The following is a 71745-nucleotide window of genomic DNA, read 5'->3' as shown; positions in this document are numbered from 1 at the left end:
TAGTTCAGCTCATTAAATATATTATCCACAATATCGCTTACTTTTACAAACCCAATTTCAAGGTTTAGACAGAAGAGAAAATGTCAATGTAAATAGACAGCAGTTTGTAAAAGATGTTATTTATATTCTACAACCCCTGGCAAAAATTATGGAATCACCACTCTTGGAAGATGTTCTTTCAATTGTTTAATTTTGTAGAAAAAAAATAAATCACAGACATGCCACAAAACTATCATTTCTCAAACTGTCAACCCTCTGGCATTAAGAAACAATAAAAAAAGAAACAAGTATAATAGTTGTGGTCAGTCACAATTGCTTTTTTTTAGATCAAGTAGAGGAAAAAAATATGGAATCACTCAAATCTGAGGAAAAAATTATGGAATCATTAGAAAACACTGCACCATTATTACTTTGTTGCACCACCTCTGGCTTTTATAATGGTTTAAACTCTCTGAGGCATGGAGTTAACTAATGACAAACAGTATTCTTCATCAATCTGCCTTCAACTGTCTCTTGCTGTTGCCAGATCAGCTTTGCAGGTTGGAACCTTGTCATTGACCATTTTCTTCAATTTCCACCAGAGATTTTCAAATGGATTGAGATCCGGACTATTTGCAGGCCATGCCATTGACATTATATGTTTTCTTGAAGGAAAGTTTTCACGTCCTTTGCCCTATGGCAAGATGCATTATCATCTTGAAAAATGAAGTCATCATCACCAAACATCCTTTTAACTGATGGAATAAGAAAAGCGTCCAAAATTTCAATGTGGACTTTGGCATTTATTGAAGACCATCTCCCCTGTGCCTTTACCCAACATGCAGGCCCATATCATCAACAACTGTGGAAATTAACATGTTTTCTTTAGGCAGTTATCTTCATAAATTTCATTGGACAGACACCAAACAAAAGTTCCAGCATCATCACCTTGCCCAATGCAGATTCGCGATTCATCACTGAAGATCACTTTTATCCAGTCACCCACAGTCCACGATTGCTTTTCTTTAGCCTACTTTAACCTTGTTCTTTTCTTTTTAGGTGTTAATGGTGGCTTTTGTTTGGCTTTTCTGTATGTAAATCCCATTTATTTTAGGTGATTTCTTACAGTTCAGTCACAGACATTGACTCCACTTTCCGGCCACTTGTTTCTCATTTGTTTTGTTGTGCATTTTCTGTTTTCAAGAAGTTTTCTATCTTGATGCTTTGATGTCTTACTTGGTCTACCAGTATGCTTCCCTTTTACAACCTTCCCATTTTGTTTGTACTTGGTCCAGATTTTAAACACAGCTTACTGGGAACAACCAACATCTTTTGCGACATTCCACAATGATTTATCTTCTTGAAGGAGTTTTATAATCCTCTCATTTGTTTCAACTGACATATCTTGTGTTGGAACCATGATTCATGACAATCTGCTTTGTGCAACAGCTCTCCGAGGTGTAAGCACTCTTTTTAAACTGAAGAATAATTAGCAAATCTAATCTGCTGCAGATGTTTTGTTTTTAAACTGCAAATTACAGAGTGATTCCATAATTTTTTCCTCAGATTTGAGTGATTCCATATTTTTTTCCTCTACTTGATCTAAAAAAAGCAATTGTGACTGACCACAACTATTATATTTGTTTCTTTTTTTTATTGTTTCTTAATGCCAGAAGGTTGACATTTTGAAAAATGATAGTTTTGTGGCATGTCTGTGATTTATTTTTTTTCTACAAAATTAAACAATTGACAGAACATCTTCCAAGAGTGGTGATTCCATAATTTTTGCCAGGGGTTGTAGCATACAAACATACATCGCTCCAAAATATGAATGAACGCTTCAACCAGGGTTGCCAGATTGCGCATTTCAAATTAAGCCAAAATGCATGGAAAACCGCCCAACATACTCACGAAAAACAGCCGATAATCAGCGCTTAAACAATATTAAACCAGTTAAACATGACCTACTACTGCTGATATCTCACAAATCAGTGATTATAAATTATTAATGGCATTTGAAATAATAAAAAACTAAGACTAAGTCTTAAGAAGTGTTTCTTTAGGGTTTTTTGTGTTCTTGCTAGAACTGTTTCTACTTGAAGAACCCTTTAGTATAATTCAAGGTTCTTTGCTAACTCAATTTGATTTTTATAGATTTTTTTTATTTTGCCACATATAAATGCACATAACATAAAATTTTCCTCCTGAGATGTTTTTCGTTGTGTGTGTAAGCAGCAACATACTTCACCTAAAACTTGATATAATCGCCTTCAAGAGAGCCGAAACAGAAATAAAAACATTTTATATAAATTGAAGTTTTACAGGACAACGTATGTTAAAGTTTGTAATTTAAGTCACATTCTTGTGAGGATTAAAGTAAGTTCGAGATCCTGGATAGCTCAGTCGTTAGAGCATCAGACTTTTAATCTGAGGGTCCAGGGTTCAAGTCCCTGTTTGGGCGAGTTGCTTCTTACTGCATTAGGTAAGCGGTAGTGTCCCGTACTACGTGGTTTATTTAGAATGATGAAGAATTTGTACTTTGTGAGATGTTTGTAAGTAAAATAGCATGTACTTCATCAGCTTGAAATAATAGCACACTGTATGTGTAACATGTTCTCCACACCAAATAGTTGTACGCCCAGCTGTTTCAAACAGACTGTAGTAAATAGAAGACAGTTTAAATCTATATTTATGTGTAGCCTAATAATGCACTGAGTTTTAGATATTAATACCCACATATTTTATGTTGAATTACATGCATCATAATTTTAGTTTTTGCTTCACGGAGCCGCTTTGTTATTGCACTGCACTAAACAGTTGGCATATCCTGCACTATTTTGGCCCTTTCATAATGCAGCATCAATGCTCTGTTAGTACATTACAATTTACAAAGGGTAAAGGAGGGTCCTTCATCAGGGGAATTAGCTCAAATGGTAGAGCGCTCGCTTAGCATGCGAGAGGTAGCGGGATCGATGCCCGCATTCTCCAGGTTTTAAATTCATGTAGAGAAACAGATGGACTACAGTCAGTAATTGTAGAACAACAAAGTGCTTCTATATGGTAAGTGGAGCTGATAAAATGGACAGTGAGTTTAGAAACAGAGAGGTTTTTTTATGTTATGTTCTAACCTGTAATAAATTAGGTGGAGGTGGAGGCAAACCGCAAATTAGAAAAACAGTGGCCACATTTCATGTAAATCACGCTGACCTGTTAGAATGAGGGGCGATGTACCAGTATGCACTGTGCGAACAACTGGTAGATCACGATCGACGTATTGGGCACACCTGATGTATAACAACTGTACTTTTGGTAACCCCTTTGGTGTCCTTCTAAGGAATTGCTCCTGATAACTTTTATTGTTTATTGAAACACAACATTTCCATCACAGATCTGCTTCAAAATTTGTAAGGTCAGTTATCAGATCTTGTATTTCTAAAGTAAACTGTAATGAGTGACATTATGAGCTTTAATTAACATATCCTTCTGAGACAGAGCAATTCATTTTTGTCCCCTGTGGGAACATGTGTCCGAGATCTCTAACACAAGCACCATTGATGCAATCCATTTGAGTACTACTGTACTTTATAGAGTACACCCTGGGCTTTTTATTAATGTCACATTTGTGGGTGTGTGGCAGCTCATGATCTTTCTTGTAATCTTTTCCTAATAATCAAATTGTTTTAAAAGATTTAAAAATGTACAGCAATTTCATTCAATGTCCTTTGTAGTGGACAGCAGGACTTTCTACCCCCTGTATTTAGCCTATTTCTATACAAGGAAGCAGAAGGCTAAGTAAGACAGAAGATTTTATTACAAATGTATGCAAGAGAGTCAGATTTAAGGGGTGGCTTGGTGGGTAGCACTGTCACCTCACAGCAAGAAGGTCCTGGGTTCAATCCCCAGGCGGGCCGCTCTGCGTCCTTTCTGTGTGGAGTTTGCATGTTCTTCCAGTGTCTGTGTGGGTTTCCTGGGGTTAATTGGAGACACTGAATTGCCCAATGGGTGTGTGTGTGTGTCTTCCCTGCAATAAGACACACACAGCAGCGCTTCTGGAGTTTTTAAACACTGTTACTGCTGGACTGAGAATAGTCCACCAACCAAAAACATCCAGCAAACAGCACCCTGTGGGAAGCGTCCTATGACCACTGATGAAGGTCTAGAAGATGACCAACTCAGCAATAGATGAGCGATCGTTTCTGAATTTACATCTACAAGGTGGACCAACTAGGTAGGAGTGTCTAATAGAGTGGACAGTGAGTGGACACTGTATTTAAAAACTCCAGCAGTGCTGCTGTGTCTGATCCACTTATACCAGCACAGCACACACTAACACACCACCACAGTGGTAGCCTAGTGGGTAGAGCTTTGGGCTATTACCCAGAATTGGCGGTTCAAATCCAGGCTCTGCTATGCAGCCACTGTTGGGTCCTTGAGCAAGGCCCCTGTCTGCTCCAGGGGTGCTGTACGATGGCTGACCCTGCACTCTGACCCCAGCTTCCAAACAAGCTGGGATATGCAAAGAAATAATTTCTTTGTACTATGTATATAAGACAAATAAAGTATGTCTATATCTTTATATCTACCATGTCACTGCAGTGCTGAGAATCATCCACCACCTAAATAATACCTGCTCTGTGGTGCTCATGTCAATAATTGTAGAACTACAAAGTGCTCCTATATGGTAAGTGGAGCTGATAAAATAGACAGTGAGTGTAGAAACAAGGAGGTGGTTTTAATGTTATGGTTGATTAGTGTAAACTCACACACTGCTGTATGTGCTTGCATGACTGTAGGACGCGTTTTCAGTGCATTACCGTAATATCCGTAAAATGTGTTCTTGCGATTTCAGTGCAGCAAAGTTTGTGTAGAGACTGCAGCAGCGGATACTGTGTTTGTTTAGAAATTGTGGTCATACTTTTTTCAACAAGGTAAGTTTATTAAAATAAATGTTTTTTGTATATTAGCTTCTGGATATTTTCGGATGCTACGGACAAAACTGTGTTGTACTGCTATGATGATACGACTGTATCCAAACCCTTTTAGACTCTTCCACCACCGTTAGCGTTTCTCTCAGTTAGTTCAGCTCATTAAATATATTATCTACTGTATCGCTTACTTTTACAAACTCAATTCCAAAAATGTTTAGACAGAAGAGAAAATGTAAATAGACAGCAGTTTGTAAAAGATGTTATTTATATTCTAGCATACAAATGTACATCGCTCCAAAATATGAATAAACGCTTTAGCCAGGGTTGTCAGATTGCGCATTTCAAAGTCAGTCAAAATGGATGGAAAACCGCCCAACATACTCACGAAAAACAGCCGATAATCAGCGCTTAAACAATATTAAACCAGTTAAACATGATCTACTACTGCTGATATCTCACAAATCAGTGATTATAAATTATTAATGGCATTTGAAACAATAATAAAAAAAAAGACTAACTAGGACTAAGATTTGTACGAACTTTTGTATCTTTTCACATTATTATGTATGGTAGAGGGTTAAAGATGTAAATTTGTATAAAGCAGGAATTGTCAGAAGTGGGATTTGAACCCACGCCTCCAGGGGAGACTGCGACCTGAACGCAGCACCTTAGACCGCTCGGCCATCCTGACTAGATGGGATGTCAGTGATACCACTTTCGCCCACACCGACTAAGATTTGTGCAAACTGCTTAATCTTTTCACATTATTATGTATGGTAGAGGGTTAAAGACGTAAATTTGTATAAAGCATGAGCTATCAGAAGTGGGATTTGAACCCACCCCTCCAGTGAATACTGCATACTGAATACAGTGCCTTAGACTGCTAAACCATTCTGTCTAACTTGGACACTGTTGACACCACTCCCGCCCCACACGAACTAATATTTGTACGAGCTCCTGAATCTTTTCACATTATTATGTATGATATATTTACTGACTCTAACCCATCTGCTGCACTGTACACTTTGTCACTAGGCTGTAAATGAAATATCAATCGAAAGGGAGCCCCATATGAGATCTCCAACTGACCAAATAATGTTTTTTGGGTGGACCATTGTTAGCACTGTAACAGCACTAGCGTGTTAGGGTGTGTTTTCTCTGGTATGAGTGTATTAGGTACAGCCTTCTTGTTGGGTTTTAAACTGATTGCATTATTTATTAAGAACTCAAACCCTGTTTGTGCTTGCTGTAGGCTATTCAATCGTCCACTAGATGGCATAATATGAATCCAGTTAATAATGCGTTGGAAAGTTTCATTGCATGCTGATCTGTGTGGAATACAACTGATGTATGTAGCACTAAGAAATGGAACGCCTTTTTAGAAGAGTTGAAGCTGTTATAGCTGCAAAGGGTGGGCCGACATCATATTAAAGCCTTTGGATTAAGAATGGGAGTCACTCAAGTTTATATGCAAGTCAAAGTTCAAATACAAGCTGGAGAAAGGTCAGCAAAAAAGGAATATTCAGAAAAGCTGAAAAGCCAGATTGCTGCTAACGACCCAACTTCAGTCTGGAGGGGCCTCGAAGAGATCACTAACTACAAGGTGCGAAAGACCCCCCTTCTCCTGAATGACCGTCAACTCCCCAACGACCTGAACGAGTTCTACTGCAGATTCGAATACAATAAGGACAATTCTCAGCCTTTCTCAGCTAATTCTTCATCCTCCTCCTCCTCCACCCTGGCTCTCTCACCTCTGTCCCCGGCTCCTTTAACCATCAACGAGCGGGACGTTAACAGACTCTTTAAGAAACAAAAGGTGAGAAAAGCTCCTGGGCCAGACGGAATCTCTCCATCCACCATTAAGCACTGCAGCAATCAACTGGCGCTTACCTTCACTCACATTTTTAACAGATCATTAGAACTTTGCCCTGTTCCTTCATGCTTCAAAACATCGACCAGTCCCCAAAAAAATGAACATTTCTGGACTGAATGATTACAGACCTGTAGCCCTGACATCTGTAGTCATGAAGGTCTTCGAACGCTTGATCCTAGCCTACCTAAAGAGCATCACAAATTCTTTACTGGATCCCCTGCAGTTTGCATACAGAGCAAATAGATCTGTCGATGATGCAGTCAATGTAGCCCTGCACTTCATACTACAGCATCTCGACAGTCCTGGAACCTACGTTCGAGTTCTGTTTGTGGACTTCAGCTCGGCTTTTAACACCATAGTGCCAGAGCTGCTGCAGGTCAAACTGTCCCAGCTGTCAGTGCCGGATGCCATCTGCCGGTGGATCATGGACTTTCTGACTAATAGGACACAGCAGGTACGGCTAGGAAAACACACTTCAGACCAGCGGAACCTAAGTACTGGTGTACCACAAGGCTGTGTGCTTTCACCCCTTCTCTTCAGTCTTTATACCAATGACTGTGTTTCTAAGGAACCAGCTGTAAAGATCCTTAAGTTTGCTGATGACACCACTGTGGTGGGCCTCATAACCGATGGTGACAAGTCTGCCTACAGAAAGGAAGTCGAGCAGTTGGTCTCCTGGTGCAGCGACAACCACTTGCTGATCAACACACAAAAGACTGTAGAGATGGTGGTGGATTTCAGGCGCAACGCACCCTCCTTACACCCCCTCACAATTAATGGCTCTATGGCCTTAGTGGTGGAGTCACTTAAGTTCCTGGGCACCACCTTATCCAGGGACCTAAAGTGGGAAAAGAACACGCTCTCCATCGCCAAGAGGGCTCAGCAGAGAATGTTCTTCCTGAGACAGCTGAAGAAATTCAACCTGCCACAGAGTCTGCTGATCCAGTTCTACACAGCAATAATAGAGTCCATCCTCACATCATCCATCATCATCATCTGGTTTGGTTCCTCAACATCACATGAACGAGCCAAACTCCAGCGTATAATCAGGACAGCGGAGAGGATCATTGGATGTAGTCTGCCAACGCTTCAGGACATTTACAACAGCAGAGTGCTGAAGCGTGCCGGCAAAATTACAGCAGACCCCTCTCATCCTGGACATCACCTTTTTCAAACTCTACCATCTGGCAGAAGACTCAGGACAATAAAAACAAACACATCAAGACATGCTAACAGCTTTTTCCCCAGAGCTGTAACACTTTTTAACCAAAGTTGTTCTCTTGGGCAAACGTTGGTAAATACTGGTTAACAGTCCGTGTGCTGTCGGGTCTGTTAAATATGTTCTATGTTACATGTCATACATGTGTAATTGTCTGTACTATTATGTGTATTGTTTGTACTACTATGTGGACTGTTGTGTGTATCATTGAGTGTATCACCAAAGCAAATTCCTCGTATGTGTAACATACCTGGCGAAATAAAGTGATTCTGATTCTGATATGCGTGTGAAGGCAGACGAGTGAATACTTTTGGCAATAAAACCTTTTTATATTAATTGAAGTTTTACAGGACAACGTACACTACCGCTCAAAAGTTTGGGATCACTTGCAAATTTCTCTCTTTTCCAAAGAAAAACACATTTCCATGCAATTCACAAACAATTTTGTTCATTACACAATTAATTTAAATGTATCAGATGATTTTTAAAGAATGAAAATGTTTGCATAAAAGACTTTTTTTGTATAGAGGCCTATTTTGCATATAGTTCTATTATCAGCAATTCTCAGTCCTCTGCCTCAATCTCCTGGTATGGCTGCCAATCCAAGTTAAGAATGTTATTAGGCTAATTGATTGTTAGGAAACCCTTTTTCAATTTTGTTGCACAGCTTAAAAACGTTATACTAATAAGGGAGCATAAAAGGGAGCACGACATTCTAGGTTAGTTTAGTATCTGAAGCATCAGCAGTTGTTGGCTTGCTTACAGGATCAAAATGGCCAGAAAGAAACAACTTTCTTTAGAGACCCATCAGTCTATTGTTGTGTTAAGAAAGAAAGGCTACTCAGTGCGAGATATTGCAAAGAAACTGAAAATATCTTACCATGCTGTTAACTACTCCCTTCAGAGAGTAGCACAAACTGGCTCCAACAAGGACAGAAAAAGGAGTGGGAGGCCCCGGTGCACAACTGTGCAAGAAGATAAATATCTTAGACTGTGCAGTTTGAGACAAAGATGCCTCACAGGTTGTCAACTGACAGCTGCACTAAATGGAACCCGTCAAACACCAGTGTCAGCATCAACGGTGAAGAGGTGACTTCAGGATGCTGGACTTCATGGCAGAATTGCCAAGAAAAAGCCATACCTCACACAGGCCAATAAAAAGAAAAGACTGTGATGGGCCAAAGAGAAAAAACATTGGACACTGGAAGATTGGAAGAAGGTGTTGTGGACAGATGGGTCCAAGTTTGAGGTCTTTGGACCAAACAGAAGAACATTTGTGAGGCGCAGGAACAATGAAAAGATGCAAGACCAATGCTTAATGCCATCTGTCAAGCAGCATGATGGTCTGGAGATGCTTTGGAGGTGGTAAAATAGGAGATTTATATAGAGTGGGAAAGACCTTGAAGAAAGAATGCAACCACAAGATTTAGCAATGCCATGCCATACTCTGTGGACAGCGCTTGATTGGGGCCAATTCCATCCTACAACAGGATAATGACCCCAAACACAACTCCAAAATGTGTCAGCAATATTTAGGAAATAAGGAGTCAGCCAGAATTCTGACTGTAATAGAGTGGCCAGCACAGTCTCCGGATCTGAACTCTATTGAGCTGTTGTGGGAGCAGCTGGACCGTATGGTACAGAGGAAGACTGCATCAAGACAATCCATGCTCCAGGGAGATGCTCCAGGAAGCATGGGGTGAAATCACATCAGATTACCTTGAAAAATTGACAGCTAGAATGCCTAGGGTCTGCCAGGCTGTAATTGCTGCAAAAGGTGGCTTTTTTGATTAAGGCAAAATTTGAAGTACACAATCATCATTTACATTAAAATCAAAATTTCTTACTCTGACAATGTGTGCATGTCCTGTTTATTTGCTATATTTCTTCATCTCATGTGTGTTTCCATTGAAAACAAGAAACTTTCACAGTGATCCCAAACTTTTGAGCGGTAGTGTATGTTAAAGTTTGTAATTTATGTCACATCCTTGTGAGGATTAAAGCAGGTTGCAGAGTCCGGATAGCTCAGTCGGTAGAGCATCAGGGTCCAGGGTTCAAGTCCCTGTTCGGGCGAGTCATTTATTACTGCGTTGGGTAAGCGGTAATGTCCCGTACTACATGGTTTATTTAGAAAGTTGAAGAATTTGTACTTTGTGAGATATTTCTAAGTGAAATAGCATGTACTTGATCAGCTTGAAATAATAGCACACTACATGTGTAACATGTTCTCCACACCAACTAGTTGTACGCCCAGCTGTTGCAAACAGACTGTAGTAAATAGAGGACCGTTTAAATCTATATTTATGTGCAGCCTAATAATGCGCTGAGTTTTAGATATTAATAGCCACATATCTAATGTTGAATTACATGCTTTATAATTTCAGTTCTTGCTTCACAGAGCCGCTTTGTTATTGCACTGCACTAAACAGTTGGTATATCCTGCACTATTTTGTCTACATAATGCAGCATCAACGCTCTGCTCTGTTAGTACATTACAAGGGGTAAAGGTGGTTTCTTCGTCAGGGGAATTAGCTCAAATGGTAGAGCGCTCCCTTAGCATGCGAGAGGTAGCGGGAGCGATGCCCGCATTCTCCAGTACAGAAACATTATGATTATTTAAGGGCATCACGTAATATGAAACTCGTTGCGTCATTGTTCACTGAAACACAGCATCAAAAATCAGATCAGTCTGTAAGTGTTACAAAGACATTCAGGCTCTGTAATTAATCGTTTTGTTTGATTTTTTACATTGACAAACATGCAATAACTTTTAATTTTCCAAATTTGTAATGTCTTGGATTTTTAAAACCACTTTTTTGTATCGTTATGTGACTTTTTGATGGTTTATTAAGTGAACTGCTTGGTAAAAGATGAACCGCTGATATTCACAACATTCCCTTTTAAAATGCAGCATCAACACTTAAGTCTGTCAGTGTTACAAAGACAGTTTTTTTCAGTTCGTCCTAAAGGCTGAGATGAACATCTTAAATAAACTGTGAGTCTGTGATGGTTTAAAAGCAACACATAATACAGAAAAGAGTACATGAGCTAAAACACTTGAAGGCAAAACAAAATATGAACTCGTTGCATCATTGCCCACTGAAATGCAGCATTAAAAATCAGGTCAGTCTAAGTTCGACTACTGGCTGACTTGGTTACCTTATGGCTTTTTGGTCTCTTTATGGGTATGGGAAGTGGTCTTTATTGTAGCGTAAAAGAGAGATTTGCATTTAATTATTGTTTTATAATTAATAGCTTCACGAGGCACCACCAACATTTAGTTGTTTGGTTAGGCTAATTTGTTTCAACAAACCTAATTCATAACATATCAGTCCCTTTCTGTTGGGGTAAATAAATAAAGCAGATTATTCTTCTCACCGAGGTAATTAAAACCACAGCGCTAAGTTTTGAATCGTTGTAATGTTTCTTAAACTAACAAAACATAACACATATAATGACAGTTAATAAGTAAGTGGCATAACTAAGTGGTAATGATAGAAGTATAAATCTGTAGGCGAACTATAACATGAAATTAGCATATGATTCAAGAGATTTAGAGCCTGATTGAAGCGTATGCTATTGTAACTAGGGTTGGGCGGTATTGCCGATTGCTCAAGCGTCTTGTTCTGTTGGAACTATGACTGCAGTCTACCAGGGAGCAGCCGACATGAGCCACCAGTGACTGACCGCTGGGAAGCCGTGATCGTATAGTGGTTAGTACTCTGCGTTGTGGCCGCAGCAACCCCGGTTCGAATCCGGGTCACGGCACTGTCCTTTTGTATGCCATGCTTGGAAGGTTTCTATGCTCTCCTCCTTTTTGTCTCTCTAACTCCTTGTGTGTGGTTCTCTGTACCCCAGATCCAACAATGCAGCTCTGGTCAAGGTGACAAAGGCTTGTCAGAGTGGAAAGAAGTGGCTGATGCTGGTGCTGAGCCTTGCTGTTTCCCATATGGTTTTTTTTTTTATTTATTGGCCTTCGGCTCGATCTCGATCCATGGCGACTTGATGGATGAACGATCTGTAGGAATATCGATCCTGTGCAAGTCTAGATAGGTCCGCCAGGGTCTTCTCTGCCGTTACTGTGATTGTGTCGAGCCATCGAGTTGCTGGTCTTCCTCTTCGCCTTGTTCCTTCTATTCTTCCGACCATGATGTCCTTCTCCAGTGATCGCTCTCTTCGTATGATGTGTCCAAAGTAGGCAAGTCGTAGCTTAGTGATCCTTGATTCAAGTGACATGTCTGGCTTGATTTGTTCCAAAATTGATTTGTTTGTTCTTCTGACCGTCCAAGGTATTGATAACATCCTTCTCCAACACCACATTTCGAAGGCGTTGATTCTTCTTCTGTCTTGTTTCTTTATCGTCCAGGTTTCACATCCGTACATTACCACAGAGAAGACTAAACTATGTACAAGGCGTATTTTCGTCAATTGTGAAATGTTCCTCGATTTGAAGACCTTGTCCAGTGACTTCATTGTTGATTTCCCCATACCTATTCTCCGTCTGATTTCCGGTGTCGCTACTTATCTGGCAGTAGTCAATATCTTTGTCTTCTTTGTGTTGAGTAACAGCCCCATGTTCAAGCTTTCCAGCTTGATGCTCCGTAATAAGTACTTCATTCCATCTGCACTTGTTGTTATCAGAGTTGTATCATCTGCATATCTAAGATTGTTGATGATTCTTCCAGCAATTTTAATTCCTTCTTCTTTTTCAGTTAGTCCAGCCTTCCTGAAAATGGCTCTGCGTACAAATTGAAGAGAAATGGCGACAGGATGCATCCTTGTCTACTTTGAACCATGCCGTGTCGCCGTGTTCTGTTCAGACTGTTGCTTCTTGGTCGGTATAAAGGTTCCTAATGAGGCTGATCAGATGGCTCGGCACACCTCCTTCATGGTAATCCAAAGCTTCTGGTGATCAACACAGTCAAAGGCTTTACTGTAATCAATGAAGCAAAAATAAATCTCCTTCTTGTATTCTTTGGCCTTTTCCATTATCCACCTAATGTTAGCAATCACATCTCTTGTACCTCTGCCCCTCCTGAATCCTGCTTGTTCCTCCAGCAGCTCTCTGTCAAAGTAAGGCTGCAACCGTCTTTGTAAGATCTTCAGTAGTATTTTGCTGGAATGAAGTATGAGCGCAATAGTACGATAGTTTCCACAGTCAGTAACATCTCCCTTCTTCGGAATAGGAATAAACACTGATCTTGTCCAGTCCTTGGGCCATTTACCAGTTGTCCATATCTGTTGACACAGGCATGTGATTACATCAACTGCTGCTTCAGAAGACTTTATTAGCTCTAGTGGAATATTGTCACATCCAGGCGCTTTGTTGTTTGACAGAAGTGTAATCGCAGCAATGACTTCATCTTTCAGGATGTTTGGCTCTCTATCATTGCCAGTCTCCATTTCTTCCCATATCACTGAGTCGTTCTTATAGAGGTGATCCGTGTACTCTTTCCATCTTTCCTTGATCTGTTCTGGCTCAGTTAGTTTGTTCCCATTGGCGTCTTTTAGCATGCCCACTCTTGGTTGAAACTTTCGTCGTATCTCTTTGATCTTTAGGTATACCTTCCTGGTCTTTCCCTTCAGATGTTCACTTTCTATCTCTGTACATATCTTTTGGTAATAAAGTTCTTTGTCTGTTCGAATGGCTCTCTTTAGTCTTTTACTGATGTTGTCCCTGGCCTGCTTGTTACCTTTTGCCTTTGCCCTTCGTCTTTCTTCAATGATCTTTAGAGTCTCTTCTGTTATCCACGGCTGCTGGGGTCTTTTCTGTCTCTTGTTTATTGACTTGCTAGCTTCTTCGGTAATAATAGTCTTTATATGTGTTCCTCAGGCTTATTTTCATCCGTGTCCAGAGATGTGAACCGGTTGTGCAGACTATTCCAGAAAACTTCAGGTATTTTGGTCAAGTCAAAGTTAGGAACAGCCTGTTGTCTAGTCCGTTTGTGCAGCTTGACTAATTTTTGATGTTAAAAGTTCATGATCAGTTCCACAGTCAGCTCCTGGCTGTGTTTTCATGGTAATGATAGACGACCTCCATCTTTGGCGAACACATATGTAGTCAATCTGATTCTTATAGGCCCCATTTGGTGATGTCCATGTGTAGAGTCTCCTTTTGTGATGTTGAAAGAAAGTGTTCATGATGGACAGTTGATTTTTTGTACAAAAGTCAATGAATCTTTCGTTTGCTAAGTCCAAACTTTCCAACAACAGTTCCTTGTTTGCCATGGCCCACTTTGGCATTAAAATCTCCCATGATAATGAGTAAGTCTTGATTTTGCGTCCTGTCAATTTCCTCTTGAACTTGTTCATAGAATAGTTCAACGTCCTCCTCCTTGGCATCTGTTGTTGGTGAGTAGACTTGTATGACTGTGACATGGATTGGTGCTCCTTGTAGTCGTATCGAGATGACTCTATCGCTGACTGTGTTGTACTTCAGGACAGTATTGGCCAGTCTTCGATTAAGAATAAAGGCAACGCCATTTCGTCTTTGGTTATCATTTCCAGAATAGTAGAACCAATGTTCGTTTGACTGGAAATGTCCGGATTGAGTCCACTTTAGTTCACTAATTCTGAGTAAATCAAGTCCTGTTCTGTCCATTTTGGCTTTGACAATGTCGAGTTTGCCTTGGTTCATGGTTCGTACATTCCAAGTTCCTAGTCTGATGATATATCTGATTTGATCTTCCCTTTCGACCAAGTGACATCAGCACCAAGACGACCTTGCGGCTTTGATCCTGGCGCATCATAAGCATTGATCCTACTCAAGACGACCATCGGCTCTTCCCCAGTAGCTTGTTGAGTGCCTTCCGACCTAGGGGCGCATCTTCCAGCACTATATCGCATTCCTTTAGTTGTACGCTCCATCAAGTTTTCTTGGCATAGTACGGAAGTAGATTGCCAGGCCTTTCTCCCGTGCAGTAATGTGGTACCTGTGAGGAACCACACTGGATCAGTGTTGTAGCCATTGTCAATACGAGATTGATAAGAGATTGATAATTTGCTTCCATCACGCAACGTCCTGCTGCCGACGTTGGGCTGTACGTTTAGTCTGGCACCTCAGTTGAGACCTATCCCTCTTGGGGGCCCCTGCTAGCATAATACACTTGGCTCTAAACTGCTTTTAGCCAGGTGGCCTGTGTTCGACTCCCGGTATATGAGGGAGTCTATCAAGGAGCAGCCAACATGAGCCACCAGTGGAAATGGGGCTGGAGCTTCAGGGAGGTCACGACCACAATCATGCAGGGGCCAGTGGTGCAATGGATAACGCATCTGACTACGGATCAGAAGATTCTAGGTTCGACTCCTGGCTGGCTCGGTTACCTTATGCCTTTTTTTCTCTCTAACTCCTTGTGTGTGGTTCTCTGTACCCCAGATCCAACAATGCAGGTCTTGTTAAGGTGACAAAGGCTTGGCAGAGCGAAAAGAAGTGGCTGATGCTGGTGTCAGCCGGTGCAGAGCCTTGCAGTTTCCCATATGGTCTAGCGGTCAGGATTCCTGGTTTTCACCCAGGCGGCGGAGTTCGACTCCTGGTATTGGAATTGGTCTTTATGATTGGACTTGAGCAAAAATTTGCCTACTCGGCTCTTTGTAAGGGGAATTAGCTCAAATGGTAGAGTGCTCGCTTAGCATGCGAGAGGTAGTGAGATCGATGCCCGCGTTCTCCAGGTTTTAAAATTATGTAGAGAAACAGATGGACTACAGTCAGTAATTGTAGAACTACAAAGTGCTTCAATATGGAAAGTGGAGCTGATAAAATGGACAGTGAGTTTAGAAACAAAGAGGTTTTTTTAATGTTATGTTCTAACCCAGGGGTGCACAACATACGGCCCGCGGGCCAGATCCGGCCCGGCAAAACTCTCGATCCGGCCCGCCAAATGAAGTGCTGATGCATTTTTAAATAAATGATACTGTCACTTTAAATTCACCGGGTAATTCCATGAAATTGCGACTGAAAAGTAAATGATGTAAATACAAGTTACTTCAGCTGCACCATGTGTTTGTCCAAACCAAGTACGAGTAAACAAAGAAAAGTGGATCTCGAGCATATAAAATTTAACCCTGAATGGACATACAGGTATTTTCTTGTCTGGTGTGTTTGCGACCACATTAATCAGTTGGTGTCAGACCAACACATTTCTTGTAAGTACCTGATTTTATGTAACTGTATTTAGTGCTGGGCGATTTTCACGATTAATTCTGTTAGTTAGAATGAACGTTTTCACATAATGTTAGAATGTGACAATCGCGATTGTTTACATACTTTATATTTTAATTAAAATACCAACATGTCACGAGGCAGAAACTGACCAGACGCTCGCGGAATATAAATCAGGGAAAGTTTAATATTAAAAGGGCAAAAACAGTGTACAAAACCCTGCAGAGTCCAAAAACACAGGATAAACAGACAGGCAGCAAACGGAAGACAACAAGGATTATACACGGTAATGGTTAGATTTAGAAATAAGGAGACAAGCACGATCGACAAAACTTCACAACGAGACTAAAACAGAAGAGTTTAAATAAGATTCATGGAACCAAACACAGCTGAACTGAATCAAAACTCCGGTGAGCGCGATCAGGATTGGCTGACCGGGGACATGTGGTAGTCACGTGACAGTCCAGGGGCTCATGGGAATTGTAGTCCATATGGTAAGACGTGGAATGTGCCCCGTCCATCCACACCCCCCCCAGTCACAAGAAGACAAAATCAAAGCTGAGCTGAGTGCTTATTCGATGTCCCCCAGTGTAGATACTGATACAGACTCACTTATATGGTGGAAACAGTAAACAGGCTCGTGTTCCTTTTAAAAAACCTGTAAAGAACTGTTTGTGGTTTTGCACTTTTCTTATGCTGCACATTATTTAAAGTGAGTTGTTTGGGAGTTTTTTATATAAAGGATATAGCTAATTAAGATTTCTATTTTGTTCAAATTATTGTTAATTATTGTTATATTGTTATAAAGTTTGAGTTCCTTGAAAGGATAATTAGGTGGTGCTGTTACTATTTTTGCATTTCTGCAGTCTTTTAAATTAAAATTTTTCAATTGAATTATACAAAAAAAAAAAAAATTTGCGATCGCAATCGAGAATCAATAATACATTTGAAAATAATCGATTTTTTTTTTCAATATCACCCAGCCCTAACTGTATTACAAATTCATGTGGACAGATCTGTAAAAATGAAATGTGTGGCCCTCTGGTTTAGGTGTTTATGTGAAATCGGCCCTTGGTAAAAAGAAGTTGTGCACCCCTGTTCTAACCTGTAATATATTGCATTTCTTAAAATGCCCACTAGGTGGAGGCAAACCGCAAATTTACAAAAACAGTGGCCACATTTTATGTCAATCACGTTGACTTGTTAAAATGAGGGGCGATCTACCTGTATGCACTGTGCGATCGACTGGTAGATCGTGATTGACGTATTGGGCACCCCTGATGTAAAACAACTGTACTTTTGGTAACCCCTTTTGGAGTCTTTCCAAGAAATTGCTCCTGATAACTTTTATTGTTTATTGAAACACAACATTTCCATCACAGATCTGCTTCAAACTTAGGGAGATCCGCTGTCAGAACTCGGACACAGTCTCTATGTTCAAGTCTAGATTGAAAACATATTTATTTACTCAGGCTTTTGATTGGTCTTTTCAAACTAAACAAGCAAACCTAGTTATGCTGTAATAGTTAGGGGTGCTGGAGTCTAAACCTGTAAAACTCTCTGATATTTTACTCTTAACGATTTCACATTGTAACAACATCTTCTGTTGTTTTAATCCGAGGAGGCTCTGACGGAAACCTGTTCACCCTCTCGAGGTTAAAGACTGCAACTCGAGACTGCAGTGCCAACAATGCTGCTCCTACTAGATGTGACGGGGACCTGGCGTGTTTGCACCAAAAATGTCCAGAACTTAAAATGGACTTTATCACAGACTGGATCCTCCAGGCCACCCAAGAAGGACGTGTCCCTGCTGAGTCTGGTTCCTCTCAAGGTTTCTTCCTGAGTTTTTCCCTGCCACAGTCGCCCTCGGCTTGCTCAATAGGGGTTTTTGGTCTGTTGGTCCTGGATTTTGTAAAGTTGCTTTGAGACAATGTTCATTGTAAAAAGCGCTATATAAATAAATTTTTCTTGACATGTGTCCGAGATCTCTAACTCAAGCACCGTTTATGCAATCCATTTGAGTACTACTGTATTTTATAGAGTACATCCTGAGCTTTTTATTAATGTCACAAAGCAAAGTAAGAGATCAGTTTTGTTCAATATGAGTCGTAACTTCAGTTTATAAAGATTACAGAAATGTACAGCAATTTTAACCCTTTCTAAACAAAACATTTATCCAACGTCCTTTGTTGTGGACAGCAGGACTTACTACACCCGGTTTTTAGCCTATTTCTATACAAGGAAGCAGAGGGCTGAGTAAGGCAGAAAATATTTTATTACAAATTTATGCAGGAAATTCAGGTGGTGGTGTGTTAGTGTGTGTTGTGCTGGTATTACTGGATAAGACACAGCAGCGCTGCTGGACTGAGAATAGTCCACCAACCAAAAACATCCAGCCATCAGCACCCAGTGGGAAGCGTCCTATGACCACTGATGAAGGTCTAGAAGATGACCAACTCAAACAGCAGCAATAGATGAGCGATCGTTTCTGACTTTACATCTACAAGGTGGACCAACTAGGTAGGAGTGTCTAATAGAGTGGACAGTGAGTGGACAAGGTATTTAAAAACTTCAGCAGCGCTGCTGTGTCTGATCCACTCATGCCAGCACAACACACACTAACACACCACCACCATGTCAGTGTCACTGCAGTACTGAGAATGATCCACCATCCAAATAATACCTGCTCTGTGGTGGTCCTGTCAATAATTGTAGAACTACAAAGTGCTTCTATATGGTAAGTGGAGCTGATAAAATAGACAGTGAGTGTAGAAACAAGGAGGTGGTTTTAATGTTATGGTTGATTAGTGTAAACTCACACACTGCTGTATGTGCTTGCATGACTGTAGGACGCGTTTTCAGTGCATTACCGTAATATCCATAAAATGTGTCCTTGAGATTTCAGTGCAGAAAAGTTTGTGTAGAGACTGCAGCAGCGGATACTGTGTTTGTTTAGATTTTATGGTCATACTTTATTAACAAGGTAAGTTTATTAAAATAAACGTTTTTTGTATATTAGCTTCTGGATATTTTCGGATGCTACGGACAAAACTGTGTTGTACTGCTATGATGATACGACTATGTTCCAAACCCTTTTAGACTCTTCCACCACCGTTAGCGCTTCTCTCAGTTAGTTCAGCTCATTAAATATATTATCCACAATATCGCTTACTTTTACAAACCCAATTCCAAAAATGTTTAGACAGAAGGGAAAATGTCAATGTAAATAGACAGCAGTTTGTAAAAGATGTTATTTATATTCTAGCATACAAACATACATCGCTCCAAAATATGAATGAACGCTTCAGCCAGGGTTGCCAGATTGCGCATTTAAAAGTCCGTCAAAATGCATGGAAAACCGCCGATAATCAGCGCTTAAACAATATTAAACCAGTTAAACATGACCTACTACTGCTGATATAAGACTAAGAAGTCTTAAGGGTTTTTTGTGTTTTTGCTAGAACTGTTTCTACTTGAAGAACTCTTTAGTATAATTCAAGGTTCTTTGCTAACTCAATTTGATTTTTATGGATTTTTTTCTCTTGCCACATATCAATGCACATAACATTTAAGGACTGGAAAACAATCGTGCAATTGATACAGGAAAAAAGGAAAAAGGTGAAAGAAAGGAATCTGTTTGTGATCTACCTGCAAAATTCTCCTCCTGAGATGTTTTTTTTTGTGTGTGTAAGCAGCAACATACTTCACCTAAAACTTGATATAATCGCCTTCAAGAGAGCCGAAACAGAAATAAAAACATTTTATAATAATTGAAGTTCTACAGGACAACATATGTTAAAGTTTGTAATTTAAGTCACATCCTTGTGGGGATTAAAGCAGGTTGCAGAGCCCCGATAGCTCAGTTGGTAGAGCATCAGACTTTTAATATGAGGATCCAGGGTTCAAGTCCCTGTTCGAGTGAGTTGCTTCTTACTGCATTAGGTAAGCGGTAATTTCCAGCATTTAACCAGCCACAGCGAAGAACTGTTGGAGTAGCGACTAATCTTAACCCATCAGATACACGACCATTCTTTTGTTACAGTAAGCTTGCAAGCAGAGCAACAAGACGGTCAGTATTTAAGGGCTTCCTTTCTTACAACATTTCTTCTGCTAAACCATCGTGCTGTATGCTTAATTTAAGACTCTGTGGTGCATCGGTGTGTTTGAGCTTGTTTAAAAGCTCATTGGCTTTAGAACGTATGCTGTTTTCACAGTGTCTGCGTTCCATTTTAGGTATAAACACAGTTATTGGGTGAGTACAAGTTTTTTTTTTTTATTATGCTTCCTATTATATCATAGTTGCATGTAGTCGGAGCGATGCTAGAGATAACAGCAACGATACAAAGGTACACCAAGTTAAGGTTTGTGTGCACAGTGCGGTCGAACTGTTTCATGTTACATAAAAAAATGTCCTGTACTACATGGTTTGTTTAGAATGATGAAGAATTTGTACTTTGTGAGATATTTCTAAGTAAAATAGCATGTACTTGATAAGCTTGAAATAATTGCACACTGTATGTGTAACATGTTCTCCACACCAACTAGTTGTTTTAAACAGACTGTAGTAAATATAGGACCGTTTAAATCTATATTTATGTGCAGCCTAATAATGCACTGAGTTTTAGATATTAATACCCACATATTTTATGTTGAATGACATGCATCATAATTTTAGTTCTTGCTTCACAGAGCTGCTTTGTTATTGCACTGCACTAAACAGTTGGTATATCCTGCACTATTTTGGCCCTTACATAATGCAGCATCAACCCTTAAGTCAGTCTGTCAGTGGTACAAAGTTACGATTTGGTTCAGTTCGTCCTAAAGGCTGCGATAAACGTGAGTACGTGAGCTTAAACACGTTGAACCCCCACTTTATAATGCAGCATCAATGATCTGTTAGTACATTACAATTTACAAAGGGTAAAGGAGAGTTCTTGATACGGGGAATTAGCTCAATTGGTAGAGTGCTTGCTTCGCGTGCGAGAGGTAGCGGGATCGATGCCTGCATTCTCCAATGCAGAAACATTATGATCGTTTAAAGGCAACACGTAACATCAGACTCCTTTCGTCATTGCTCACTGAAACGCTGCGTCAAAAATGAGGTCAGTTTTCGCTCTATTTTCATTCATCGTTTAGTTTAAAGACCTTTATTAATTTTTTTAATTGACAAACATGCAATAACTTTGAAACAATCTTGAAACAAATCTTTTCACATTATTACGTATGGTAGAGGGTTAAAGATGTAAATTTGTATAAAGCATGAGCTGTAGCTGCACGCATTCAGTTTAAAACACTGATGCTCGCCTACAAAGCCAAAAATGGACCAGCCCCAAGCTACCATCGTGGTCTAATCAAACCTCGCTCTGTACCACGCAACCTCCAAGCCACTAGTCTCGCTCGACTTGAGCCCCCACCCAGGACTAAAGGAAGACGAGCATCAAGGCACCCAAGTGGTGGAATGAACTTCCTCTGTCTGTCCGAACATCTGAGTCTCTTGCTGTCTTTAAAAAACGATTAAAAACCCACCTTTTTACTAAGCACTTAAGCTGACTTGTACTTATTTACTAACATTTTTTTTTCATTTCCAAAAAAACTAACAAAAAAAAAACACTTCTAACAGGTTTCAGCAGATTTGTGTTCTTTGACTGTTGTTTACTAAAACTTGAGAAATGAAATGTTTACTATGGAAGCACTTCTGTAAGTCACTCTGGATGAGAGCGTCTGCTAAATGCAGAAAATGTAAATGTAAAACGTTAGAAGTGGAATTCTAACCCACACCTCCAGAGGAAACTGCAAACTAAACACAGCACCTTAGACCACTCAACCATCCTGACCTGCTTGCAAAGGTCTAATACCAATCCCACAACACCCCCATGTGGACTAAGCTTTGGATGAACTGTTGTATCTTTTCATATTATTATGTATGGTAGAGGGTTAAAGATGTAAATTTGTATAAAGCATGAGCTGTCAGAAGTGAGATTCAAACCCACGCCTCAGTGAGAGACTGTGACCTGAACGCAGCACCTTAGACCGCATCCTGACTAGCTTGGGTACCGTTGACACCACATCATGTATCAATAGAAAGAGAGCCCCATATGAGCACTCCAACTGACCAAATAATGTTTTTGGGTGGACCATTGTTAGCACTGTAACGGCACTAGCATGTTAGGGTGTGTTTTCTCTGGTATGAGTGTATTAGGTACAGCCTTCTTGTTGGGTTTTTAACTGACTGGATTATGTGTTAATAACTCAAACCCTGTTTGTGCTGGTTGTAGGCTATTCAATCGACCACTAGATGTAGTGTAGTGTGTATTCGTGTTTCCTTAATTTCGTTGTGTTCTCCCTTAATGTAATTGCGTTCCACCTTAAAGAATTTGTGTTGTCTCTTAATATATTCGCGTTTTTCCTTATTGTTGTTGTGTTGTCAGCTTTTGTTTGTTTTGTAAATGTTATTGTGTTTTAAGACAGCGGGCCACCGTAATATAGATGGCATAATATGAATACAGTTAGAAAGTAAAACGATGTCGCATGCTGACCTGTGTGGAATACAACTAATGTATGTAGTACTAAGAAGTGTTTCTTACGGGTTTTTTTGTGTGTTCTTGCTGGAACTGTTCTACAGGACAACATATGTTAAAGTTTGTAATTCAAGTCACATCCTTGTGAGGGTTAAAGTAAGCCTGGATAGCTCAGTCGGTAGAGCATCAGACTTTTAATCTGAGGGTCCAGGGTTCAAGTCCCTCTTTGGGCGAGTTGTTTCTTACTGCATTAGGTGAGCGGTAATGTCCCGTACAACATGGTTTAATTAGAAAGTTCAAGAATTTGTACTTTGTGAGATGTTATTAAGTGAAATATCATGTACTTGATAAGCTTGAAATAATAGCGCTCTGTGTGTGTAACATGTTCTCCACACCAACTAGTTGTTTCAAACAGACTGTAGTAAATAGAGGACAGGTTAAATCTATATTTATATTTATATATTTATCTATATTTATATTTATCACTGGGCCAGTGATAGCTCAGTGGTTAAGGTACTGGACTAGTAAACAGAAGGTTGCTGGTTCAAGCCCCACCACCACCAAGTTGCTACTGTTGGGTCCCTGAGCAAGGCCCTTAACCCTCAATTGCTCATTGTGTAAGTTGCTTTGGAAAAAAAGCGTCTGCTGAAAATGTAAATTTATGTGTAGCCTAATAATCTGATCTCTGCTGATATCTTGTGGGCCATATTGACTAATCAGTGAAAATTAATGTTTCCTTGTATAATAAAACCATTATGCTTATTTAGCTTTAATTAGCTTTAATTATTAAATAGTTAATAAGATAGTGATGGTGAAACTAAAAACCTGTAATTACCATCACTAAGTGTTTTTACCATCACAACAAGATATGTGTTGGTAATGACATGTTGAGGTAATGACAGTTTTTACTTAGGAAAAAAGTAAACAGCTAGTATACAATGTACTTTACATACATTTAAATAATGTGAACATTTCAATTGTAAAATACTGCTGTAACAATGTAAATAGACGCTGAATAAACATACTTTATGATCAGGATGAATACATGTTTAAATTTCTCACATTTTTAGAGATCAAAAACCAAGGTCCTGGCATCGATGTGGATGTTACTTTGACACGTACCACCTAGTACCTCAGCATTGTTGCAGACCATGTACACCCTTTCATGCAAACTGTATTCCCTGATGGCTGTTGACTCTAAAGAAGTAACTTTGTATAAAGCTTGAGATGTCAGAAGTGGGATTCGAACCCGTAAACTGCTTAATCTTTTCACATTATTATGTATTGTAAATGTACTGACTGTAACCCTTTGTCACTAGGCTGTAAACCAAAAATCAATAGAAAGGGAGCCCCATATGAGATCTCCAACTGACCAAATAATGTTTTTGGGTGGACCATTCTTAGCACTGTAACAGCACTAGTGTAGCCGGTGTGATCTTGTTGGTGAGACTCGCATTCAAATACCCCTCTGCGTTGTGTAGCAAGAAGACAACTGGACACGCTCTGCCATTCACTTGGGAATTTATTCTCTTCCTCCAGCGCCTCTAGCGCGAACTGAGGTTGGTGAACCTCTCAACACCAATATAACTTGCCACAACAGGCGTAAAATTCAAAATAAAAGCTCTTTACATAAATCGGCAAAAAAACAAAACATTATAAAATTCACAAGCAAAATGTACATAAAAAATAAGGATTTTAAGTGAAATATGAAAAACAAAACCATATCTATATTTTTACACATCTGCTACATTCTCCTCCCCTTGAATTTCACTAAAATCCTGATTAGTTACTACCAGAATATGCATTCAAAATCTGGAAAATACATTTGATCATGACTGGCACACGCAATGAAAACCCTTATTCTTTTCTAATTCAGCTAAATGAGCTACCTGCCTAACAGGTCAAGAGAAACCCAAGGTTGATCAAGCCCTAGATTTTCTTGGAATAATATGATGCCTTGTACATCATAGAGTAACCTGGCCCCACTTATGCCTTGAAATTCACAATGAACATGGAAACACGTCATCTAATAATCTTTTCAAAAGATATTGAGTAGTGATTGAGATTTCTTAGTTACTGTGTTAGCAAAACTCTCCACCTTAAAAGACTTTTGAGTCATAGACTCAATTAACCGACTGACCTTTTTCACGACTCTTCCTGCACGAGTTCTGACCACATCCTGAGTGTCAGTATTTTGTGTCTGTGTGTCTACACTGGTGTGTGCTGGTAAATCGGTTACAGTTGAGACTGTGTCTGGAATAACTGATGGATCAAAGTCATCATCTAGACTATTAACACCAGCATTACGTGAATTAGGTGAAAGAGAGTACTGGTCTTTGTCATCATCTAGTTCTTGAACTCTAGATTCATCTTCTAATAGACTGGAATTATCACATTCTGTGATTTCATCAATAAATGACCCTGAACTCTCAGCACTCTCTGAATTGTTGTGCGTTGAAACTTCAAAAGGATTCAAAAGACTGATGTCCTCCACTGGACTTTCTGCACTAGACTGGTCGTTGCTTATTTCGTCGGTAGACAAACCCACAGGCAGAAAACTAATGTCCAAGATCAAATTACGATGAACAACTTTTTGGTTTCCCTCATCATCTTTCAATTTGTACACGTTTGTTTGAAGATTCTTGTCTTCCACAGTATAGACTGTTGGATTCCATTTATCAGCAAGTTTTCTTTTTCCTCTTTCGCCTTTGTTTGCGAGGAGTACTCTGTCTCCTAAGTTGAGATGTGTCCCCTTGACCCTTCGGTTGTACCCTTCAGCTTGTTTACGTTGTTCTTTGGCAGCATGCTTCTGTGCAATTCCAGCTGCTTCATGAAGATAGGACATGAGCTTTTTCACATAGCTTCCATGGTCAACAACAACAGGATCATGTAACACCTGCTTAAACATTACGTCGACAGGAAGTCGTGGAATACGACCAAACATTAGCTGGAACGGTGTATAACCAGTTGTTTCGTGAACATTTGCATTGTACGCGAATGTTAACGTCTGAATCTGCTCAGGCCACTTATGCTTTTCTTGGAGGGGAAGTGATCGCAACATATTGCCCAGTGTGCGATTGAATCTTTCAGTTCCACCATTACCCATAGGGTGATATGCGGTAGTGCGGGACTTGGAAACACCAGACAGATGTAACAATTCTGCTATAAGTGCACTTTCGAAGTTGGCCCCCTGATCAGTGTGAATTCTTTCTGGAAACCCGTACACACAGAACACATGATCACACAACTTCTTGGCAATTTGTTTAGCGGTTTGATTTGGACATACAAAGGCATGGGCTAATTTTGTAAAGTGATCTGTCAAAACCAGTACATCTACAGAGCGCTGGTTTCTGTCCTCGGCACACCAAAAATCTAAACAAACTAATTCCATAGGAGCAGAAGTCCGAATGTTCTCTAATGGTGCTCTGGCAGATGGCTCAGGTGTTTTGGCCAAAATACATCGCTGGCAACACTTCACATACTCCCTGACATCATACTCCATTTTATGCCAGAAGAAACGTTGACGTGCGAGGTAAAGTGTCCTTGCCTGTCCTTGGTGACCAGCAAGATCATGAACGCCTTGCAAAGCTTTTTCTCTGAGACTTCGGGGTAAGACAAACTGGTGTCTCTTCTGTCTACTAAGGGGGTCTTTAGTGACTCTGTAGAGAATGCCATCTTGGACCCTCAGTCTGTCCCATTGTTTAAGAAGCCCCAAAGTTCTCGAATTCATTCTACCTCTCTCTCGCCTTGAAGGTTGCTTTCTCTGACTGACTAATGACACAACCTCTGAAATGGTGGGGTCAAGCTCTTGGCTGCGCTGAAGCTCCTCTAAGCTAATAACTGAAATCTCACTACAGCCAGGAGACTGGAAACTTTGAAGAGACTGGACAACTTGCGAAGCTCTTAGCTCTGCTGTCGAATCCCACTGCTCATGTGCATCCAAGCAAGCTTTAATGGTGGAACTGTCGCAAGGAAAATGTGTGCACTGAGACAAGGAAGAGGTTTGAACACATTGCACTCTGAGGCGGAAAGAGTCCTGAATTCCATCCTCACTCATCCCTTTTGCTTCTGCAAGTAACTGATTGTAAGACTCGTTAATAAGTCTACGACTGACTGTTTTTGCGAATGGATCTCTGCTCAAAGCATCAGCCACTGTGTTCTTGCTACCAGGTATGTGTTTTATATCAAATGTGTATGGGGCAAGTTTGGACACCCAGCGTTGTTCGCAAGCATCTAACTTGGGTTTGGTCATTATATATGTGACTGGATTGTTATCAGTCCACACTGTAAAGGTGTGACCCTTTAACCAATGACTAAACTTCTCACATACACTCCACTTGAGTGCTAAAAATTCAAGACGGTGAGCTGGATACAGTTTTTGAGACTTGGTCAAAGATTTACTTGCAAATGCTATGGGGCGAGCTTTCTCTTCACCAACTGCCACTTGGGATAAGACAGCCCCAAGACCGTCCAAAGAAGCATCTATGGACAAAATGAAAGGGCGTGAGAAATCTGGGTGTGCAAGAACCACACTGTTTAGAAGGCTCTCTTTTAGACTGGCAAGGGCAGCATCACACTCAGAGGTCCAGTCAACAGGCTGTAGTCTACGGAATGTTCCTGCCCTTGTGTGTGGTTTGACTTTGCCTCTCCTCTTCTGTCCAGCAGTGAGAGCAAAAAGTGGCTTTGCTATGGCAGAACAATTGGCAATGAAATGTTGGTAGTAGAATACCATACCGAGGAAAGACTTTATTCTTTTTCCTGAGGGTGTGCACCCATCCTCCTCCATCAAATCAACTTTTGACATCTTTGTTATGACTTCGACTTTGGCTGGATCCAGTGAGACCCCATTACAGTCTACAAGATGTCCAAGAAACTTTACAGACGCTCGCATCAGATGGCATTTTTTTGGACTGAGCTTAAGATTATGAAGCCGCAACCGCTGGAATACAACTTCCAATCTCTTCAATGCTTCATCTTCGCTTGATGCGAATACCAGCAAATCGTCAAGATAGCATAACAAGCTACTGAAATTGAGGTCGCCAAAAATGCTCAACATCATGCGCATAAATGAGGCGGGACTATTTGACAAACCTTGTGGCATCCGGTTATACTCATGCAGCCCTAAGGGAGTTGTAAACGCAGTATATTTTTTGTCCTCTTCAGCCATGGGGATGTTGTAGAAACCTGACGTCAGGTCCACGGTGCTGAAAAAGGCATTTCCACCTAGTGCTGCCAAACAGTCTGCCTGATGCGGGAGTGGATGCGCATCTTTGATGGTTCTGGCGTTTAGCCATCTAAAATCAGTGCAAATCCTCAGATTGCCATCTTTCTTCCACACTAAGACTAGTGGTGAAGCGTACTCACTCACAGACTTTCGAATTATGCCCTGCTCTTCCATTTCTGATAGCACCTGCCGTAGTTTTTGATAATGAGCAGGCGGTACACGACGATAAGGAAGTCGGAACGGTCGCTCATCTGTGAGTCGGATACGGTGAACAAATCCTTTGGCTTCTCCACAGTCTAGGGAGTTTTTGGAGAAAACGTCATGATACCTCTCAAGCAATTGGACTAATTTTTCCTTGCCTACAAGGTCTGCGGAGCAGGAGTCAATGTCTACATCACCAAGTCCAGCATCTTGGAGTCTTTGTTTGAGATCTGAAAGACACATTGTTGGAGTCTGCTGGCATGGTGAAATTAATTCAGTTTGGCTCACTCCTTGGAAAAGCTCAAAGTCCTCCACAGCTAAACAAGGCGACACATCAGCTAATTTAGTGTTTCTCCTCAGGGTAACAGGCTGATCAGAGAAGTTGGTGACCTTCATGGGGATCCATCCGTCACCCCATAATAGTGTAACAATGCGCCCAACCATAATATGACGTGGCATTGTTTTGGAAGATGTGGGCTCAACAACAACTGTGCTCCCTGGAGACATGGGAACATTGCTTGGGAGTTTTCCCCAAAGTAGGTGTTCTTGTTTTCCCAATAAAGTAACAGCTTGTTGGAGTTTAACAGTTCCCACCTTACTAGGTAACTCATCGCCTCGCCATCGGCATGTGTTTGCCATGAGATCCAAAAACTGTTCACATTCGTCAGAGGAACGTACACCACTGCTGGAAATGAGACGCCAATAATCATTATTTTCTTTCATGTGATGCATGAGAAATTTAATCACATTTGTGCCTAATATTAGTTCATCCTTCTGTCCTGGCACAACAAGAACTGGTACAATGCAGCTTTCCCCATAAACTTTTAACTCAGTTTCATACATGCATTTTGGTCTGGTAAGTTTACCCCCACATCCAACTAAGACTATATTCTCAGTCAGTGGCTTTGGTTCTGGCAATACATTTTCGTTCAGCATCCTTGCTTCAGCCTCTTCGCTAAAGGTGCACGCCATAGACCCAGAATCGAGCATCCCTCGTACTTTAAATTTGTTATTTACACTAACTGACGCATAAAACAATTCATCAAATGACTCAACTCTCTGCACATTCTGCACTATAACTTTAGCGCCTACTGGTGCCTGAGTGCATGCATTCTGATAGCATTGTTCAAGGTCACTGAGGGGTGATTCATAATTACCCACACTTTCCCCTCCTGAGTGCAGGCTGTCTAGTTTAAAGACTGTGACTCTTGGGAAGATGGTGGAAAAGCTTGGCTTGAATCAACATTAGTACAATTCTTTTTGATGTGACCTGGCTGAAAGCAGCTCAGACACAAACGATGTCGTCTGCAATGAGCAAGAGTAGAGTGTTCACTAGATCTACAGACCCTGCATGGTTTTACTGGTGGCTGAGGTGAGCTGAAGGGCTTTGCTGCAATTTGATTATTCTGTGTGAGCGCTCGATCTAGAAGGCTTACAAGTGTTCTCATGCAGTCATCCTCAACTGGTGGAGTAGGTGTGGTAGTAGCGTCAGCGTGTACAATTGATTCTACTGAGCAGTTGCTGGGCATGGTTACAATTGGTTCAGGAGTCTGTACATGAACAATCGCATGTCTCACATGACTGGGACGTTTGGACTTAGTGAGTGTCTGTTCTCTCAGCTCGGACTGATAGCGGTCAAGATGTTCTTGTATCTCACTTGCTGTCCATTTATTTGGTGCCTTGAACTTGAAAACAGCAGAAAGAGCTGTGTCAGGGCAGTACTTAACAAACATCATTGCCACCTCATGGCATGGGTCTTCTATTTGTCGTCCCAGCCTCCTTAGACCCTCTTCTGCTGCATCAACAGCCTTGTTTAAACGAACCCAGTACTCAATAGGATTTTCTCCCACCGCTGGTACTGTACCATAAAAGTCAGCTAAAGGCATGCACGAATATTTAATATCACTAAAGTGTTGTTTTAACACATCAAAGATTACTTTAGGATCATCACTAGGCTTTAACGAAGGGTTACTGCGAAGTGTTATCCTTACAATGTCCTTAGCTTTACCCATTAATCTAGAGAGAATCTCCTGAAACTGCTCTGCTAGTGGTACGCTTCGCTTTCTTAAATAAGTTTGCATAAGCTCCTCCCATTCAAGTGTAGTGAACTTGTCAGAATCATCTCCCCGAAAAACAGGGGGTTCCCTAACGTCACTCTGCATAACCAGTCTAACACCTGTCAAATTCAGTGAGTGTGTGTCTGTGGGTGACTGACTTGTATTTACAGACTGAGTTTGTGCAAAATTATCACTTTTCTCCCCACAAACCTCTTTTTGCTGAGCTGACATTAGTGTTTGGCCTACCTGATGGGCAATGTGTGTTATGAGATTGTGTAAAGCTGGATCATTAAGATCTGTTAAAACTGAATGTGAATTATTGGGACCTTTGTCGGCAACATCAATTATTCGAGTAGAGCAAAATGCAGGTGAGGCTACTCTTATTTTGCTCCTATCTGCAACTGGTGTAAATGGCACTTCCCCAAGGTATCTGCCTCTACCCAACCCAAAACTAAATGTGTTCTCAACCATGGAACGAACCTTGTCTTTCTCCATATCATATGTCATTTCTGTGTTCTATACTTTTCAAACAATGTAAATAAATACTAAACAGTAAACAGTTTCGACAGTAGAATAAAATATCAAAATACTAAATACAATATTTACAGTTCACCAAGTGCATTTACTCTGTGCTGTGAAAGAAGGCAACTTAGCTGTCTCAGTTCAATAATGCTGGTTGATGCAAATCAGCAACTCCTGGCGACCAAGCTGACGCTGATCCACTGTGCGAAGATCCACTGTAGACTGATCTGATGCAACAGGATCCGGGTCACGGCACCACATGTAGCCGGTGTGATCTTGTTGGTGAGACTCGCATTCAAATACCCCTCTGCGTTGTGTAGCAAGAAGACAACTGGACACGCTCTGCCATTCACTTGGGAATTTATTCTCTTCCTCCAGCGCCTCTAGCGCGAACTGAGGTTGGTGAACCTCTCAACACCAATATAACTTGCCACAACAGGCGTAAAATTCAAAATAAAAGCTCTTTACATAAATCGGCAAAAAAACAAAACATTATAAAATTCACAAGCAAAATGTACATAAAAAATAAGGATTTTAAGTGAAATATGAAAAACAAAACCATATCTATATTTTTACACATCTGCTACACTAGCATGTTAGGGTGTGTTTTCTCTAGTCTGAGTGTATTAGGTACAGCCTTCTTGTTGGGTTTTTAACTGACTGGATTATTTATTAACATTAATTATTATTCATTAAGAACTCAAACCCTGTTTGTGCTGGTTGTAGGCTATTCAATTGTCCACTAGATGACATAATATGAATACAGTTAGAAAGTAAAACGATGTCTGTTTCGAGCAAAGTTTCATCACATGCTGACCTGTGTGGAATACAACTGATGTATGTAGCACTAAGAAGTGTTTCTTAAGGGTTCTTTTAGGTGTTCTTGGTAGAACTGTTTCTACTTGAAGAACCATTTAGTATAATTTAAGGTTCTCTGCTAACTGAATTTGATTTTTATGGATTTTTTTATTTTGCCACATATAAATGCACATAACATTTTAATGAAAAGCAACGCATAATATAGAAAAGAGTACGTGAGCTTTAACATGTTGCACTCTCACTCTCTCTCAAAGGGTAAAGGAAAGTTTTGTGTAAGGGGAATTAGCTCAAATGGTAGAGTGCTCGCTTAGCATGCGCGAGGTAGTGGGATCGATGCCCACATTCTCCAGTACACAAACATTATGATCATTTTGCAATCTGAAAAGATTGTCAGTACAATGTCAGTAACGCCCTATTTACGCTCAAACAGTTTTGTTTACATACCTTTTTTGTTTTGTTTTGACAGAAACGCATAAACTTATAATTTTTTATAATGTTTTATTATTTGATACTGTTACAATTGATACATTATAAAGTATTGTACATATTTAAGTTCGGTGGAATAATTGGCTTGCTTTTAAAAACGACTACAGTTCGCCATCTACAGGCCATTCTTGGTACGTCTTGTTAAAACGTAGCCAATGGAAAACTGGTGCCCACACTTCTGTGGCTTGGGATCTACTATTTCAGTCAACCGGTCATCAGGATCTACTTTTTAAAAAGGTTGGCCTGATCATTTTTCAAGAATGCTTTAAAGCTTTTTTAAATGCGCTTCATTTGCCTGTATTGATATTCAGCATTACAGGGCAAGCGTGGGTCCAGTGTCACGAACACTGGGCTCAAGACAAAAATACACCCTGGACAGGGCACGTCAAACCATCGCAAAGCATCACACACTAATTTATCCACTCACTCACACATACAGGTGCAATTTAGAGCAGCAATTACACCTACTGGCACGTTTTCATACCCGGAGGAAAGCCACGCATACATGGTGAGTATACACCGATCAGCCATAACATTAAAACCACTTCCTTGTTTCTACACTCACTGTCCATTTCATCAGCTCCACCATATAGAAGCACTTTGTAGTTCTACAATTACTGACTGTAATCCATCTGTTTCTCTACATGCTTTTTTTATCCCCCTTTTATGCTGTTCTTCAATGGTCAGGACTCTCCCAGGACCACTACAGAGCAGCTATTATTTGGGTGGTGGGTCATTCTCAGCACTGCAGTAACACTGACATGGTGGTGGTGTCTTAGTGTGTTGTGCTGGTATGAGTGGATAAGACATAGCAGCGCTGCAGGTTTTTAAACACCTCACTGTCACTGCTGGACTGAGAATAGTCCACCAACCAAAAACATCCAGCCAACAGCGCCCTGTGGGCAGTGTCCTATGACCACTGATGAAGGTCTAGAAGATTACCAACTCAAACAGCAGCAATAGATGAACGATCGCCTCTGACTGTCTCTACAAGGTGGACCAACTAGGTAGGAGTGTCTAATAGAGTGGACAGTGAGTGGACACGGTATTTAAAAACTCCAGCAGCGCTGCTGTGTCTGATCCACTCATACCAGCACAACACACACTAACACACCAACACCATGTCAGTGTCACTGCAGTGCTGAGAATGATCCACCACCTAGATAATACCTGCTCTGTGGTGGTCATGTCAATAATTGTAGAAATTCAAAGTGCTCCTATATGGTAAGTGGAGCTGATAAAATAGACAGTGAGTGTAGAAACAAGGAGGTGGTTTTAATGTTATGGTTGATTAGTGTAAACTCACACTGTATGTGCTTGTATGACTGTAGGACACGTTTTCAGTGCATTACCGTAATATCCATAAAATGTGTCCTTGAGTTTTCAGTGCAGAAAAGTTTGTGTAGAGACTGCAGCAGCGGATACTGTGTTTGTTTAGAAATTGTGGTCATACTTTTTTCAACAAGGTAAGTTTATGAAAATAAAAGTTTTTTGTATATTAGCTTCTGGATATTTTCAGATGCTACGGACAAAACTGTGTTGTACTGCTATGATGATACGACTATGTTCCAAACCCTTTTTGACTTTTCCACCACCGTTAGCGCTTCTCTCATTTAGTTCAGCTCATTAAATATATTATCTACTGTATCCCTTACTTTTACAAACCCAATTCCAAAAATGTTTAGACAGAAGGGAAAATGTCAATGTAAATAGACAGCAATTTGTAAAAGATGTTATTTATATTCTAGCATACAAACATACATCGCTCCAAAATATGAATGAACGCTTCAGCCAGGGTTGCAAGATTGCGCATTTAAAAGTCCGCCAAAATGCATGGAAAACCGCCCAACATACTCAGGAAAAACAGCCGATAATCAGCGCTTAAACAATATTAAACCAGTTAAACATGATCAACTACTGCTGATATCTCACAAATCAGTGATTATAAATTATGAATAGCATTTGAAATAATAAAAAACTAAGACTAACTAGTACTAAAATTTGTACTAACTGTTATATCTTTTCACATTATTATGTATGGTAGAGGGTTAAAGATGTAAATTTGTATAAAGCATGAGCTGTCAGAAGTGGGAATCGAACCCCCAGCTTCCAGGGGAGACTGCGACCTGAACGCAGCGCCTTAGACCGCTCGGCTAGACCGCTCGGCCATCCTGACTAGTTGGGGTACCATTCAGTGGCGATTTCTGTAAGACTGCAAGGAAAGCTCAGCTTCCCCTAAAATGTCAAAAATAAAATGGTCAAATATGTACAGTTGTGTTAACATTTCATTGACTACAAATGCGTTAGAACACATTCATCTTGAAGACGAGTTAGTTCAGAATCAGCTACTTATCACAAATCGACTCGATTTTGTTAACTTAACTCATACGTTCCCGGAGCGTCAATGCATTTACCCGCAGACGCTGAGCGTCTCTTTGCTTCTATGGGGCTGCATGGGCGGGACTTCGAAACTCGCCGGTCATTGGATAAATGCCACGATTTTGTCCCGCCCCCAGACGCTGAGCGTCTCTGGGGGTGAATGGGGCTGTGGGCGGGTCTGTACGCTGAGCTTCTGCAAGATGATTGGAGGATCAGTGGAAAGGCTGAATCCCGTTTTGATTGACAGCTGTCGCTGGGAGCTTCAGTACCATCGCGGATTTTGCGAGTGAAGTCGGAAGACAAACTGCAACCCAATTCATGCCATTTTCTTGAAAACTAACAAAGGGGAGAATTTATACATTTATATATAAATAAATTGACAAATTTTATGATGTAAGCCGACAATGAGCTTCCCCTCTTTGAAAGACCAGCAGCCGCCACTGGTACCATTGATACCACCCTCGCCCCACATGGTCTAAGATTTGTACAAACTGCTTAATCTTTTCACATTATTATGTGTGGTAGAGGGTTAAAGACATAAATTTGTGTAAAGCATGAGCTGTCACAGTGCCTTAGACTGCTAAAACCATTCTGTCTAGCTTGGACACTGTTGACGCCACTCCCACCCCACACAGACTAATATTTGTACAAACTGCTTAATCTTTTCACAAATTATTATGTTCGGTAAATTTACTGACTGTAACCCATTTGCTGTACTGCACACTGTCACTATAGGCTGTAAACTATATATCAATCGAAGGGGAGCCCCATATGAGCACTCCAACTGATCAAATAATGTTTTGGCACTGTAACGGCACTAGCATGTTAGGGTGAAATGTCTTGCAGAGCCTGGATAGCTCAGTCGCTAGAGCGTCAGACTTTTAATTTGAGGTCCAGTGTTCAAGTCCCTGTTCGGGAGAGTTGTTTCTTACTGCATTAGGTAAGCGGTAATGTCCTGTACTACATGGTTTGTTTAGAATGATGAAGAATTTGTACTTTGTGAGTTTTTTGTAAGTAAACTAGCATGTACTTGATAAGCTTGAAATAATAGCACACTGTATGTGTTAACATGTTCTCCACACCAACTAGTTGTACGCCCAGCTGTTTCAAACAGACTGTAGTAAATAGAGGACCGTTTAAATCTCTAATTACATTTACATTTTACATTTTCTGCATTTAGCAGACGCTCTCATCCAGAGCGACTTACAGAAGTGCTTCCATAGTAAACATTTCATTTCTCAAGTTTTAGTAAACAACAGTCAAAGAACACAAATCTGCTGAAACCTGTTAGAACAAAAGTGGGTTGTTGTTTTTTTTGGAAATGGAAAAAAAGTGTTAGTAAATATGTACAAGTCAGCTTAAGTGCTTAGTAAAAAGGTGGGTTTTTAATCGTTTTTTAAAGACAGCAAGAAACTCAGATGTTCGGACGGACAGAGGAAGTTCATTCCACCACTTGGGTGCTAGAACAGAGAAGAGCCTTGATGCTTGTCTTCCTTTAGTCCTGGGTGGAGGATCAAGTCGGGCGAGACTAGTGATTCGGAGGTTGCGTGGTACAGAGCGGGGGTTTGATTAGACCCCGAAGGTAGCTTGAGGCTGGTCCATTTTTGGCTTTGTAGGCGAGCATCAGTTTTTAAACTGAATGCGTTCAGCAACAGGAAGCCAGTGAAGAGAACACAGCAGTGGGGTGATGTGGCAGTGTTTGGGCTGGTTAAAAACCAGACGTGCAGCTGCATTTTGAATGAGCTGTAAAGGTTTAATCGTGGACATGGGAGCTCCTGCCAGGAGGGAGTTGCAGTTGTCCAACTGTGAGATTACAAGTGATTGGACCAGAATCTGGGTAGCTTTCCTGGAGAGAAATGGCCGAATCTTCCTGATGTTGTACAGGAGGAACCGGCACGATCTTGTCATGTTGGCTATATGAGGAGAGAAGGTCAGCTGATTATCCAGGACAGCACCAAGACTTCTTACCTTATCAGATGGTCTGATCTGGGAGTCATCCAGAGAAATGACTAGGTCCTGGGTTGGAGACTGATCTCCAGGAATAAGCAACACCTCTGTCCGCTGGGATTAAGTTTTAGATGATGAGCTGACATCCATTGTGAGATATCTCGCAGACATGCTGAGATGCGAGCTGAGACTTGTGTGTCTGAAGGAGGAAATGACAGAACGAGCTGAGTGTCATCTGCATAGGAGTGGTAGGAGAAGCCATGGGAGGCTATGACCTTACCCAGAGAGCGGGTGTAGATAGAGAAAAGAAGTGGGCCAAGTACAGAGCCCTGAGGAACACCGGTTGAGAGAGTGCATGGGGGAGATATGGATCCCCTCCATGACACTTGGTAGGAGTGCCATTCAAGGTAGGAGGTCATCCATTGCCATGCTGAACCTGTTACTCCAAGGTTGGAGAGAGTGGACAAGAGGATGCTGTGATTCACTGTGTCGAAGGCTGCGGAGAGGTCAAGAAGAATGAGGACCAATGACAGTTTGGCTGCTTTGGCTGCATGAAGCTTCTCAGTAACAGCTACAAGTGCTGTTTCCGTAGAATGCGCTGCCTTGAAGCCAGACTGGTACGGATCGTGGAGGTCATTCTGAGTAAGAAAGGCAGATAGTTGGTTATAGACAGCACGTTCAAGAATTTTGGATAGAAAAGAGAGGAGTGAGACAGGTCTGTAGTTGTTAATGTCTGTAGTGTCTAGTGTAGGTTTCTTAAGAAGGGGAATGACCTGAGTCTTCTTAAACGCAGTACGGACAACACCTGATGTCAGGGAGTTGTTGATGATGGGTGTGATGAAGGGGATTAGGTCCTGTGAGATGTCTTTGAGGATGGTGGATGGTATAGGGTCGAGTGTGCATGTAGTGGGATTGCTGGATGAGAGGAGCTGTGCAACCTCATCCATGGTGAGTGGGGTGAAGCTGGTGAGTGTGTTGGTGGGTTGAGGGTCAGTTGAAAGTGGGTCAGTCGGAGAGAAGGATTGATTGATTTTGTCAATCTTGTCCTGAAAGAATGTTGCAGTCAGTAGCAGTAAGAGAGGCAGATGGGGGAGGAGGAAGAGGGTTCAGAAGAGAGGAAAAGATAGCATGAAGCTTACGTGGGTCAGCAGCAGATTGTTCAATCTTGGCTTTGTAAAAAGATGTTTTTGAAGCAGTCACATCGGATGAGAACCTGGACATCAGATCGTGTTAGGAGTGGAGATCAACACCAAGCTTAGATTTTCTCCACTTTCTCTCAGCTGCCCTTATCTCTCTTCTGTTGCTGCGCAATGCATCTGAAAGCCAAGGAGCAGGGTGAGAAGGTTTTCCTCGTTTAAGGGTAAGAGGACAGAGCTGATCGAGGACAATATTAAACCAGTTAAACATGGCCTACTACTGCTGATATCTCACAAATCAGTGATTATAAATTATTAATGGCATTTGAAATAATAAAAAACTAAGACTAAGATTTGTACTAACTTTTGTATCTTTTCACATTATTATGTATGGTAGAGGGTTAAAGATGTAAATTTGTACAAAGCATGAGATGTCAGAAGTGGGATTCAAAACCACACCTCCAGGGGAGACTGCGATCTAAACGCAGCGCCTTAGACCGCTCGGCCATTCTGACTAGCTAGAGTACCACAGATACCATGCTCGCCTCACAAGGAATAATATTTGTACAAATTCCTTAATCTTTTTACATTATTATGTATGGTAAATTTACTGACTGTAACCCATTTGCTGCACTGTACACTTTGTCACTACGCTGTAAACCATATATCAATAGAAAGGGAGCCCCATATGAGCACTCCAACTGACCAAATAATGTTTTTTGGGTGGACCATTGTTAGCACTGTAACGGCACTAGCGTGTTAGGGTGTGTTTTCTCTGGTATGAGTGTATTAGGTACAGCCTTCTTGTTGGGTTTTTAACTGACTGGATTATTTATTAAGATTATTTATTATTTTTTAAGAGCTCAAACCCTGTTGTGCACCACCCTTAGGCCAGACTTGGTGCTCTGGTTCCCTTCATTGAAGTCTGTATACATCACAGAGCTCACAGTTCCATGGGAGAATTCAACAGAAGAGGCCTATGAGCGCAAGAAACTGCGCCACACAGAACTGGCAGCAGATGCTGCTGGCTGCTGAAAGAACTTGGCATCCATGGACAGGCTCTACGACAAACAATTAGATCAGTCTCTGAAGCGGCCGAAAGAAGCAGCCAGTGGATATGGATCAAGCGGAAGGACCATTGCTGGGCTCAAAGAGCATCGACAGGACCCGCTCACTAATTCCCCCCACACCCCATCCCATTAGAGAACCCAGGTCACAACCCTCCAGGAGGAGGATGAACAAGGTGTACGGTTAGTGCTAGGCTTGACTCGGGGAAGAGGACACCCCCTGCCTTGCATAGTCCCGTGGGCTGCGCCACTTAAATAACCAGGCAATTCTCATGATTGGGTATGGGACACAAGCTCAGGTTTGATCATCCTGTAGCTGTATCGAACCCACGCCTCCAGGGGAGACTGCGACCTGAACGATAAAGGATTTTATTTGTGAACTTCAGCTCCGCATTTAACACGATCATCCCCAATAAACTGGTCAGCAAACTGGTGAACCTGGGCCTGAATTCCTCAATGTGCACCTGGATTATGGATTTTCTCACTGGACGTCCACAAAAGGTCAAAATTGGCAACCACACCTCCTCCACCCTCATCCTAAACACAGGAACGCCGCAGGGTTGTGTGATAAGCCCTATGCTTTTCACACTTTTTACACAGGACTGTACCACCATTCACAATTCCAACAGAATAATTAAAATTTCAGATGACACAACTATAGTTGGACTGATCTCCAACAATCAGGAAATGGCCTACAGGCAGGAGGTAGCTCACTTGTCTGATTGGTGTACATTAAACAACCTGGCTCTTAACACCTCTAAGACAAAGGAGATCGTCATTGACTTTCGAAGAACAAAGGAGATAAACCACCTCCCCCTGCACATCCATGGAAACAAGGTGGAGATGGTGAAAAGCCTGAAATTCCTCAGAGTCTACGTGTCTGACCAGCTGACATGGACCGTTAACACCTCACACCTGATTAAGAAGGCTCAACAAAGACTCTTCTTTCTCAGGAAGCTGAAAAAGGCCAAACTATGGCAGAACCTACTAGTAAACTTTTACAAGAGCACAATAGAAAGTATTCTGACCAGCAATTTCACAGAGTGGTATTCAAGCTGCACTGCCGCCGAGTGTAAGGATCTGCATCGCGTAGTGAAAACAGCTCAATGGATTATTGGCACAGTTAGTATTTAATATTTAAAGCAAAAATGTAAATTCACTTAAAAGTGCAAAGATTTTTATTGTTCTTTCTTTTTTTTGTGATTACTACTACTGTCTTTCTTCTACTGCTGCTACTCTATTGGAGAGATGCCACTCGAAATTGCATTGTACTTGTGTATAGTGACAATAAAGATTCTATTCTTCTATTCTATGCTGCATTATAAAACGAGGGTGCAACGTGTTTGAGCTCACGTACTCTTTTCTATATTATGCGTTGTTTTTGAACCATCACAGACTCAGTTTATTTAAAACGTTGATCTTAGCCTTTAGGACGAACAATGTGAGGTCTTTTATAAAGTGCATTTTTTCTTTGATTTTGTTGGACCTGTAGGAGATTGTCCTGTTCTTGTTGCAGCTCTGCTGGAGGGTTATTTTCTTGGTGTTTGTGGTGGTGGTGGTGGGGCGGTCTTTGTTCCCATTTTGGTTTATTTAGTATATGATGTACTTTACAACGATTTAAATAATGTGAACATTTCCATTTTTGTCGTAAAATACTGCTGTAACAATGTAAATGGACGCTGAATAAACATACTTAAATGGATATTTAAGTATTTAATTACATATTTAAATGGATGTAAAGTACATCATATACTAAATAAACCAAAATGGGAACAAAGACCCCACCACCACCACCACAAACACCAACAAAATAACCCTCCAGCAGAGCTGCAACAATAAACAGAGCAAGATCAGGATGAATACATGATTCAGTTTCTCACATTTTCAGTGATCAAAAGCCTGGGTCCTGGCATCCATGTGGATGTTACTTTGACACGTACCACCTACCTCAGCACTGTTGCAGACCATGTTCACCCTTTGATGAAAACTGTATTCCCTGATGACTGTGTCCTCTAAAGAAGTAGATTTGTTTAAATTATGAGCTGTCAGAAGTGGGATTCGAACCCACGCCTCCAGGGGAGACTGCGACCTGAACACAGCGCCTTAGACCACTCGGCCATCCTGACCTGAATGCACATTATGAAAGACAATTTTCCTCAACACCCCCACATGGCCACAGATTTGTACGGACTGCTGAATCTTTTTACATTATTATGTATGTTAGAGGGTTAAAGACATAAGTTTGAAAGAAGTGGCTGATGCTGGCACCAGCCGATACTGAGCTTTGCAGTTTCCCATATGGTCTAGTGGTCAGGTTTCCTGGTTTTCACCCAGGTGGCACGGGTTTGACTCCCAGTATGGGAATTGCCTTCTATGATTGGACTTGAGCAAAACTTTGCCCATTACTTCCTCTGCGCCTTGTTGCTGTAGCTCAAGCAGCTTTTTCTGTTGGAACTATGACTGCAGTCTATCAGGGGGCAGCCGACATGAGCCACCAGTGGCAGACTGCTGGGAAGCCGTGATCGTATAGTGGTTAGTAATCTGCGTTGTGGCCGCAGCAACCCCGGTTCGAATCTGTGTCACGGCACTGTCTTTTCGTATGCCATGCTTCGAAGGTTTCTATTCTCTCTCTTTTTTTGTCTCTCTAACTCCTTGTGTATGGCTCTCTGTACCCCAGATCCAACAATGCAGGTCTTGTCAAGGTGACAAAGACTTGGCAGAGCAGAATGAAGTGGCTGATTCTGGCGTCAGCCGGTGCTGGGCCTTGCAGTTTCCCATATGGTCTAGCGGTCAGGATTCCTGATTTTTACCCAGGTTTTCGACTTCCGGTATGGGAATTGGCCTTTATGATTGGACTCGAGCAAAACTCTGTGTATTAGTTCCTCGGCGCCTTGTTGCTGTAGCTCAAGCAGCTTGCAGTTCAAATCTTAGGCCATGTGGGGGTGTTGAGGAAAACTGGCATTGGTAATGTGCAAGCAAGTCAGGATGGCCAAGCAGTCGTTCAGCTCGCAGTCTCCCCTGGAGCCGTGGGTTTGAATTCCCCTTCTGACAGCTCATGCTTTATACCTTCAAAATGGGAACAAAGATGCAAATGCACATAAGGTATTACAGTTACATATAATCACAAACACCCCACCACCACCATTAAAAAGAAAACCCTCCAGCAGCACTGCAACAAGAACAGAAGAATCTCCTACAAGTCCAACCAAATCAAAGAGAATGCACTTCATAAAAGACCTCATCTCCGAATATGGCTGCATGTTGGCACTGTCGGCTGACTGAGACTTTTTGAACTGCACTATTTTGGCCCTTACATAAAGCAGCATCAACCCTTAAGTCCATCTGTCAGTGGTACAAAGACAGTTATGCAGCATTAACACTGCTCTGTCAGTACATTACAATTTGCAAAGGGTAAAAGAGGTTCATAGTAGGGAGAATTAGCTCAAATGGTAGAGCGCTCGCTTAACATGTGAGAAGTAGCGGTATTGATGCCCGCATTCTCCAGTGCAGAAACATTATGATCATTTGAGGCATCACGTAATATGAAACTTGTTGCGTCAATGCTCACTGAAACGCAGCATCAAAATTTACAATGTTACAAATTTACAATTTTTTAAAAATCATTTTTTATTTTTAAATTGCCAAACGCAATAACTTGTAATTTTTCAATTTTGAAATGTTTTTGGTTAAAGCAGCGGTACGTGACATTTTGTTGGTTTTTTATCTGGTGAACTGCTTTGTAAAAGATGAACAGCTGAAACTCACGACATCCCCTTTAAATGCAGCATCAACCCTTAAGTCAGTCTGTCAGTGGTACAAAGACAGTTATTATTTTTTTCAGTTCGTCCTAAAAGCTGGGATGAACATTTTAAATAAACTGAGTCTGTGATGATATAAAAGCACCGCATAATATAGAAAGGAGTACGTGAGATTAAACACGTTGCACTCCTACTTAATGCAGCATCAACACTCTGTTAATCCATTAAAATTTACAAAGGGTAAAGGATAGTTTTTGTAATAGAAAACTAAGACTAACTAGGACTAAGATTTGTACGAACCGTTATATCTTTGCACATTATTATGTATGGTAGAGGTAGGGCTGGACGATATGGCTAAAATTTATATCACAATATAACTCCTAATTTCGGTCGATACGATATAATTCCGATATCGATATGAATAACAGAAATGTCAGAAAAACTGCCAAGAACACCAAAATTGGATGGCTGTACCTGCAAACCTCTTTTCTGGTTTCTGGTAAGAAATACAAGCTGAATACACCACTGAATTAGTCCTTCATCTCTTATCAGCTATTTCGTCTGCTTCTTTTTTAACTGTGGACAGTGGCAAAGCCAGACAATTTCCATAGGGGTGGCCAGACTGGACCATTGCTCACACAGGGGTGGCACAGAAACTGTCTGATACCTTATTTTTGTATGTGGCTAGTAGCTGTTGATCTAGTAGTGTTTTGGTCACTCACTCGTTTACCTATACAGGCAGTGAGTACCATGCAGAATTACATCAAGCCTAGCATAATAAGCATTTTATTTTTTCTCATATTCCCTGTGAAAAACCAAAATATAGCCTATAACCTTAACAGAATTTCAAAGATATTCATTTGCAATACTTGATCATTTGATTGCAAACTTGTGTGTACTGATGAGACTCATTTGAACCCCAGAACAGGCCAGTGTGAATGCATGGAAAACAAATTTTAATTTTCTTTCAAGAATATGATACATTCTGACCAACACTATTAAGCCAAATCAGCATTGAAAATTAACTTTACTTTTAATAGCCTTCTACAACGCTGGAGCTTCTTAAAACTGCATATTCTCTTTTCAATAGAAGTGTTATTTAAATGCTATTAAATAGTTTTTAAAAAAAAAAAACAAAGTGCTTCTATATGGTAAGTGGAGCTGATAAAATGGACAGTGAGTTTAGAAACAAAGAGTTTTTTTTAATGTTATGTTCTAACCTGTAATAAATTAGGTGGAGGTGGAGGCAAACCGCAAATTAGAAAAACAGTGGCCACATTTCATGTAAATCACGCTGACCTGTTAGAATGAGGTGCGATCTACCAGTATGCACTGTGCGAACAACTGGTAGATCGCGATCGACGTAATGGGCACATCTGATGTATAACAACTGTACTTTTGGTAACCCCTTTGGTGTCCTTCTAAGGAATTGCTCCTGATAACTTTTATTGTTTATTGAAACACAACATTTTCATCACAGATCTGCTTCAAAATTTGTAAGGTCAGTTATCAGATCTTGTATTTCTAAATTAAACTGTAATGAGTGACATTATGAGCTTTAATTAACATATCCTTCTGAGACAGAGCAATTCATTTTTGTCCCCTGTGGGAACATGTGTCCGAGATCTCTAACACAAGCACCATTGATGCAATCCATTTGAGTACTACTGTACTTTATAGAGTACACCCTGGGCTTTTTAGTAATGTCACATTTGTGGGTGTGTGGCAGCTCATGATCTTTCTTGTAATCTTTTCCTAATAATCAAATTGTTTCAAAAGATTTACAAAAAAAAAATGTACAGCAATTTCATTCAATGTCCTTTGTAGTGGACAGCAGGACTTTCTACCCCCTGTATTTAGCCTATTTCTATACAAGGAAGCAGAAGGCTAAGTAAGACAGAAGATTTTATTACAAATGTATGCAAGAGAGTCAGATTTAAGGGGTGGCTTGGTGGGTAGCACTGTCACCTCACAGCAAGAAGGTCCTGGGTTCAATCCCCAGGCGGGCCGCTCTGCGTCCTTTCTGTGTGGAGTTTGCATGTTCTTCCAGTGTCTGTGTGGGTTTCCTGGGGTTAATTGGAGACACTGAATTGCCCTATGGGTGTGTGTGTGTGTCTTCCCTGCAATAAGACACACACAGCAGCGCTTCTGGAGTTTTTAAACACTGTTACTGCTGGACTGAGAATAGTCCACCAACCAAAAAAATCCAGCAAACAGCACCCTGTGGGAAGCGTCCTATGACCGCTGATAAAGGTCTAGAAGATGACCAACTCAAACAGCAGCAATAGATGAGCGATCGTTTCTGAATTTACATCTACAAGGTGAACCAACTAGGTAGGAGTGTCTAATAGAGTGGACAGTGAGTGGACACTCTATTTAAAAACTCCAGCAGTGCTGCTGTGTCTGATCCACTTATACCAGCACAGCACACACTAACACACCACACACTAACACACTAACACACTAACACACCACCACAGTGGTAGCCTAGTGGGTAGAGCTTTGGGCTATTACCCAGAATTGGCGGTTCAAATCCAGGCTCTGCTATGCAGCCACTGTTGGGTCCTTGAGCAAGGCCCCTGTCTGCTCCAGGGGTGCTGTACGATGGTTGACCCTGTACTCTGACCCCAGCTTTCAAACAAGCTGGGATATGCGAAGAAAGAATTTCATTGTACTATGTATATATGACAAATAAAGTATGTCTATATCTTTATATCTACCATGTCACTGCAGTGCTGAGAATCATCCACCACCTAAATAATACCTGCTCTGTGGTGCTCATGTCAATAATTGTAGAACTACAAAGTGCTCCAATATGGTAAGTGGAGCTGATGAAATAGACAGTGAGTGTAGAAACAAGGAGGTGGTTTTAATGTTATGGTTGATTAGTGTAAACTCACACACTGTTGTATGTGCTTGCATGACTGTAGGACGCGTTTTCAGTGCATTACCGTAATATCCGTAAAATGTGTCCTTGCGATTTCAGTGCAGCAAAGTTTGTGTAGAGACTGCAGCAGCGGATACTGTGTTTGTTTAGAAATTGTGGTCATACTTTTTTCAACAAGGTAAGTTTATTAAAATAAACGTTTTTTTATATTAGCTTCTGGATATTTTCGGATGCTACGGACAAAACTGTGTTCCAAGGACCAAATCCTTTTAGACTCTTCCACCACCGTTAGCGCTTCTCTCAGTTAGTTCAGCTCATTAAATATATTATCCACAGTATCGCTTACTTTTACAAACCCAATTTCAAAAATGTTTAGACAGAAGAGAAAATGTCAATGTAAATAGACAGCAGTTTGTAAAAGATAGCATACAAACATACATCTCTCTAACATGTGAATAAACGCTTTAGCCAGGGTTGCCAGATTGCTCATTTCAAAGTCTGTCAAAATGGATGGAAAAACTCCCAACATACTCACGAAAAACAGCCGATAATCAGCGCTTAAACAATATTAAACCAGTTAAACATGACCTACTACTGCTGATATCTCACAAATCAGTGATTATAAATTATGAATGGCATTTGAAATAATAAAAAACTAAGACTAAGACTAACTAGGACTAAGATTTGTACGAACTTTTGTATCTTTTCACATTATTATGTATGGTAGAGGGTTAAAGAAGTAAATTTGTATAAAGCATGAGCTGTCAGAAGTGGGATTTGAACTCACGCCTCCAGGGGAGACTGCGACCTAAACGCAGCGCCTTAGACCACTCGGCCATCCTGACTAGCTGGGATTTCATTGATACCACTTTCGCCCACACCGACTAAGATTTGTGCAAACTGCTTAATCTTTTCACATTATTATGTATGGTAGAGGGTTAAAGACGTAAATTTGTATAAAGCATGAGCTATCAGAAGTGGGATTTGAACCCACCCCTCCAGCGAATACTGCATACTGAACACAGTGCCTTAGACTGCTAAACCATTCTGTCTAACTTGGACACTGTTGACACCACTCCCGCCCCACACGAACTAATATTTGTACGAACTCCTGAATCTTTTCACATTATTATGTATGGTAAATGTACTGACTGTAACCCATTTGCTGCACTGTACACTTTGTTACTAGGCTGTAAATAATATATCAATCGAAAGGGAGACCCATATGAGCACTCCAACTGACCAAATTAAGTTTTTTGGGTGGACCATTCTTGTAATGGTAACGGCACTAGCATGTTAGGATGTGTTTTCTCTGGTATGAGTGTATTAGGTACAGCCTTCTTGTTGGGTTTTAAACTGACTGGATTATTTATTAAGAACTCAAACCCTGTTTGTGCTTGTTGTAGGCTATTCAATCGTCCACTAGATGGCATAATATGAATCCAGTTAATATCGCGTTGGAAAGTTTCATTGCGTGCTGATCTGTGTGGAATACAACTGATGTATGTAGCACTAAGAAGTGGAACGCCTTTTCAGAAGAGTTGAAGCTGTTATAGCTGCAAAGGGTGGGCCGACATCATATTAAACCCTTTGGATTAAGAATGGGATTTCACTCAAGTTCATATGCATGTGAAGGCAGATGAGTAAATACTTTTGGCAATAAAACCTTTTTATATTAATTGAAGTTTTACAGGACAACGTATGTTAAAGTTTGTAATTTATGTCACGTCCTTGTGAGGATTAAAGCAGGTTGCAGAGTCCGGATAGCTCAGTCGGTAGAGCATCAGGGTCCAGGGTTCAAGTCCCTGTTTGGGCAAGTCATTTATTAATGCGTTGTGTAAGCGGTAATGTTCTGTACTACATGGTTTATTTAGAAAGTTGAAGAATTTGTACTTTGTGAGATATTTTCAAGTGAAATATGTACTTGATCAGCTTGAAATAATAGCACGCTATATGTGTAACATGTTCTCCACCCCAAGTAGTTGTACGCCCAGCTGTTGCAAACAGACAGTAAATAGAGGACCGTTTAAATCTATATTCATGTGCAGCCTAATAATGCTAATAATGCAATATCTAAGAGTTTTAGATATTAATACCCACATATTTTATGTTGAATTACATGCATTATTATTTCAGTCCTTGCTTCACAGAGCTGCTTTGTTATTGCACTGCACTAAACAGTTGGTATATCCTGCACTATTTTGTCTACATAATGCAGCATCAACGCTCTGCTCTGTTAGTACATTACAAAGGGTAAAGGTGGTTTCTTCGTCAGGGGAATTAGCTCAAATGGTAGGGCGCTCGCTTAGCATGCGAGAGGTAGCGGAATCGATGGCCGCATTCTCCAAGGCAGAAACATTATGATCATTTAAGGGCATCACGTAATATGAAACTCGTTGCGTCATTGCTTACTGAAACGCAGCATCAAAAATCAGGTCATTCAGTAAGTGTTACAAAGACATTTAGGCTCTGTAATTAATCGTTTTGTTTGACTTTTTTAAATTGACAAACATGCAATAACTTTTAATTTTCGAAATTTGTAATGTCTTGGATTTTTAACACCACTTTTTTGTATCGTTACGTGACCTTTTGATTGTTTATTAAGTGAACTGCTTGGTAAAAGATGAACCGCTGATATTCACAACATTCCCTTTTAAAATGCAGCATCAACACTTAAGTCTGTCAGTGTTACAAAGACAGTTTTTTTCAGTTCGTCCTAAAGGCTGAGATGAACGTTTTAAATAAACTGAGTCTGTGATGGTTTAAAAGCAACACATAATATAGAAAAGAGTACATGAGCTGAAACACTTGAAGGCAAAACGAAATATGAACTCGTTGCGTCATTGCTCACTGAAATGCAGAATCAAAAATCAGGTCAGTCTAGGTTCGACTACTGGCTGACTTGGTTACCTCATGGCTTTTTGGTCTCTTTATGGGTATGGGAAGTGGTCTTTATTGTAGCGTAAAAGAGAGATTTGCATTTAATTATTTTTTTATAATTAATAGCTTCACGAGGCACCACCAACATTTAGTTGTTTGGTTAGGCTAAATTGTTTCAAAAAACCTAATTCATAACATATCAGTCCCTTTCTGTTGGGGTAAATAAATAAAGCAGATTATTTTTCTCACCGAGGTAATTAAAACCACAGCGCTAAGTTTTGAATCGTTGTAATGTTTCTTAAAATAACAAAACATAACACATATAATGACAGTTAATAAGTAGGTGGCATAACTAAGTGGTAATGATAGAAGTATAAATCTGTAGGCGAACTATAACATGAAATTAGCATATGATTCAAGAGATTGTCGTGGATCTTTTGTTAGAATCGATCCGAATTTATCAGAAGGCAAGGTGACGTTCTTTAAAAGTTTTATTCAGAAAAGGTTGGTTCGTCTTCCAGGTCACAAGCAGCTGCGTTCTGAAGCCTCTCCGTCTAAGTGAAGAATACAACAGACCTCGAGTAGAGCGCGCAGTTGTTATTTATAGTTTACCACCACCCCCTAGTGGCCAGGTGTAGAACTACTCCATATAAGGTATGCCTTTTGTTCCAGGCTTCCACTCAGCCAGTTCTAACCGGTTTTATGCCACGTGGCGGTTTGGCACAACTCCGATCACATTCCTTGAATACCAAAATGTTTTAGACCAATATTGTAATGCCCAATAATAATTTAGATTATAACAAGATTTAGAGCCTGATTGAAGCGTATGCTATTGTAACCCATATGAAATATGGAGCTACTAAAACCTCAAAAGTCATTTAAGAGGTGTAATTACTTGTCGTCCCCAAAACAGGGCGCAGTGGTAGAAAAAGACTTTACCTTCATTAGTTTTTCCCTTTTTGGCTTGAGAGATCTTGAGAGGTTGCTGCAGACCAGCTGAGCAATATTCGCTACAAATTGCTACTAAACTGGTTTTTTTTACCAGAGTTCCAGCTATGAACGTGAGGGAGGCGGTTTTGTGTCAAGTAATAAATGTTTGAAACTTCCGTGAGTTTGTTCTGATAGCCTAGCTAGCCACTGTAAAAGGAGAGTACACCTTTCTTTTGAGTTCATACGCTTTTCATTAGAAATGGAAGGAATAAAAAACCAATTGGAGTTATGAGAATGTTCTTTAATGCTTTTCGAAATGATTTAAAAGTATAGCTATGCTAATCGCTTGCTAGTGGCTAGTTAGCAAGTAGAATTACTAATAGCGTGGTGGAGCCTTAAAGGCACAGTGCACATATTCTGTTAAGTCATTCAGTTTGGTTAGATTGATACATCTTAATTATTTACAGCACAACTGTGCTATGATTGAACATATTTTGGTTATCATAATGCACATATTAATGGAGTTTAGTGATGGTTCAATTCAAATTCATGTTAAAGGGATAATTGCACATGTTACAGCTAAAAAGTTGGAAAAGCGTAGTAATTCATTAGTCAGTGCTAAAATACCAATACTGAAGTGATGTTCATGTTAAATGTCAATGTTGCTGTGATGTATGAATGTTAATTAATCATTTGTAGTCAAGGTGCATCCTTAGTTTTTGTACATGTTATAAGATGTTCTGAAATGAAGAAAAGAACTTAATGAGATCTCATTTTAGGGAACATAAAATAATAGGAGCATTCATTGTTCTGCACTATCTGTGTAGATTGGTTTTTCTTAGACGCACAGAAAGACGTAGAGAATTGTGATGGCGAGCCCAGCCCTGTGAAACTGTTGATGGTCGTAGAAGCGGTGTGGCCTACCGTTTACAGAAGACTCCGGATATATCAGAGTTTTTGCCCAGGACCAGATAAGAACCTACTCACACTATTTACTCTACCTGGGTAAAACAGCCATAGGAAAATACCTTTAATACACACATTCAAGGACTAGAACTTAATTTTTGAATCTATACCTCTTTAAATATAAGGAGTGGTATTGAATTGAAGATCTCTTGCACTTAACATAATTCCTATTTGTAAGAGCTATTTTATTTCTTTATTTCTAATTTTTTTTTGCAGCACTGTATGTGATATTTCATTGCTTGTGTGGCAATAAATGTGTTAGCTGTTTAACTTCACCTTAACTCCTCTTATGATTTCGAAGTATACCGCTGTTCGAACCTAGTTAAATGTTAGTGCCTTTTTGTTACTGTTATTAGCAAGCTTAGGTGCTACACTATCAATTATTAGTAGAAACAAATTAAACAGGGTAGCGAAGCCAACAATTCATCGTGAGCACCTGAAAAACGTGTACCTGTCCGCTGAAGGAAAACTGCAGGGGAGGGTCCGGAGCCGAATCACCTCAACGTCGGTCGGTTTCTCTGTTCAGGCCCTGATTCATGAACAAATGGCTTTGTCTGCCAGCAGAACTAATCCCAGACTCCGCGACACAGCGACCGTTGGTTCAAAGTTGTTCAAATCGGACTGAAGCGCTTCCCTTTCTTTGTCTTTGCCAGTGCTGTGCTTGCAGTTTCCCATGTGGTCTAGCGGTCAGGATTCCTGGTTTTCACCCAGGCGGCCCGGGTTCAACTCCCGGTATGGGAATTGGTCTTTATGATTGGACTTGAGCAAAACTTTGCCTATTAGTTCCTCGGCGCCTTGTTGCTGTTGCTCATGTGTCTTGTTCTGTTGGAACTATGACTGCAGTCTACCAGGGAGCAGCCAACGTGAGCCACCAGTGACTGACCGCTGGGAAGCCGTGGTCGTATAGTACTCTGCGTTGTGGCCGCAGCAACCCCGGTCATGGCACTGTCCTTTTGTATGCCATGTTTGGAAGGTTTCTATGCTCTTCTCAGGCAAGAGACAGAAATGAGGCTGAAGCTTCAGGAAAGTCATGACCGTGGTTCCACAGGGGCCAGTGGCGCAATGGATAATGCGTCTGACTACGGGTCAGAGGATTCTAGGTTTGACTCCTGGCTGGCTTGGTTACCTTGTGCCTTTTTTTGTCTCTCTAACTCTTTGTGTATGGTTCTCTGTACCCCAGATTCAACAATGCAGGTCTTGTCAAGGTGACAAAGGCTTGTCAGAGGAAAGAAGTTGGATGAGTGTATTATTCTCTGTACCACACATTCAACAATGCAGCTCTGGTCAAGGTGACAAAGGCTTGTCAGAGCGGAAAGAAGTGGCTGATGCTGGTGTCAGCGGGTGCTGAGCCTTTCCCATATGGTCTAGCGGTTAGGATTTCTCGTTTTTAGCCAGGTAGCCTGCGCCTGACTCCCGGTGTATGAGGGAGTCTATCAGGGAGCAGCCGACGTGAGCCACCAGTGGCTGACTGCTGGAAAGCTGTGATTGTATGGTGGTTAGTACTCTGCGTTGTGGCAACAGCAACCCCGGTTCGAATCCAGGTCATGGCACTGTCTTTTTGTATGCTGTGCTTCTCTCCTCGGTCAAGAGAAATGGGGCTGGAGCGTTAGGGAGGTCACGACCGCGATCATGCAGGGATCAGTGGCGCAATGGATAACGCATCTGACTACGGATTAGAAGATTCTAGGTTTGACTCCTGGCTGGCTTGGTTACCTTATGCCTTTTTTTCTCTCTAACTCCTTGTGTGTGGTTCTCTGTACCCCAGATCCAACAATGCAGGTCTTGTTAAGGTGACAAAGACTTGGCAGAGCAGAAAGAAGTGGCTGATGCTGGTGTCAGCCGGTGCAGAGCCTTGCGGTTTCCCATATCGTCTAGCGGTCAGGATTCCTGGTTTTCACCCAGGCTGCCAGAGTTCGGCTCCTGGTATTGGAATTGGTCTTTATGATTGGACTTGAGCAAAAATTTGCCAGTTGGGTTCTTTGTAAGGGGAATTAGCTGAAATAATAGAGCGCTCGCTTAGCGTGCCGGGTCAATGCCCGCATTCTCCAGTGCAGAAATATTGTGATCATTTAATTGCGTAAGTTTATTAAACCAGAAGTTTAATGCAGATTCCAAACTCGATATCAATGGGACCCTACAACGGCAAAATAACATATCAAGGACAATCGCAGCAATGTTATATATGCAATTCACATGAACACCAGGTTAAAGACTGTACTAAACTCAAGTGTTGAAAGTGTGGTGAGTTTGGTCATAAAGGGAAACAATGTACCAATAGTGAGACATGTAATTTATGTGGTGGACAAGGCCATACGTACTTTGGATGTCCAAAATAATATAGTAACAAAGCAAAAGCTGGACAACTAAATGTAAAACACGTAATCAACAACGACTCTAACGTGACTGCAAAGGAAAAACAAACAAATGAAGAGAAGCTTGGAGAAGAAACGAAACATGATGATGGTGTTGAAAGTTCCAGCGACAGCGGTGAATCATCCAGTGGAGACTTGAGTGAATCCAGCACCGACGAATCATTAGAATCTTCCGTCACAGATACAAGCAACGAAGACACGACGTCTCTCACCGAACAACCCAACAAACATTCCAATCAAGCAGGGAGCGGAACACAAGAAGTGGAGGAAGAAGACGACGGAAAAGACTCTAAAGATAAGGGTGAAACTTTTTTATCTTCTTTAGAAAATGTATCAAATACAGGGACACAGGACCACCCTACAGTTATGCAGCCTAAAAAAAGACGTAAAAGTACAGAATTGTCAGAAAAAAGTGTAAATAAAAAAGCGAAAAGTAAAAGGTCACAAAAAAACAAACAAAAAATGTTTATTAAATTAACAAAACATAACATATAATACAACACAACATATAACATATAATACAACACATATAATGACAGTTAATAAGTAAGTGGCATAACTAAGTGGTAATGACAGAAGTATAAATCTGTAGGCGAACTATAACATGAAATTAGTGTATGATTCAAGAGATTTAGAGCCTGATTGAAGCGTATGCTATTGTAACCCATATGAAATATGGAGCTACTAAAACCTCGTCATTCAAGAGGTGTAATTACTTGTCGTCCCCAAAATAGGGCGCAGTGGTAGAAAAAGACTTTACCTTTGTTAGTTTTTCCCTTTTTGGCTTGATAGATCTTTAGAGGTTGCTGCAGACCAGCTGAGCAATATTCGGTACAAAATAATACATAATGGTTTAAAATATTGACTTTTAGCATATATTAGAGCTGATAAACTGTTTTGTTCTTTTTTTTTTACCAGAATTCCAGCTATGAACGTGAGGGAGGCGGTTTTCTGTCAAGTGTTTGAAACTCCCGTGAGTTTATTATGATAGCCTAGCTAGCCACTGTAAAGGGAGAGTACACCTTTCTTTTGAGTTCATACGCTTTTCATTAGAAATGGAAGGAATAAAAAACCAATTGGAGTTATGAAAATGTTCTTTAATGCTTGTCGAAATGATTTTAAAGTATAGCTATGCTAATCGCTTGCTAGTGGCTAGTTAGCAAGTAGAATTACTAATAGCGTGGTGGAGCCTTAAAGGCACAGTGCACATATTCTGTTAAGTCATTCAGTTTGGTTAGATTGATACATCTTAATTATTTACAGCACAACTGTGCTATGATTGAACATATTTTGGTTATCATAATGTACATATTAATGGAGTTTAGTGATGGTTCAATTCAAATTCATGTTAAAGGGATAATTGCACATGTTACAGCTAAAAAGTTGGAAAAGCGTAGTAATTCATTGGTCAGTGCTAAAATACCAATACTGAAGGGATGTTCATGTTAAATGTCAATGTTGCTGTGATGTATGAATGTTAATTAATCATTTGTAGTCAAGGTGCATCCTTAGTTTTTGTACATGTTATAAGATGTTCTGAAATGAAGAAAAGAACTCAATGAGATCTCATTTTAGGGAACATAAAATAATAGGAGCATTCATTGTTCTGCACTATCTGTGTAGATTGGTTTTTCTTAGACGCACAGAAAGACGTAGAGAATTGTGATGGCGAGCCCAGCCCTGTGAAACTGTTGATGGTCGTAGAAGCGGTGTGGCCTACCGTTTACAGAAGACTCCGGATATATCAGAGTTTTTGCCCAGGACCAGATAAGAACCTACTCACACTATTTACTCTACCTGGGTAAAACAGCCATAGGAAAATACCTTTAATACACACATTCAAGGACTAGAACTTAATTTTTGAATCTATACCTCTTTAAATATAAGGAGTGGTATTGAATTGAAGATCTCTTGCACTTAACATAATTCCTATTTGTAAGAGCTATTTTATTTCTTTATTTCTACGTTTTTTTTGCAGCACTGTATGTGATATTTCATTGCTTGTGTGGCAATAAATGTGTTAGCTGTTTAACTTCACCTTAACTAGGGGGTCTTTTCTGTCTCTTGTTTATTGACTTGCTAGCTTCTTCGGTAATAATAGTCTTTATATGTGTTCCTCAGGCTTATTTTCATCCGTGTCCAGAGATGTGAACCGGTTGTGCAGACTATTCCAGAAAACTTCAGGTATTTTGGTCAAGTCAAAGTTAGGAACAGACTGTTGTCTAGTCCGTTTGTGCAGCTTGACTCTAATTTTTGATGTTAAACGTTCATGATCAGTTCCACAGTCAGCTCCTGGCTGTGTTTTCACGGTAATGATAGACGACCTCCATCTTTGGCGAACACATATGTAGTCAATCTGATTCTTATAGGCCCCATTTGGTGATGTCCATGTGTAGAGTCTCCTTTTGTGATGTTGAAAGAAAGTGTTCATGATGGACAGTTGATTTTTTGTACAAAAGTCAATTAATCTTTCTCCAGCTTCATTTCGTTTGCTAAGTCCAAACTTTCCAACAACAGTTCCTTGTTTGCCATGGCCCACTTTGGCATTAAAATCTCCCATGATAATGAGTAAGTCTTGATTTTGCGTCCTGTCAATTTCCTCTTGAACTTGTTCATAGAATAGTTCAACGTCCTCCTCCTTGGCATCTGTTGTTGGTGAGTAGACTTGTATGACTGTGACATGGATTGGTGCTCCTTGTAGTCGTATCGAGATGACTCTATCGCTGACTGTGTTGTACTTCAGGACAGTATTGGCCAGTCTTTGATTAAGAATAAAGGCAACGCCATTTCGTCTTTGGTTATCATTTCCAGAATAGTAGACCCAATGTTCGTTTGACTGGAAATGTCCGGATTGAGTCCACTTTAGTTCACTAATTCTGAGTAAATCAAGTCCTGTTCTGTCCATTTTGGCTTTGACAATGTCGAGTTTGCCTTGGTTCATGGTTCGTACATTCCAAGTTCCTAGTCTGATGATATATCTGATTTGATCTTCCCTTTCGACCAAGCGACATCAGCACCAAGACGACCTTGCGGCTTTGATCCTGGCGCATCATAAGCATTGATTCTACTCAAGACGACCATCGGCTCTTCCCCAGTAGCTTGTTGAGTGCCTTTCGACCTAGGGGCGCATCTTCCAGCACTATATCGCATTCCTTTAGTTGTACGCTACATCAAGTTTTCTTGGCATAGTACGGAAGTAGATTGCCAGGCCTTTCTCCTGCGCAGTAATGTGGTACCTGTGAGGAGCCACACTGGATCAGTGTTGTAGCCATTGTCAATACGAGATTGATAAGAGATTGATAATTTGCTTCCATCACGCAACGTCCTGCTGCCGACATTGGGCTGTACGTTTAGTCTGGCACCTCAGTTGAGACCTATCCCCCTTGGGGGCCCCTGCTAGCATAATACACTTGGCTCTAAACTGCTTTTAGCCAGGTGGCCTGCATTCGACTCCCGGTATATGAGGGAGTCTATCAAGGAGCAGCCAACATGAGCCACCAGTGGCTGACCACTGGGAAGCTTGATTGTATGGTGGTTAGTACTCTGCGTTGTGGCCGCAGCAACCCCGTTTCGAATCCAGGTCATGGCACTGTCTTTTTGTATGCCGTGCTTCTCTCCTCGGGCAAGAGACAAAAATGGGGCTGGAGCTTCAGGGAGGTCATGACCACACTAATGCAGGGGCCAGTGGCGCAATGGATAGCGCGTCTGACTACGGATCAGAAGATTCTAGGTTCGACTCCTGGCTGGCTCGGTTACCTTATTACCTGTTAAGGTGACAAAGGCTTGGCAGAGCGAAAATAAGTGGCTGATGCTGGTGTCAGCTGGTGCAGAGCCTTGCAGTTTCCCATATGGTCTAGCGGTCAGGATTCCTGGTTTTCACCCAGGCGGCGGAGTTCGACTCCTGGTATTGGAATTGGTCTTTATGATTGGACTTGAGCAAAAATTTGCCTATTCGGCTCTTTGTAAGGGGAATTAGCTCAAATGGTAGAGTGCTCGCTTAGCATGCGAGAGGTAGTGAGATCAATGCCCGCGTTCTCCAGGTTTTAAAATTATGTAGAGAAACAGATGGACTACAGTCAGTAATTGTAGAACTACAAAGTGCTTCAATATGGTAAGTGGAGCTGATAAAATGGACAGTGAGTTTAGAAACAAAGAGGTTGTTTTAATGTCATGTTCTAACCCAGGGGTGGGGAACCTTCTACCCACTGAGGGCCAGTTTAATAATTACATATCTGGTCACGGGCCACAGACTACAATGACGCAACATAGAGCCAAATTAATATAGGCTTTATAAATACATGATGCTGATGGTATGTAGTGTTTATATTTGATCTCAGACTAACCTTATCATAATTTCAATGTGACGGTTGTGAATGTTTGGTCTTGACCAGCTGTGAAATATCTGGGGGCAATGATGTCGTGGCAACACGCAACCAGTATGTGGCAACATAACTCGTATTTGTTATGTCTGTTGTATCGTCTAAAGTTTAATTAATTGCATAAAGCCCAGACAATAAAATCTAGGAAATATATGGCGGGCCACATTTGATTGAGCGGGGGGGCCGTATACGGCCCACGGGCCGGAGGTTCCCCACCCCTGTTCTAACCTGTAATATATTGCATTTCTTAAAATGTCCACTAGGTGGAGGCAATCCGCAAATTTACAAAAACAGTGGCCACATTTCATGTCAATCACGTTGACCTGTTAGAGTGCTGGAGTCTAAACCTGTAAAACTCTCTGATATTTTACTCTTAACGATTTCACATTGTAACAACATCTTCTGTTGTTTTAACCCGAGGTGGCTCTGACGGAAACCTGTTCACCCTCTCGAGGTTAAAGACTGCAAGTCGGGCCCGCAGTGCCAAACATGCTGCTCCTACTAGATGTGACGGACACCTGGCGTGTTTGCACCAAAAATGTCCAGAACTTAAAACGGACTTTATCACAGACTGGACTGAACAATGAAGAACTTACATTATTTTTTTGCTAGTTACAACTTTCAGTTCAATTTAATTTTGTGTTTGTATGATTTGTGTAAATCCTATTAATTTAAAGTATCCTCCAAGCCACCCAAGAAGGACGGGTCCCTGCTGAGTCTGGTTCCTCTCAAGGTTTCTTCCTGAGTTTTTCCCTGCCACAGTCGCCCTCGGCTTGCTCAATAGGGGTTTTTGGTCTGTTGGTCCTGGATTTTGTAAAGTTGCTTTGAGACAATGTTCATTGTAAAAAGCGATATATAAATAAATTTGACTTGACATGTGTCTGAGATCTCTAACTCAAGCACCGTTTATGCAATCCATTTGATTGCAGCTCATGAACTTTCTTTTAAAAATGAAAAGCATGAGTTGGCAGTGGTGGGACTGGAACACGCGCAGGAGCCTTAATCCAGCGCCTTAGACCACTCGGCCACGCTACCACTGGTTAAGGTGCTGATCGAAACGAGCAACTACGTATGCAATTTCTACCTGCATTTTCCAATAGAAGTCAAAGAGGTTGCAAGTGCAATTGCCACACGTGTGATAGCTCAGTCGGTAGAGCATCAGACTTTTAATCTGAGGGTCCAGGGTTCAAGTCCCTGTTTGGGCGAGTTGTTTCTTACTGCATTAGGTGAGCGGTAATGTTCCGTACTACGTGCTTTGTTTAGAATGATGAAGAATTTGTACTTTGTGAGATATTTCTAAGTAAAATAGCATGTACTTGATAAGCTTGAAATAATAGCACTCTGTGTGTGTAACATGTTCTCCATACCAACTAGTTGTTTTAAACAGACTGTAGTAAATATAGGACCGTTTAAATCTATATTTATGTGCAGCCTAATAATGCACTGAGTTTTAGATATTAATACCCACGTATTTTATGTTGAATGACATGCATCATAATTTTAGTTCTTGCTTCACAGAGCTGCTTTGTTATTGCTCTGCACTAAACAGTTGGTATATCCTGCACTATTTTGGCCCCTACATAATGCAGCATCAACCCTTAAGACAGTCTGTGAGTGGTACAAAGTTACGATTTGGTTCAGTTCGTCCTAAAGGCTGTGATAAACGTGAGTACGTGAGCTTAAACACGTTGAACCCCCACTTTATAATGCAGCATCAATGATCTGTCAGTACATTACAATTTACAAAGGGTAAAGGAGAACTCATTATAAGGGGAATTAGCTCAATTGGTAGAGCGCTTGCTTCGCGTGCGAGAGGTAGTGGGATCGATGCCCGCATTCTCCAATGCAGAAACATTATGATCGTTTAAAGGCAACACGTAATGTAAGACTTGTTTCGTCATTGCTCACTGAAACGCTGCGTCAAAAATGAGGTCAGTTTACGCTTTATTTTCATTCATCGTTTAGTTTAAAGACCTTTATTAATTTTTTTAATTGACAAACATGCAATAACTTTGAAACAATCTTAAAACAAATCTTTTCACATTATTATGTATGGTAGAGGGTTAAAGATGTAAATTTGTATATAGCATGCGCTGTCAGAAGTGGGATTCGAACCCACACCTCCAAGGGAGACTGTGACCTGAACACAGCACATTAGACAGCTCGGCCATGCTGACTAGTGAGTACTTTTGGCAATATAGTGTATTAAGTGACTTCAAAAGAGTCGAAACAGGTATAAAACCTTTTTATATGAATTGAAGTTTTACAGGACAACGTATGTTAAAGTTTGTAATTCAAGTCACGTCCTTGTGAGGATTAAAGCAGGTTGCAGAGCCCGGGTAGCTCAGCCGGTAAAGCATCAGACTTTTAATCTGAGGGTCCAGGGTTCAAGTCCCTGTTCAGGCAAGTTGCTTCCTACTGCATTAGGTAAGCGTTAATGTTAATGAGATGTTTGTAAGTGAAATAGCATGTACTTGATCAGCTTGAAATAATAGCACACTGTATGTGTAACATGTTCTCCTCACCATCTAGTTGTACGTCCAGCTGTTTCAAACAGATTGTAGTAAAAAGAGGACAGTTTAAATCTATATGTATGTGCAGCCTAATAATGCACTGAGTTTTAGATATCAATACCCACATATTTTATGTTGAATAACATGCATTATAATTTCAGTTCTTGCTTCACAGAGCTGCTTTGTTATTGCACTGCACTAAACAGTTGGTATATCCTGCACTATTGTGGCCCTTTCATAATGCAGCATCAATGCTCTGTTAGTACATTACAATTTACAAATGGTAAAGGAAGGTCCTTTATAAGGGGAATTAGCTCAAATTGTGGAGCGCTCGCTTAGCATGCGAGAGGTAGTGAGATCGATGCCCGCGTTCTCCAGGTTTTAAAATTATGTAGAGAAACAGATGGACTACAGTCAGTAATTGTAGAACTACAAAGTGCTTCAATATGGTAAGCGGAGCTGATAAAATGGACAGTGAGTCTAGAAACAAGGAGGTTGTTTTAATGTTATGTTCTAACGTGTAATAAATTGCATTTCTGAAAATGTCCACTAGGTGGAGGCAAACCCCAAATTTACAAAATTGCTCCTGATGACTACTGTTTATTGAAACAACATTTCCATCACAGATCTGCTTCAAACTTAGGGAAATCCGCTGTCAGAACTCGGACACAGTCTCTATGTTCAAGTCTAGATTGAAAACATATTTATTTACTCAGGCTTTTGATTGGTCTTTTCAAACTAAACAAGCAAACCTAGTTATGCTGTAATAGTTAGGGGTGCTGGAGTCTAAACCTGTAAAACTCTCTGATATTTTACTCTTAACGATTTCACATTGTAACAACATCTTCTGTTGTTTTAACCCGAGGAGGCTCTGACGAAACCTGTTCACCCTCTCGAGGTTAAAGACTGCAAGTCGAGACTGCAGTGCCAATAATGCTGCTCCTACTAGATGTGACGGACACCTGGCGTGAATGCACCAAAAATGTCCAGAACTTAAAACGGACTTTATCACAGACTGGACTGAACAATAAAGAACTTACATTATTTTTTTGCTAGTTACAACTTTCAGTTCAATTTTATTTTGTGTTTGTATGATTTGTGTAAATCCTATTTATTTAAAATATCCTCCAGGCCACCCAAGAAGGACGGGTCCCTGCTGAGTCTGGTTCCTATCAAGGTTTCTTCCTGAGTTTTTCCCTGCCACAGTCGCCCTCGGCTTGCTCAATAGGGGTTTTTGGTCTGTTGGTCCTGGATTTTGTAAAGTTGCTTTGAGACAATGTTCATTGTAAAAAGCGCTATATAAATAAATTTGACTTTACATGTGTCTGAGATCTCTAACTCAAGCACCGTTTATGCAATCCATTTGAGTACTACTGTACTTCATAGAGTACATCCTGAGCTTTTTATTAATGTCACATTTGTGGGTGTGTGGCAAGCAGCTCATGAACTTTCTTTTAAAAATGGCTGCCATGTCATATTTCACGTTTTATGGAAATAAGCAAAGTAAGAGATCAGTTTTGTTCAATATGAGTCGTAACTTCAGTTTATAAAGATTACAGAAATGTACAGCAATTTTAACCCTTTCTAAACAAAACACTTATCCAATGTCCCTTGTTGTGGCCAGCAGGACTAACTGCCCCCTGTTTTAGCCTATTTCTATACAAGGAAGCAGAGAGCTGAGTGAGTAAGGCAGAAAATATTTTATTACAAATTTATGCAGGAAATTCAGGTGGTGGTGTGTTAGTGTGTGTTGTGCTGGAATGACTGGATAAGACACAGCAGCGCTGCTGGACTGAGAATAGTCCACCAACCAAAAACATCCAGCCATCAGCACCCAGTGGGAAGCGTCCTATGACCACTGATGAAGGTCTAGAAGATGATCAACTCAAACAGCAGCGATAGATGAGTGATCGTTTCGGACTTTACATCTACAAGGTGGACCAACTAGGTAGGAGTGTCTAATAGAGTGGACAGTGAGTGGACACGGTATTTAAAAACTCCAGCAACGCTGCTGTGTCAGATCCACTCATGCCAGCACAACACACACTAACACACCACCACCATGTCAGTGTCACTGCAGTGCTGAGAATGATCCACCATCCAAATAATACCTGCTCTGTGGTGGTCCTGTCAATAATTGTAGAACTACAAAGTGCTTCTATATGGTAAGTGGAGCTGATAAAATAGACAGTGAGTGTAGAAACAAGGAGGTGGTTTTAATGTTATGGTTGATTAGTGTAAACTCACACACTGTTGTATGTGCTTGCATGACTGTAGGACGCGTTTTCAGTGCATTACCGTAATATCCATAAAATGTGTTCTTGAGTTTTCAGTGCAGAAAAGTTTGTGTAGAGACTGCAGCAGCGGATACTGTGTTTGTTTTGATTTTATAGTCATACTTTATTAACAAGTTTAAGGTAAGTTTATTAAAATAAACGTTTTTTGTATATTAGCTTCTGGATATTTTCGGATGCTACGGACAAAACTGTGTTGTACTGCTATGATGATACGACTATGTTCCAAACCCTTTTAGACTCTTCCACCACCGTTAGCGCTTCTCTCAGTTAGTTCAGCTCATTAAATATATTATCCACAGTATCGCTTACTTTTACAAACCCAATTGCAAAAATGTTTAGACAGAAGAGAAAATGTCAATGTAAATAGACAGTAGTTTGTAAAAGATGTTATTTATATTCTAGCATACAAACATACATCGCTCCAAAATATGAATGAACGCTTCAGCCAGGGTTGCCAGATTGCGCATTTTAAAGGCCGTCAAAATGCATGGAAAACCGCCCAAACATACTCACGAAAAACAGCCGATAATCAGCGCTTAAACAATATTAAACCAGTTAAACATGATCTACTACTGCTGATATCTCACAAATCAGTGATTATAAATTATGAATGGCATTTGAAATAATGAATGGCATTTGAAATAATAAAAAACTAAGACTAAGAAGTCTTAAGAAGTGTTTCAGGGTTTTTTGTGTTATTGCTAGAACTGTTTCTACTTGAAGAACTCTTTAGTATAATTCAAGGTTCTTTGCTAACTCAATTTGATTTTTATGGATTTTTTTCTCTTGCCACATATAAATGCACATAACATTTAAGGACTGGAAAACAATCGTGCAATTGATACAGTAAAAAAGGTGAAAGAAAGGAATCTGTTCGTAATCTACCTGCAAAATTCTCCTCCTGAGATGTTTTTTTGTGTGTGTGTAAGCAGCAACATACTTCACCTAAAACTTGATATAATCGCCTTCAAGAGTGCCGAAACAGAAATAAAAATATTTTATATTAATTGAAGTTCCACAGGACAACGTATGTTAAAGTTTGTAATTTAAGTCACATTCTTGTGAGGATTAAAGCAGGTTGCAGAGCCCGAATAGCTCAGTTGGTAGAGCATCAGACTTTTAATCTGAGGATCCAGGGTTCAAGTCCCTGTTCGAGTGAGTTGCTTCTTACTGCATTAGGTAAGCGGTAATTTCCAGCATTTAACCAGCCACAGCGAAGAACTGTTGGAGTAGCGACTAATCTTAACACATCAGATACACGACCATTCTTTTGTTACAGTAAGCTTGCAAGCAGAGCAACAAGTCAGTATTTAAGGGCTTCCTTTCTTACAACATTTCTTCTGCTAAACCAGACTTCTACTACATGCTTTGTTTAGAATGATGAAGAATGGAATGTTTACAATAGAAGCACTTCTGTAAGTCGCTCTGGACGAGAGCGTCTGCTAAATGCAGAAAATGTTAGAAGTGGAAATTGAACCCACGCCTCCAGGGGAGACTGCAAACTAAACACAGCACCTTAGATCACTCAACCATCCTGACCTGCTTGCAAAGGTCTAATACCAATCCCACAACACCCCCACGTGGACTAAGCTTTGGATGAACTGTTGTATCTTTTCATATTATTATGTATGGTAGAGGGTTAAAGATGTAAATTTGTATAAAGCATGAGCTGTCAGAAGTGAGATTCAAACCCACGCCTCAATGAGAGACTGTGACCTGAACGCAGCACCTTAGACCGCATCCTGACTAGCTTGGGTACCGTTGACACCACATCATATATCAATAGAAAGGGAGCCCCATATGAGCACTCCAACTGACCAAATAATGTTTTTGGGTGGACCATTCTTAGCACTGTAACGGCACTAGCATGTTAGGGTGTGTTTTTTTTCTGGTATGAATGTATTAGGTACAGCCTTCTTGTTGGGTTTTTAACTGACTGGATTATGTGTTAATAACTCAAACCCTGTTTGTGCTGGTTGTAGGCTATTCAATCGACCACTAGATGTAGTGTAGTGTGTATTCATGTTTCCTTAATTTCGTTGTGTTCTCCCTTAATGTAATTGCGTTCCACCTTAAATAATTTGTGTTGTCTCTTAATATATTCGCGTTTTTCCTTATTGTTGTTGTGTTGTCAGCTTTTGTTTGTTTTGTAAATGTTATTGTGTTTTAACTCAGCGGGCCACCGTAATATAGATGGCATAATATGAATACAGTTACAAAGTAAAACGATGTCGCATGCTGACCTGTGTGGAATACAACTAATGTATGTAGTACTAAGAAGTGTTTCTTAAGGGTTTTTTTGGTGTTCTTGCTGGAACTGTTCTACAGGACAACGTATGTTAAAGTTTGTTTAGTTAGTTAATTCAAGTCACATCCTTGTGAGGGTTAAAGCAACTTGCAGAGCCTGGGTAGCTCAGTCGGTAGAGCATCAGACTTTTAATCTGAGGGTCCAGGGTTCAAGTCCCTGTTTGGGCGAGTTGTTTATTACTGCATTAGGTGAGCGGTAATGTCCCGAACTACATGGTTTCATTAGAAAGTTGAAGAATTTGTACTTTGTGAGATGTTATTAAGTGAAATACCATGTACTTGATAAGCTTGAAATAATAGCACTCTGTGTGTGTAACATGTTCTCCACACCAACTAGTTGTTTCAAACAGACTGTAGTAAATAGAGGACAGTTTAAATCTATATTTATGTGTAGCGTAATAATGCACTGTTTTAGATATTAATACCCACATATATTTTTTTGCCTTAAAGACTCACTTAAATCCTGATCATAATTTTTGAAGCTGCGATTCATTAAGCGATGCCGCAACGAGTTTCATATTACATGATACCCTTAAATAATCATAATGTATCTGCACTGGAGAATGCAGGCATCGATCCCGCTACCTCTCACATGCTAAGCGAGCGCTCTACCATTTGAGCTAATTCCCCTTACGATGCACCTTTGTTCTCATTTTGAAGGTTGTGATATTACTTTAAACTTACCTTTTCTTTTTCATGTAATTACTGATATTTTACTGGATCTCTGCTGATATCTTGTGGGCCATATTGACTAATCAGTGAAAATTTATGTTTCCTTGTATAATAAAACCATTATGCTTATTTAGCTTTAATTAGCTTTAATTATTAAACAGTTAATAAGATAGTGATGGTGAAACTAAAAACCTGTTATTACCATCACTAAGTGTCTTTACCATCACAAGAAGTTATGTGTTGGTAATGACATGTTGAGGTAATGACAGTTTTTACTTAGTGAAAAAAGTAAACAGCTAGCATACAATGTACTTTACATACATTTAAATAATGTGAACATTTCAATTGTAAAATACTGCTGTAACAATGTAAATAGACGCTGAATAAACATACTTCATGATCAGAATGAATACATGTTTAAATTTCTCACATTTTCAGATATCAAAGCCTGGGTCCTGGCATCCATGTGGATGTTACTTTGACACATACCACCTACCTCAGCATTGTTGCAGACCATATACACCCTTTCATGAAAACTGTATTCCCTGATGGCTGTGTCCTTTAATGAAGTAAATTTGTATAAAGTATGACCTGTCAGAAGTGGTATTCAAACCCACGTCTCCAGGGTAGACTGCGACCTGAACGCAGCGCCTTAGACCGCTCGGCCATCCTGACCTGCTCGCAAGGGTCTAATGCCAATTTCTCACAACACCCCACGTGCATCAGGGTTCAAGTCCCTGTTTGGGCGAGTTGTTTCTTACTGCATTAGATAAGCGGTAATGTCCTGTACTACATGGTTTATTTAGAAAGTTAAAGAATTTGTACTTTGTGAGATGTTTCTAAGTGAAATAGCATGTACCTGATCAGCTTGAAATAATAGCACACTGTATGTGTAACATGTTCTCCACACCAACTAGTTGTAAGCCCAGCTGTTTCAAACAGACTGTAGTAAATAGAGGACAGTTTAAATCTATATTTATGTGCAGCCTAATAATGCCTAATTAATACCCACATATTTTATGTTGAATTACATGCATCATAATTTTAGTTCTTGCTTCACAGAGCCGCTTTGTTATTGCACTGCACTATTTTGGCCCTTTCATAATGCAGCATCAACGCTCTGTAGTACATTACAATTTACAAAGGGTAAAGGGGGGTCCTTCATCAGGGGAATTAGCTCAAATGGTAGAGTGCTCGCTTAGCATGCGAGAGGTAGTGGGATCGATGCCCACATTCTCCAGGTTTTAAAATTATGTAGAGAAACAGATGGACTACAGTCAGTAATTGTAGAACTACAAAGTGCTTCAATATGGTAAGCGGAGCTGATAAAATGGACAGTGAGTCTAGAAACAAAGAGGTTGTTTTAATGTTATGTTCTAACCTGACACTTTAAAATTAATATAAAAAATGGTTTGTAGTAGGTGAGAAACATTGATGTGTTTGTATAAAAATGGTTTGATATAAATTTATCAAAAGACAATGAAGACTTCAGGGCAGCTATCTATATGTATCCAAGATGGCGGTGAGTGCACAGCGCGAGGCTCAGCGTCTCGCCAGGCTTTGCTCTTTAGTGGTTATTAATCTAGTGTTGTTCAGTTTTTGCCCTCTGTACTGCCAGGCGAAAACGGGGTCTCTCTTCCATCTCTCACTGAAACCTCTTCAACAAACGCTGCATCCACAAAGCTCTCAGCGCTGTGGAGGATCCGTCACATCCATCGTGTGGATGCTTTACTTTCCTGCCGTCTGGGAGAAGGTACCGCAGCATCCGCACGAACACGACTAGCAGCAGCTTCATACCACAAGCCGAGTCCTGAACTCAGGTCTACAGACTCAACTGTAACAAAAAGTCATTGATCTGCCAATCTAGAGTATCTGATGATTAGGTGTAGACCGTCTGATCACCTTTCATTGTTCCAGGTGTGTGTGCCACTCAGCAAACGTGTGAAAACAAAGAGAGTTAAAGTGTGGCCAGACGGAGCCATCTCCTCTCTACCGCTTTCATAACATTGATTGGGGCATTTAAAAAAGTTAAAAAGTGTTTCTTCAGCAGCTGTTTTCTACCATTCATTATTTATTCTTTGACTAAAAATGATTCATGTAAATGTATTTGATACACATGTTGTGTAAGGTTACAGTAATTATCACTAACAGCACAAATAAAAGAAATAATTAACACAGTAAAATCAAAGAGAGACATTTTTCATAAATTAGGTGTGTGTGTGTGTGTGGGGGGGTTAAAAATCATTTGAGTAAAATAATTAAAAATAAACAAATGGTGAAATTTAAATGTACACCATCACCTGCAGCACTGAGACCTTCTGCCTTTGTGACATCATTGTGATGACACTGAGTGTTCTGTTAGAGCTCAGTTCAGTTGAACCTTCAGTGTTTGTACATCATTTCTCATGATGGCTGCTGAACAGGAGAGACGTGCTACCGACCGTCCTTCTCTAATGCGACGCTTTTTGTGTAGTCTATGTCTGTGCTGGCCGTTCGGTCGAGTTCGTTCTCAGACGTCTTTTCAGGATGTCTGTGGTGGCGAGACCGAACCGGAGGGCAGCGTGGACGCAGAGAACCAGATAGTTATGGAGGGATACTTGTTCAGGAGGGCCAGTAATGTCTTTAAAACATGGAACAGGTCTGTAGAGAGCTAGAACACACGATGAGCAATCATTTAGGTAGAAATGAATGGCAAATTAAACACCTCTAATCATCATAGCAATCGTTTCCTAAATATTGTACATTTAACTGACTCTGACTGATCAACGGCGTGTTAAATCAGAATACACAACGATTCAACACGATGATTTAATATGAAGCTCATTTATATCACTGTATTAGTTACAAGTGAAACCCTGCAGAATTTCAGTACTATGCAGTTGTTTTATTTCTATGATTCCTTTTGTTTCTGTTTCTTTCCTTCAGGCGCTGGTTCCTGATTCAGAACAACCACCTTATGTACAAGAAGAAATCCGGGGTTAGTCACGTGTCCTTTGTCTAAAGTAAAATCAGTAGCAATAGTGGCTTACATCAAAATCAACATAAAAAGGAGAAACTGTTCCTGAACAATCAGTTTTAAAGACTCGTTTGCTAAAGTTTGAGTTGCTTTGCTTGTGCTTTGATTTAAAACTGAAATATTAGAGGTAAAGAAATGTTTGAGAAACCTTTTGTGCCCCCAGCAGAATATCATGGTGGTCATAGCTGATTTACGCCTGTGCACGGCCAAACACTACAAGAGCATTGGACGCCGTTGCTGCTTCCAGGTGGTTTCACCTACAAAGTAAGTCCAGTGTACCATCAGGCATGAAAATTAATTTGATTTCTTTATTCATGACACGCTGAAGGGCGTGGCTGTGCAACTGTTCTGCTAAAGAAAGATGAGGAATATAAAAAGGAACATTTTACTCTCTTTATAATAGAAATGACATGAAAACCGGAGTGGAATAAGTACTTTGTTGTGCTATAGATTCGTGCCATGTTCAGGGTGTGTGTGTGTGTGTGTGTGTGTGTAGGATCTGGGTATTGCAGGCCGATTCAGAGGAGAATAGAGAGGCTTGGATCATAACCATTCAGAACATGGTTGCTAACACCGATGGTGACAGAACAGACGACTCCATCACTTCCCAATCAAATGAGGTGGTGGATTTGAGCCCAAAACAGGAAGGATCCAGTAGCTCCTCTGAATCACGAGGATCCCAACACACAGAGAGAGACTCGCTACGTCCACGATCCGCTTCTGGAACCTCAGGTGGGTTTGAAACACCAGTCTAACAAGAACACTCGATTCCATCAAGTATAAAGCAAACCAGTTTAAAATGGCCAAAATCAACATTTGAATGGATGCAGACACATTCCATTTCCACTCTCCTACTCTTTCTGATTGATATCTGCTCCATTCCAAACCTCGTACCTTTGACCATCCACTTCTGACCTTGCCTCTGTACAGCTGAGCTTAGTCTTGGTGAAATTGTGCTGGAATCGGCTGCTGTGTTGGATTCCCTCTCTGATGCTTCTCTAGCGAGCAGTGGTAAGTACACACTACAGCAAGTCGACTAGAAAACCATTTTTTTATTCAGAGCTAAATTTACTAGGTGAAAGGTTTTGAGTGAATGAGTGCAGTGATTTAGAAAAGAATCCAGTTGATGTAAAACGCTGATACTAACACAAAACACGTCTTTTAAGTCGAGAGCATTGACGGTACAGTTGGAGGGACCTCACACATCGAAGATAGCCCGGAGGAACTGAGCACCAGCACTTCCTGCAGCAACTTCATCCACACAGGTCAGCCAGAACTTTACTGAACCATTCAGTGATATTGTAAACTGGTAAGATTTAATGATAAAACATTTGTAACGTATGACTCTGTAAAGCTCTGTACACTTATTGTACTTCTGATATGTTAAACAGCTGGTGAGAAGAGCACGACTACAGGAAAGCACTCTGTCCAGAGAGGCAGCGCTCCTTCCAAAGGTCTGTCCAGCCTCACACCTTTCATAGAACAAATATTTTCTAGAGCTTAAATCATGCTGCTCGTGAGTTTTGTATTGAGTTTTTTACTTTTACTGAGGAGTTTCTATCAGATTAACAACACGTCCTGTTTTACAGAGTGCTTCGATAGCCTGTACGGAGTCGGAAAGCTTCTGGGCAAAGGAGGCTGCGGTTCTGTGTTTGCAGGACTTCGTAAGGCCGATGGAAAACAGGTGAGATATTTACTCGGCTCTGCTCAGTGACACGAGAATTGTCGATCATTACAAAGCTGCTTTGATCTTAAGATCCACATTGACTACGCATGTCATCAAACTTGTAGTTAAAACGCGAACGGCTCTTTTGGTTACTGTTGGCCCGTAATATTCGTTCCTGATTTTAATGGTTTTGTTTTGCATGTTTTAATAGGTTGCTATTAAGATTGTGCTGAAGAGTGGCTGTGACAGATTCATCACCATTGTAAGTAACATTTGTTTCACTTGTGAAATATTGCAAAGATGCAACAGCCATATATAAAAAAAACCTTATCTTATAAACATGATGCATTAAAATGCAAAATAGCATCAAATGTAACCGCCACTCTGCCTACTGACTACCGATTCCAACCCCATGCTAACCATGTCTGCTCAAATGTAAGCCTGGTGAGAAGAACGGTCTCCCTGTAGAGGTGGCGTTGATGCTGATGGTGTCCGAGCCACCTTGCTGCGAACACGTCCTGGAGCTCCTGGAATGGTTCGACATGCCCGAGTGCTACGTCTTGATCCTGGAGCGACCCGCCCGCTGCATGGACCTCTTCGAATACCGCAGGAACGGCTCACTTCCCGAACGTCTGGCTCAGGTCATCATGTGGCAGGTGGTTCTCGCCGCCCGTCATTGCCGTGATCGCGGGGTTCTCCATCGGGATATCAAGGAGCAGAACCTTCTGGTCAGTTTCGACACGTTAGAGGTCAAGCTCATAGACTTTGGCTGTGGGGACTTGCTCAAGTCGACCCCCTACAGACGTTTTGCAGGTAATTGTACCTCGGAGGTCAGTAGCTATGAAACACAGATGACAGCGATCGCATAGGAAAGCCGTGTGTGTGAACCGTTTCTCGCACTTTTATTCAGGCACCATACTATACGCCCCACCTGAATGGATCGAGGAAGGTAGGTATCATGGTTGCGCTGCAACGGTGTGGAGCCTGGGCGTCCTTTTGTTTGTTTTAGTGTGTGGAGAGCTGCCATTCTGGAATGAGAGGGAGATTGCTGCTGGACATCTGATCTTCAAAGCTGGTGTGTCTAAGGGTAAGAAAATGCAGAAGCATAAGAAGCATGTCTCTTATAGTTTTTTTTTTAAAGTGATGTTAAATAGTTTCTATTACAATATTGTAACGACCCGATCACTGCACGCACAGCCTGCCGTCATCTGATAAGACGCTGCCTGGCCAAGGATCCGAATGAGCGACCCAGCCTCGAGATGATGCTGGAGCACAACTGGTTTTCAGAGATCCTTAGGAACTAAGTCCAGGTCAGTCAGAACACATAAGGATAGACCTAAATGGATTTAGCTAAGAGTCTGTGTTAGCATATAGGCCAGATCACATGTTGCAATGAATCATCGTTGCATTTTGCTAATAACATCAAAGACACTAGGTTAGTAATTGGTGTGTAAAGAACTTTTAACCAAATACAATCATACATTTTTTTATAGCTATAACAACAATTCCTCATGTCAAACTGTTTTTTTTCCCTTTTCTTTACTCTACAGGCACCTGTATGGGTTTGTAGCAGACGGATCATGGGTGAGCATATCGGAGACTAAGCAATGACTAAATGTGTATGAACAAAACCGTCCACTGTTTGCTTTCATGTAATGTCAGGGACAGTGATAGCTCAGTGGTTAAGGTACTGGACTAGTAAACAGAAGGTTGCCGGTTCAAGCCCCGCCACCACCAAGTTGCCACTGTTGGGTCCCTGAGCAAGGCCCTTAACCCTCAATTGCTCATTGTGTTCCACTCATTGTGTAAGTCGCTTTGGATAAAAGCGTCTGCTAAATGCTGAAAATGTAAATGTAATGTCAAAGTAATCTGAGAGCATGAACACCAGAAAACACAACAGGAGTGATTTGGAGATCAGAAACATTTTGTGGATCAGCTTGACGAGTCAGTCGACTGAATAATACTGAAGTTTTTCAAGCTGCTTTTCATCCGTTTCCCCCCCTTAGATAATTATTAGCTTAACATCCCCTTAACACATGATGGAAATCAATCTCACATTATGTTTTCACCACCACAGCACAGGTCTGCTACAAGAACACATCCAGAGGTTTTTAGCTGAGGTTCAGATCACCTCCATTCCTCAACACTGTGTACATACCACGCCAGATCAGAAAGGTGAGTGCTGGGAGAAAGTGGTTTAGGCAGTTAGGACTTTAACATAATTTAAACATCAATGATTGATATGGGTGTGTGTGTGTGTTCTGGGTAATTGCCTTATAGAAAGCCCCATCAATGAACAAGTCTAACCTACTGGAAGAAGCAACCAGATCAGATTTGGGCCTAAGCACCTTGATACCTGGCAGAAGATGAAATGACTTTGAGTCACCACAACAATCTATGGTGGGTGTCTGGGAATGGATCCTGCAGACTTGTAACACATGTGTATTGTGCCTTGATTGAAGTTGATGGTAATTTAACGGTCAGTACATTGTTTTGCGTCTTTACAGATCAACGACCACGTCTGTCGTCCAGAAAGCACTTTGACCTTCTCTGTGGTGGTGTATGAGACGAGAGATGAAACAAAACCAA

The 71745-nt window shown here is 40.7% G+C and overlaps 2 protein-coding genes, 11 non-coding genes and 1 pseudogene across 13 annotated transcripts in view; 8 read left to right on the top strand and 6 right to left on the bottom strand.

The window, feature by feature from the left end:
- Nucleotides 1-2894: 2894 nt before the first annotated feature.
- On the top strand, nt 2895-2967 carry trnaa-agc (transfer RNA alanine (anticodon AGC)). Its single transcript has one exon. It is a non-coding gene; the product is annotated as a tRNA-Ala (tRNA).
- Nucleotides 2968-5515: 2548 nt separating this feature from the next.
- On the bottom strand, nt 5516-5598 carry trnal-cag (transfer RNA leucine (anticodon CAG)). The gene has a single exon. It is a non-coding gene; the product is annotated as a tRNA-Leu (tRNA).
- Nucleotides 5599-11695: 6097 nt separating this feature from the next.
- trnah-gug (transfer RNA histidin (anticodon GUG)) lies at nt 11696-11767 on the top strand. The gene has a single exon. It is a non-coding gene; the product is annotated as a tRNA-His (tRNA).
- Nucleotides 11768-12862: 1095 nt separating this feature from the next.
- LOC134322040 (uncharacterized) lies at nt 12863-14967 on the bottom strand (annotated as a pseudogene).
- Nucleotides 14968-15244: 277 nt separating this feature from the next.
- On the top strand, nt 15245-15317 carry trnar-acg (transfer RNA arginine (anticodon ACG)). Its single transcript has one exon. It is a non-coding gene; the product is annotated as a tRNA-Arg (tRNA).
- A 22561-nt stretch (nt 15318-37878) lies between these two features.
- Nucleotides 37879-37961, bottom strand: trnal-uag (transfer RNA leucine (anticodon UAG)). The gene has a single exon. It is a non-coding gene; the product is annotated as a tRNA-Leu (tRNA).
- A 2595-nt stretch (nt 37962-40556) lies between these two features.
- Nucleotides 40557-40639, bottom strand: trnal-cag (transfer RNA leucine (anticodon CAG)). Its single transcript has one exon. It is a non-coding gene; the product is annotated as a tRNA-Leu (tRNA).
- Nucleotides 40640-45920: 5281 nt separating this feature from the next.
- On the bottom strand, nt 45921-46003 carry trnal-uag (transfer RNA leucine (anticodon UAG)). The gene has a single exon. It is a non-coding gene; the product is annotated as a tRNA-Leu (tRNA).
- Nucleotides 46004-50603: 4600 nt separating this feature from the next.
- On the top strand, nt 50604-50675 carry trnae-uuc (transfer RNA glutamic acid (anticodon UUC)). Its single transcript has one exon. It is a non-coding gene; the product is annotated as a tRNA-Glu (tRNA).
- Nucleotides 50676-54533: 3858 nt separating this feature from the next.
- Nucleotides 54534-55578, bottom strand: LOC134321552 (craniofacial development protein 2-like; the record flags this gene model as incomplete). Its single annotated transcript, XM_063003361.1, has 2 exons — nt 55499-55578; nt 54534-55299 (listed from the first exon to the last, which is right to left on the bottom strand). Coding segments are annotated over exons 1-2 (846 nt in total), but the record flags the coding sequence as incomplete, so codon positions are not given.
- A 406-nt stretch (nt 55579-55984) lies between these two features.
- On the top strand, nt 55985-56057 carry trnar-acg (transfer RNA arginine (anticodon ACG)). Its single transcript has one exon. It is a non-coding gene; the product is annotated as a tRNA-Arg (tRNA).
- Nucleotides 56058-63897: 7840 nt separating this feature from the next.
- trnak-uuu (transfer RNA lysine (anticodon UUU)) lies at nt 63898-63970 on the top strand. The gene has a single exon. It is a non-coding gene; the product is annotated as a tRNA-Lys (tRNA).
- A 1671-nt stretch (nt 63971-65641) lies between these two features.
- trnaa-agc (transfer RNA alanine (anticodon AGC)) lies at nt 65642-65714 on the top strand. Its single transcript has one exon. It is a non-coding gene; the product is annotated as a tRNA-Ala (tRNA).
- Nucleotides 65715-69380: 3666 nt separating this feature from the next.
- The window catches only part of LOC134321216 (serine/threonine-protein kinase pim-1-like), a 2393-nt gene continuing 28 nt past the window's right edge, over nt 69381-71745 (top strand). Inside the window, exons 1-7 of the mRNA XM_063002822.1 lie at nt 69381-69969; nt 70067-70243; nt 70354-70466; nt 70707-70740; nt 71234-71331; nt 71437-71556; nt 71664-71745. The exon at nt 71664-71745 is cut by the window's right edge and continues 28 nt beyond it. Coding sequence (XP_062858892.1) covers nt 69636-69969; nt 70067-70243; nt 70354-70460 — 618 coding nt within the window. The 5' untranslated portion in view covers nt 69381-69635 and the 3' untranslated portion in view covers nt 70461-70466; nt 70707-70740; nt 71234-71331; nt 71437-71556; nt 71664-71745. The remainder of the gene's footprint in view (nt 69970-70066; nt 70244-70353; nt 70467-70706; nt 70741-71233; nt 71332-71436; nt 71557-71663) is intronic.

Source organism: Trichomycterus rosablanca, chromosome 10 (assembly GCF_030014385.1).
Source record: "Trichomycterus rosablanca isolate fTriRos1 chromosome 10, fTriRos1.hap1, whole genome shotgun sequence".
Classification (NCBI taxonomy): Eukaryota; Metazoa; Chordata; class Actinopteri; order Siluriformes; family Trichomycteridae; genus Trichomycterus; species Trichomycterus rosablanca.
This window is presented reverse-complemented; position numbering and strand designations above follow the sequence as displayed.